The sequence below is a fragment of the Amborella trichopoda genome, chromosome 2 (genome assembly GCF_054954075.1).
Source record: "Amborella trichopoda isolate Santa Cruz 75 chromosome 2, AtrichopodaSantaCruz75HAP2 v2.0, whole genome shotgun sequence".
Taxonomy (NCBI): domain Eukaryota; kingdom Viridiplantae; phylum Streptophyta; class Magnoliopsida; order Amborellales; family Amborellaceae; genus Amborella; species Amborella trichopoda.
This window is the reverse complement of record NC_142337.1, coordinates 66,553,697-66,625,157: the sequence shown is the minus strand read 5'-3', so window position 1 is coordinate 66,625,157 and position 71,461 is coordinate 66,553,697. Positions and strand designations below refer to the sequence as shown.

At 35.1% G+C, this 71,461-nt stretch overlaps 7 protein-coding genes and 1 long non-coding RNA gene across 12 annotated transcripts in view; 7 read left to right on the top strand and 1 right to left on the bottom strand.

The window, feature by feature from the left end:
• Positions 1–11,426: 11,426 nt before the first annotated feature.
• Positions 11,427–22,167, top strand: LOC18430203 (Protein kinase superfamily protein). 3 transcript variants are annotated; one of them, XR_002280258.2, is made up of 10 exons: positions 11,427–11,705; positions 13,752–14,279; positions 14,587–14,958; positions 16,926–17,138; positions 18,110–18,481; positions 18,969–19,212; positions 19,335–19,482; positions 20,070–20,450; positions 21,384–21,527; positions 21,658–22,167. XR_002280258.2 is itself a non-coding variant. In XM_011623583.3 (9 exons), exons 1-8 carry the CDS (start codon positions 11,657–11,659, stop codon positions 20,439–20,441), a joined length of 2,298 nt encoding a protein of 765 aa, XP_011621885.1. In that variant the 5' UTR covers positions 11,427–11,656; the 3' UTR covers positions 20,442–20,450; positions 21,658–22,167. The 3 variants fall into 3 exon arrangements, 2 of the variants coding, with proteins under 2 accessions (XP_011621885.1, XP_088715739.1); XM_011623583.3 differs by lacking the exon at positions 21,384–21,527; XM_088859613.1 differs by lacking the exons at positions 11,427–11,705; positions 13,752–14,279; positions 21,384–21,527 and having other exon boundaries at positions 14,837–14,958; positions 16,909–17,138.
• Positions 22,168–22,587: 420 nt separating this feature from the next.
• Positions 22,588–23,967, top strand: LOC18430204 (universal stress protein PHOS34). Its single transcript, XM_006840363.4, has 4 exons — positions 22,588–22,782; positions 23,121–23,230; positions 23,329–23,447; positions 23,540–23,967. Exons 1-4 carry the CDS (start codon positions 22,611–22,613, stop codon positions 23,619–23,621), a joined length of 483 nt encoding a protein of 160 aa, XP_006840426.1. The 5' UTR covers positions 22,588–22,610; the 3' UTR covers positions 23,622–23,967.
• A 3,535-nt stretch (positions 23,968–27,502) lies between these two features.
• On the top strand, positions 27,503–29,297 carry LOC18430205 (pectinesterase inhibitor). Its single transcript, XM_006840364.4, has one exon. It carries the CDS (start codon positions 28,386–28,388, stop codon positions 29,094–29,096), a length of 711 nt encoding a protein of 236 aa, XP_006840427.1. The 5' UTR covers positions 27,503–28,385; the 3' UTR covers positions 29,097–29,297.
• A 3,168-nt stretch (positions 29,298–32,465) lies between these two features.
• LOC18430206 (uncharacterized) lies at positions 32,466–33,068 on the top strand. The gene has a single exon (XM_006840365.1). The coding sequence runs from the start codon at positions 32,466–32,468 to the stop codon at positions 33,066–33,068; it is 603 nt and encodes a 200-aa protein (XP_006840428.1).
• An 11,716-nt stretch (positions 33,069–44,784) lies between these two features.
• Positions 44,785–45,559, top strand: LOC18430207 (small ribosomal subunit protein uS9). Its single transcript, XM_011623584.3, has one exon. The coding sequence runs from the start codon at positions 44,886–44,888 to the stop codon at positions 45,339–45,341; it is 456 nt and encodes a 151-aa protein (XP_011621886.1). The 5' UTR covers positions 44,785–44,885; the 3' UTR covers positions 45,342–45,559.
• Positions 45,560–49,710: 4,151 nt separating this feature from the next.
• On the top strand, positions 49,711–50,256 carry LOC148783444 (uncharacterized). Its single transcript, XR_016050268.1, has 2 exons — positions 49,711–49,800; positions 49,946–50,256. It is a non-coding gene; the product is annotated as an uncharacterized LOC148783444 (long non-coding RNA).
• A 2,453-nt stretch (positions 50,257–52,709) lies between these two features.
• Positions 52,710–58,351, bottom strand: LOC18430208 (polygalacturonase At1g48100). Of its 2 annotated transcripts, none has more exons than XM_020664754.2 (8): positions 57,766–58,351; positions 57,219–57,347; positions 56,841–57,008; positions 55,580–55,621; positions 55,292–55,499; positions 54,337–54,418; positions 53,853–53,961; positions 52,710–53,188 (listed from the first exon to the last, which is right to left on the bottom strand). In XM_020664754.2, the coding sequence occupies exons 1-8, from the start codon at positions 58,051–58,053 to the stop codon at positions 52,787–52,789; spliced, it is 1,428 nt and encodes a 475-aa protein (XP_020520413.1). In that variant the 5' UTR covers positions 58,054–58,351; the 3' UTR covers positions 52,710–52,786. The 2 variants fall into 2 exon arrangements, with proteins under 2 accessions (XP_020520413.1, XP_088715738.1); XM_088859612.1 differs by having other exon boundaries at positions 56,672–57,008; positions 57,766–58,100.
• A 10,109-nt stretch (positions 58,352–68,460) lies between these two features.
• LOC18430210 (uncharacterized) overlaps positions 68,461–71,461 on the top strand; it is a 5,757-nt gene continuing 2,756 nt past the window's right edge. For both annotated transcript variants that reach the window (XM_088859611.1, XM_088859610.1), the window contains exon 1: positions 68,461–68,815. The gene's annotated coding sequence lies outside the window, so the exon portion shown is untranslated. The remainder of the gene's footprint in view (positions 68,816–71,461) is intronic.

The following is a 71,461-nucleotide window of genomic DNA, read 5'->3' as shown; positions in this document are numbered from 1 at the left end:
CAAAATAAAATCTCAAATTAATTTTTTAAATTATAACCTTAAGGATGTCCCAAGGACTTGGGACTAAAAAGTGTTGGCAATGTTGAGGAAGCTGCCTTTGAAGACATCGTACCGCCTCGTAACTTTCCTTCTACCATGTTTTTTCTGAATATCACTGTGCAAATAGAACTCCACCGTCTTTGTTTGGTTCATTCCATTTTGTAGATGAGGAGAAAATTCTTCTGGAAAATAATGTCCATTTCAGGGTAGAAATCGGATTCATTCATTCGGAAATCGAAACGGTCGAGAACCTTTTTGATGATCAATTTATCCCACTTCTTCTCTTTGCTTAGACTCCATATTCCTAACTCAACTTTACTGAATGCATGGACAAAGCATACCCTCTCATCCCACCCCACCCCACCCCACCAATTTGCACGAACTCGATCCAGGAACTTCTTCACCAGTTTCCGAAAGCATTCTGAGGCTTTCTTGGACTTCTAAAGGCAGGGCTATAGTTTCCCATCTCTCACTCTCCCAACCGAAAATCCGGACCCTGTGATCACCCCCATCACCACTTGAAAACAATGAATAACATGAGCTGTGGTCGCAAAAGAAGACCCTGCCATGCCATTACTGACAAGATGCCTCCAATAAGCCTTAGGCAGATTAAGGACCTTCTTCCAACATCCAGTCCCAGTCGTGGAATTAAACAACATATACGTATACAGAGGGTAAACATCTCTCCCATATGCCAATATCCTGAAATTTTGGTTTAGAGGGTCGAAGTAAAAACCAAAGACTATTTATTATATTGAGCCCAACAGCAGGAAGGGAAACATAACATATTCTTGAGTTGATCGCAGGAAGGGAAACATAACATATTCTTGAGTTGAAGGGTTGCATATGAAAAGGCAGCCTGTTCTCGCACTCGTCCTGTAGACAACCAAGCCATGGCTGCAAGCTGATACAGCTATAAAATCTTCTCTTTCAACCAAAGCCGAGGGCAATTTAGCCTCTTGGAATAATGGTACCTTAGCATATGCTAAGAGGTCGCTAACTCGCATACAGTAAAAGCATCGAGACGTCATTGATGGGGAGGGAGGTATAAGGGAATGGACTCGATTAAAGAAGGGAGACGAAATAAGTTGTTTCCATGATTTGCATACACATCTGAACCTATAAATTGATTTCACAGGCAACGCTCATAAAATTTACAGCACGACATCTTCACAGGTAAAAAAGCCATTATTCTCTGGGAACTCCAAAACATGCTTCTTCTTCTCGCCTTTCTTCCTTATACCCTCCAAAGCCTTATAGAACGACATTCTCCTGCCTCTCCTGATGCTTGAGTCATTATTCTTCAGACAACCTTTCATAGAATTTCTCTTTTCTTTTGCCATGGCCACCTCTTTGCTTTTTTCTTCAAATATTATTGAATCTTTACAACTCTATATTGGTCCCTTTCTTGTTCCCTTTACAATGTCTAAATTTGACAAGCCAAAATTTAATGTTGTGATGAGATTCTTATTAGTCGATAAGGATTAAACAAAATTTAATGTTGTGATGAGATTCTTATTAGTCGATAAGGATTAAACAAAATTTAATGTTGTGGAAGTCACCTACAAGTTTTAGGATTTGAGAGCGTATACTATGATCCCGTGGGAGTATAATGTGCATCTCTCCCTCACCCCCAAATACCTATTTTCAGGAGTATTTTGGTCATTTTAAATTTTAATATATATATATTTTTTTTTTCTAGATCGTATTTACCTAAGGGGTGTGGTTTGTATAGAGCCTAGGCTCTAAACAATCAAATTAGAGCCTACCTTAGTGTGGTTCCAATATTGGAAATCTTGGTGATAGACTTAAAATATATTTTCATCTTTATTTATACAGTTTAAATCTTCAAAAATAATGTAGATCGGCATATCTATAATACTTAAAATATATTTTGATCTTTATTTATAAAGCTTCAAAAATAGCGTAGATCGGCATATCTATGAAACTTAGAAATCTTGAAAATTGATGGTCCAAAATTGTGTTACAAAATACACTATTTCCAAAACTTGAAATCTTTTTTTTTTTTTTTTTCTCATGTCCATACATTTTGATATCCAAATGATCAATTTGAGGATTTTGGGAGAGAAGCGATGGATGCCAAAGCCAAAGGAATGTTGTTTTTTTTTTTTGTGGGAATAGTAGGCCCTTATCCATTTAATTAAAAAAGGCAATAATATATTATATGAACAAGCCAACGGAATGTCAATAAAATGGTGAATATCAATAAAATGGGCCAAAATATTTCCTAAAAAGTGTGCTTGAGAGCTTTTGATTGTTTATTTAATTAAAGTTGATGCATTTTTTAACTTTATGCCATGCAAGCTCAGGTCCATAGTTGATTTTTGTTTTAGGGCTCCGTACTCCCATTAAACACCATTTTTCTTATTGTAGTTTTTGTACTTTGCCTATTGATACAATTGCACCTACAATATGCTCCCGCATTAGCATATTGTGTATCCATTGGACACCTATTTAGGATTTTTTTTTTTTTTCTTAATCTAGAATTTTGAGAAGCACATGAGAATTACTATAGATGAATATTGTTTTCAAAAGAAAAAAACTCGAATTTTGAGTTTTGTGACGCTTAGATCTAGCCATTTAGAAATTAGACGGCTGCAATTCAATCTTGAGGTATTGTTTTTTTTGTAGTACATAGCGAGTTTATTTCGATTTTTGTTTTAAAAAGTATCCATAGCGTTCCCCATGGAGTAAATGAACAGTATTATCCCCGCAAAGAGTAGGAAATCTTTTGGTATAATGCATAGGGTTGACCGTTTGGGACCAGATAGACAATTCAGAGAAAAAAGAAAAGAAGAAGGAGCGTTGGAGAAGTGTCCATGGAATGAGGAGAGAAGAATATTCTTTGTTTTGAGTTAGGTGGACTGATTTGTTAGTTAAGTGGGGATTATGAGGAGGGCATAGCGCATGGTTTTGGCGAGTAATCACTGATGTCATTCTCATTTATCCATGGTATGGGGACTACCGTTGATGAAGTCAAGCCAAACGTCATCTCACCCGCTCATTTCCCAAAACCGATCTCATTTTCAACCTTTCTTCTCCTAGCGAGATTCTTCAAAACGATAAGCAAATGCTTTGAAGATCCATGTACCACGGGAGCAAACTATACAGCTGCTCTTTCCGCCTAAAGAGATTCTTTGGAGGAATTTTTCGACTCAAAACTTTGAAATTCGCACGAGGATCATCCAATATTTGTTTATTTCTGTTCTCCTATCATAACTTTACTTTCTATGGAGGGGTTGCATCTTTTATTTCACTATTTCCTCTTCTTTGGAAATTGGTTTGAGGAAGGTTACATCCAGAATTAATTTTGAGCATACAAAGGAAGATTTCGAAAAAAAAATAAAAAATTGAGCATACTAAGGAAGACAATGCCAATTACAAAGGAGGGTCGAAGTTTGACAAATCTTGTTCGTCGATAACCTCGGACCAATCAATCGAATGTTGATTAATACGTAATTGATCGAATACTACTTGAAAACGGTTCTTCTGTTCAGAAACGAAATGTTCCAAATGTTTTTGGAAATTCTTGCTCCCATTAGACCATGTATCGTTGTTGTAATATACAATTTGAATATTTATTTCATTAAAGGAAGGGGCCTTCCTTTTTGATGCATAGATGTCTAGAAAAATCTTCATAACACTAATATCGCAATTGGCGCCACCATCCCCAATGGAAGATGGTATGCGCCCCCCAACAATCCGACAACCATATAAAGCTGAATTTTGATGGGGGCAACTTCGGGAATCTTGGATCCACAGGATTTGGTGGGGTTTTTAGGAACTTTGCTCCTCAGATTATCCTTTCTTTCGCGTGACCATATAGTTTTGCGACAATCCGACAACCATATAAAGCTGAATTTTGATGGGGGCAACTTCGAGAATCTTGGATCCACAGGATTTGGTGGGGTTTTTAGGAACTTTGCTTGTCAGATTATTCTTTCTTTCGCATGACCGTATAGTTTTGCGACGGCTAATGAAGCGGAGTTCAGAACTGTCCTGCAAGGCTTGAAAATCATTAACGACAGTTGGCGTATTTTGCATTGTATTGTGGAATGGGATTCTTTAAATATAATGAATTGGTGCAAAAATTGTGATTAGGCCTCCATGGAGTTTATTATCAATTCGGACCGAAATACAGGACTTGTGTGACAATATGTTGGTGTAATTCCAGCGTGTTTAACGTGATGCGAATTCAGTTACAAATGGTCTTTCTAAGGAACGGGTTAACATGGTGGCGATGATGGTCTATGAGGATTTGATTTACGTATGGTTGCATTGATTCTTGCTTTTTCATTAGTAATAAAATAAAGTTAACTATTTTTAAAAAAATAAAAAAAAACAAAAATCCCCTATATGAAGCACTTATTATATGGAACTATGCAATTTGTATAGAGTCGAGGCTCTAAAAGATCAAAATAAAGCGGCACCTTCAAATATTGTCGAGAAACGTGGTTTCCATTTTGAAAATCTTTGTAATAGTTTTGAAATATATTTTTATCTATACTTATAAAATTTTAAGCTTAAAATATAGTGTAGATCAAGTAGATTCCTACCCTAACATAGAGAGAAAGAGAGAGAGAGAGCCGAGCATAGAGTGTGAGGTGTCACAGGACCTCCACTGTAGAAGAAGAGGTACTTTGGTTAGTTCAGGAAGAAGTCAAAGAGAGACAGACATAGCTGCTACACCCCAAGACAAAGACGCACCTGTCGTAGGCGCCGTAGGCTAATATTTGAGGACAATGATAACAATGATAAGGGCAAAACGCAGGCTAAGGGGGCGACGAGCATGAACAATTTCAAAATCTAAGTGATTGTAGCTTACGAACTTTACAAGATAATATTCTTACTTGGTAAGGAGGTACTTTTCCTGCCCTATAGACTCCAACGGGTCTAGTTCATAATATTTATTTTTGGATTGCAATCCAAGAATAATGTAACATTGGGTACATCCAAACTGGCCTTAAATGTTTTAGCCATATGAAAAATAAATATGTAACATAATAGGAATTCATAGTGTCAATAAGGTTTTCTAATAGGGAGATTAACAGTAAACAAAGAAAATTCGCATGATATTACAAAGATAGATCCCTCTAGTTCTCTAATAGAGAGATTAACAGTAAACAAAGAAAATTCGCATGATATTACAAAGATAGATCCTTTTAGGAGTGGGTTCAGCTGGTCCCGGACACGATTCGTAGGGTCGAAAATTTGGACCCATACTCCTACCCATCGGGTCTTGGATCTGGTTGGGTCTATTGCCACCCTATGACTATGAGCTTCGATTATTTTTTTAGGGTCTATTGCTACCCTATGACTATGAGCTTCGATTATTTTTTTAGGGTCTATTGCCACCCTATGACTATGAGTTTTGATTATTTTTTTTACCCTTTTTTAACCATAATATGCCCATATTATTGGCAACAAGGTCACAATCACCTGTCATTAGATTTCAAGCCGTCAAATTTGTCATTTAATAGCTAAAGATGACTAAAAGTTCTTATTGTATACCTCCTTAATACACCAAACAGATAGGGTTTAAAATAAAGTATTTTATCCCCAACAGCTTATGGGTAGGAGTCGGGTCCCATTAGAACTAGGCCTGGCCCTAGTCCAAATTCCAAACCCGAACCTGACCTTTCGGGTTAAAAAATTGGACCCATATTCAAATCTAAGATCAGGTCTATCTGTTCGGTCCCAGGTCCCAGGTCCCAGGTCTGGTTGAGTCCATTCCCACCCTAGATCCCTTCTTGCATACTTGTTCACTTTCCAAGGACATTCATCTCATTCTCCAAGGGCACGTTAAACTATGCCAGAAGATGCAGTTTTTGGCGAAAACTGTTGCGATGGTCTAAAAATCTGTCGGGAAAATTGTCATAATGCTCGTATGAATGTACCCATATAGTTTGATTTGATTGTAAAATACTCTTAAAAATGTCATGATTATGAATAGGAATATTGTGAAAAGTAGAAAATGCTAAATAGTGGCATTTTGATAAATTCTTTCAAATCTATTTTCATCCCAAATTATAAAATTTAAAGCTAAAAAATAATATAGATTGAGCAAATATATAAGTACTTGAAAATGGATACTCTAAATAATGTGTTCCAAAATACGCTATTTCCAGGACTTAAAATGTTTTTTCTTCTTTTCATATCCAAACATTTCAAAGTTAAGATGATAAAAAATGGTTTTCCAACATCGAGACAACCTTTCCTATTAGATTTTTTAGATGCGCCTCACTTCAATAGGACCACACTAACACCAAATATAAAATTTTCCCTAGGTAAATTTAACATAAATACTCTTATTTAGTATTGACCTCTCTATTAGTGACATAACAATATTGACATTCCTAATATATAAACACAATATACATAAAAGAGAGATCTATATCTGCATCTACTGTTGAGTACACATTAAGCAAAATAAGTAAGCCCATCATCTTCTTTGCTTTTGAACTTAGCTCATCGACTTCTTCTTTGCAACTCTATACCTTTACAAGTCCCGTAAAGGTATAGAGTTATTCACTAATGAAAGAAAAACGATCTTATATCTTGGGCATTCCAAACCCATTGACAACTTCAAAAAGCACTTACTATTTGAAAAAATGGGGTCAACCAATCCCATTGACAGCTTCTAAAAGCACTTACTAGTTGAAAAAATGAAGCCTTGTCATCCCACTTAATTACTCAAAAAAAATACAAGGAAAAACAATTTCTTATCATTTTTTTTTTCTTTCAATATCGGAGTTAAGGGGACATTTCATTGACAAGCGGAGTTACAAGAAAAATCCATCACCGAAAGGAGGCGACCAAGGTGGGCCATTTTTCACTGTTGAATGAGTGGAGGAGAAAATTGGCCCTATTACCAAAATTTTATCCACTCAACTGACCATCTTCGATTTTCTGCAGGGAAAGTTTCTGAGCGTATATTAATCATCAAACATCCATCTTTAAGAAGGAATGCAGAGAAGGGGGACCTAACTAAAACCCAAAGTAGTGGGTGCGATATTTTTCAAGAAATATCACTTTTACATTTTAAAATCTATTTATTTATTTATTTATTATTCATGATCCCCATGGATCCCTCAAAGCTTCATGACCCACCAACATAATTCCCAACATAATTCCTTCATGAAATGAGTATTCTTTCTGATGAACTATTATGATTTCTTGCATATGAAGCGCATTCATCATGAAATCACAAGGCCCACAGTCATACATAAAGATTATTGTCGAGTGTGCATACTACGCTCCTGCAGGAGCAAACTGTATACCTACTCCCTTGGGCAAAAGGTTTATATGAGATGATTTTTTAATTTAAAATTTTAGGAACCATCAAGGAATCATTAGACCATTCTTTAGGGAAGAGAAAATTTGAATACTAAGTTTTCAACCACTTAAATCTCACCCTCAAAGATTTGATGGCATATGTTTAACTTGAGGTGTTATTTTTTCAGGTGCTTAGAGAATGCAATTTGTAAATCTTTTTCCTTGAGGTCAGTTTGCCGTTTGAAGAGGTTACATTCCCTAAAATTTGGGATCCTAAAATTACTCTTGATTGGGTTTTACTTGGGAATAAATGAACAATAATACTCACACAGGAAGATGAAATCTTTTGGCGTTACTCTTTGACTCTCATTTTTGGAAACGCCATTGTTGCTAATGTTTGAAAACGGTCCTTCCCATTGAAATAACGACATTATAACTCTACCGCCCCTTAGGAGAGATTGTCTATAAAGACACATTCTATCATTTGTATATAGAGGTCACAATCATAATTCTTGTATTTTTCATATTTATGATGTTTGGAAACAACCGTTACTACTAAAATAATGGTATCATAACTCTATCAACCCTTATGTCATGTAAAAGGGATTACCTATTACGATATCATTTATCTTTTGTACATAGAGGTCACAATCATAATTCTTATTTCATTCATCTATATGATGTTTGTAAACGGCCAATACTATTGAAATAACGGTATAATAACTCTACCGGCAAGGATTGTCTACAAATAGACCATTTATTTTTGTACACAGATGTCACAATCATTATTGTCTCTTAAATTTCAAAATGGGTGGTTGTAAGAGTGCCCTTGAATAGATATAAAGTTCCAAATAAAAATTTTTATTTGTAAAAGTTACTGACAAACATGAAAAGCAATAAAAGTTATAGATAATAGTAATTATAGTCATCCAAAAGACACGTTTGTTACGGATTGATACACATAATATAGAGCATGCCCTTTGATAATTAAGGAGAAGCTCATTGTGCGTTCCCAAACACATGTATTCAAATGTGGTCCCCTTCTACAAATTCATCTTAGAGATAGGTTTAGGGTATGAAACATATCCTAAATAGCTCTAGATGCATTTTCCGCTTTCGATCCATGGCTATGCATCTCAGAAAATTGCTATTACAATTTTGCAAGAATTAAAATGCATGCTCCAAGAATAAGTTTAAAATCAACATCTTTTTGAAGTTCAAACTGTAATTTTCATATTCACGATCCTGGTGGTCGATATCATCGATTTGTCTAATTTTAGACTTAAAATCTATCTTTAAGATCGGTTTTTCGAAGGAGAATGAATTCAACTGATTCGTGCCACCAAACCCAACTTTAATGTTTTCACCTTTTTGTTTTTTTTGGTTGACCATTGATTTCCCCAATATAACAGCCATTTGACAATTATTCTTAGTAGATGGAAGCAACCATTTAAAGAATGACTGAAATAAATAGCCTTCTTTATGAAAAAATTACCTTATTATACAAAAATAGTGTAGTGTCTAAATAGTTTCAGGTTATTCTCTTTGTTTTTTTTTCATTAACTTCTTTTATTTTCCATTTTTCATTATTTCTTCATTTTCTAGGTTGAATATTTACGAGCCATGCCCGTTTTATATAGTTTTACCCTCTTTCTACATTATTTTATATTGATTGTTGTGTTTTACATTTCTACTTCTTTCTAAGTCTCATAACCAATTAGAACCTTTTTCAAAGTATGCATTGAAAAATTATTTCTTGGGATTTTTAGGGAAAACAATCACAAAAGATGCTGTTTCTCAAGATTAAAATTTTGAGATTAGCCTCCACACCTGTTGCCACCTCCCTATCAAATTGATAAATGACCAGATTGCACGTTTTTGCATTTGATAATTCTCTTTTTTCTTCTCCTCACGTTTAGTTGCTCAAGTCTCTTTCCTTTCCTCTCTAAACATTTCAGCGCAAGATTGCCAGCACTTTCTCATACCTTGCATCTTTCTTCTCCCAATGCCCACCCCATCATCTTATTCTTCATGCCCATGATACTTGCTCTCATAATCTCTCTCTACGTAGGGGTGGCAATGTACTCGACTAGATCTAGGACCTGACAGATAGACCCGACTTCAGGGTCAGGTATGGGTGATCTAAAAGATCGGGTCCAGGTTCAAAACTTAGACCCGAATACTATTCGGTTCTAGATCTAGTTCTAGCCGGAACCGAACCGTTGCCACCCCTATCTTTGCCTTCTTTACGCCATCAATCTCACCTCAAATTATTCTCATCGCACATTTTCTTCTCAAGAAAACTGTATTGGGTTATTTTCCAATTTCTCAATTTAACAAAAAATCCATTTTTTTTACAAAAAATCCATTTTTCAGGCAACAATGGAGAAGAGGGGTTTCCATGATAAAGGTAATTGGTTTTGCTCATTTTACCCGTGATTCAAACATTGAAGCACAAAAGGTACAACTTTTCGAAAATAGTATTATATGATTTTTTTTCTTAACAAGCCCTAAAACACTATAAATGTCAAAATTCATTATCCAACTTGATACCTTTTAACTTACATATCCATAGTGGTTAATTCAATACGAAGTGCTCCCCATCTACCTTACTCTTGTGCTGTTTTCAGGTAAATAAAATGTTTCTTTTCAAATTTCAAATTGATATGCAAGTGTCTTGGGCTATGCAAACTTGTATATAATTTAGAACCATTGTATGTGTTTATTTATTTTTGCCATCTTTTATATGGTCATTTAAAGTTTTATCTAGATTTCAAAAAGTTTGACTGAAATAAATAGACTTCATGGCTTGCTTGGGTCCTTGAAAATAGATTTTCAGGATATTCTTCCCTGGAAACTCAAAATGGGGGAGAAATCTACCCATCTATCCTCATTCCAAATAATATGTAGAAAATTTATTTTCTTAATCTGCTCCATCCCAATCATCTTTCTATTTTGAATTTTCAATATATTTTTCCATGAAGCCGTACAACGCCTTAGTGCTATTGAATTAGCCAACCTTGATAATCTATAAAACTAGTACAAAGTAACTAAGCCATCTTTTAAATATGGTGAGGTTTTAAGAAGGTGCCCACCTCATACTATACAAGTAAGGCATACCACTAAATTTTTTGGAAGATGTAGTTCAGGTATAGGAAACCTTAAGATAGCTTGAAAAATCATGTTCAACTTTAATTATGAAATTTAAAAATTCAAAATGGTGTAGATCAAGAAAATATTTAAACACTTGAAAATCTTAAAAATTGACGGTCTAGATAACTTGTTGCAAAATGCACTATCTTTAAGACTTCAATTGTTTTTCTCTTTATATCTATACATCTTGAGGTTAAGATAATCAATTGAAAAGCTTTTCTAACTTTAGAACATTGTTTCTACTTTATAGTATAAGGTTGAAATCTTATACAAACTTTTTCCTTGAAATACTAAGTTCTAAAATAAACAAAATAAACACACCTTTAATACGCTTTTTTTACATAGAATACAAATGTAGTGATTGTTTTAGGGGTATGATAAAAGTCTTCATCAAGTGCTGTGTATAACAGGTGACCATCCTTTTATTCTTCTTTCTAAGCAATTCAGTTGTAGGAATTAAACTTAGAACATGGCGTTCCAATCATCAACTCACCACTCAAGCCGGGGTATGACTAATTTTTACTCTAATATCCAAGGTTTTGAGTAAATTTAATACCAAATAAAATTAAATTGATGATTACTAGATGTGAAATTTGACAGGTTATTTTTTTAGCCATAACACGTTCCGACTTGGGAATGTATGATACAGATTCGAGGCTTCGAAAATCCGATTTTTTGAACATTAGTTTTAGGAGCCGTTTGGATATCTGAAAATATATTGTTTGTGAAATATATTATAAGTATAATAAATTACTTATAAATAGATAGTTATTGTTTTAAATAATATTTAAATACAACATGAAAAATATATAGCTATTTATTGGCTACGTCTGGAAGAAAAAGAAAAAGGATGAATTTGGCGTTCAAAATTTTGACGGTGTCCTGACATTAAAAAAAAGTTAGGGGTATTTCCTTGCATCCCCTTTTTTTCCGTTATTTGTGTAACGTCGCCGTGACGGCACACCGTGTCACGATAAAACGTCCGAACCCCACTCTAAAACCTAAACACAAAAATCCACAAGATTTTAATTTTTCATTTTTTTTTATTTTCATGGATTTAACAGATTCATTAATTTTTAATAGTAGTGTTCGTGCTAGTGACGTTGATGGATCTGATAATTTTTCTTCTAATCTACTGGTTCAGATCTGAAGTGCTATAGTTCTAGAGATGTTTGATTTTTTGGGCATTTTCCCCTATTTTCAGTGGAAAAGTATAGGTATGTTTCTTTGATTCTCTTACGGTTTTATTATCTTTGAGCTTTATGTTTGCTATTATTTTTAATTTAGTGGAAAGTTGGATGTTTATTTGTGTGATGTCTGTACACTATCTAGACACTCTCATTTCTCCTTTTTTTCCTGGTGTTTTTCTTATTTTAGTTTGTTGGGTTTTGAGAATCAACGTTTTGGGTAGGAATTCATGTTCTGTTCTTTTTCGGGATCATGGCCTATCTTTTAAATTTAGTGAAAGTTGTGGCAGTATCGGCATTATTTCATTGTTATCAGCTAAATTTTGAGCAGTTTTTTGCAATGTGATTATGGAGAAGTGCTTCTGAAGTAGCTTACCATTGTAAACAAAGTTGAAGCTATACTTAACTTTTTTGCTCCTTTTATGTGATAGGAGATTATTCAGAGTAGTTAAGGTCTTCCTGTCATGGACAAAAAAATTCCATTCTAAACTGTAAATATAGATTACATTAACTTTGCTTGTTATGGTTTGTGTGAGGTTGAAAAGCCTAATGGACTGATACTCTGGAGTGGTGGATTGCCATGTTTAACCCATATAGAGCTGATATAGTTTGGACTGTTTGAATTGTGCAATGGGAAAGATCAAAAGATCAGCTGCTTATTGGTGCTAACATCGTCGCATTGGCTATAACATCTTTTATATAGCATTATGCAAGGGCAGTTGAATCATACAACATTCCTAGGATAGCTTAACCTACCTCGAAATCCACAGAATTGAACATAATTATACGCTTTTGTTCCTCACCAATGAAAGGTATCTGCATTCTTCTATTATATGGAAGGTATCTTCATAATTAAGACCTTTAGAGCAAGACTTTCTAGTCCATTAAAATTAATACCTTTAGACTCTGGGAAGAAGGAAAAGACGATTCATTTGTTTGCACCAAGTGCATGAGTATGACTAATATATCTTGATAATGAGGCCTCAAGAGTTATATACAAATAAAAGAAAAGCAAGTAACTAAAATGCTTGTAAGATTAGCGAAAAGGATAAATACATTTTAGAGTTCTGTCTCTGTATATCAATACTTTGTACAATGTAAAATATACCATTATTAAGAGACTCAAGGGCATGAATATTGCACCCTGCACCATCCTCATGTCATATGGTAAGATGGTCAAGTTAGGGTAGTCCACTTGGACTAAGTGGCAAGAAGTGCCTTCATAGACAAGTGGTTTGCATTTTTTCTGTTCTGGGCATGTGAGGAAGTGTGGGATCCCAGTGGCTAGTTGCTATTAACAAAATTCCCATCCACCTCAAGGTACTTCTGCTGTTCATCTGAATAAAACATGAAGTAACCCCAGTAGAGCTTGGATCACCATGACAAAGAGGTGCTAGAGGGAAACAAATTAGCATAGCCTGAATTCAGAGTGCGGAGGCAAGAATAATGCATCTTCCTAAGGGGTGCTTGCTTTATTGTTAAGTTTTCCTTACTGTGGCCTTATACAGGTTTTAAAGCTATATATGTATTTGGTTTGAACTCCAACACTGTATGCAATATCTTAGCAAGTAATTGTGAGGTTTATTAGACATCCAGTACGTTATTGTCTTACGTCCTCCAATTTATCGGTGATATCATGGTCATATTTTGAAAACCTGATTCCCTGGGGATTTTTGCTTCATTGCAATCTAAGCGTCCCAGCTTTCTATAACCACTCAGTCATATACTTATATTGCAATATGCGGTTTAAACTTCCTCTATTATGTGGAAGGTTCCAATCCTGTTCTAGTTTCATAATTTTCTATAATTCCAAAGGTTACGAGATGTCATCAGTGTAGGCTAAAAGCAAGTACTGGTGAATGAGAATGTGATATAGATGTGTGTTAATTTTCCATGGGAGCTCAATTTACCTTGAAATTGTGTCTTCCAACCCAGCTAACCTATCCAAATGGAATGTTATATGCTTTTACTTTTTTCTCTCCTTTGTTGTCTTTATTTCTGTATTACTATATTTTCATTTCATTATTGGTTTCCACCTAAGTATTTACTTGTTGACTTGTGGTTCATTATTTGCAGGGTCACAAATAAAGGCGTACGGGCTGTGCCTTTCACCAGCAATATGCATTTCTCGGTCAGATTCTGCGTACTACCTGATAATTTTATCTTGGGCAGCTGTTTTCGCTGAAGCTGAATTATCACATCATAAGTCAGGAGTAATTTTAGGTGCACCACTTGAGGCTCCTCCAAAGTACCATTCAGGAACCCCACATGTTGGATCCGATCTGCCTCTTCCTGCAAACATTCCCCATAATACCTTTCCACCATTCCATCGAAGACATAGGAGACATTTTAAGCCAGATATTTCATTCCCACCAGCTTTAGTTCCATCTCAACCACCAGGTTATGGTTCGTTAACTACTTCCTCTCATCCACCATCAACTTATTCGTATTTATCTAAACCATCGATGCGGAGCAATCCGCAGTCAGCCGCCCCTAGTTCAGGCTTGTTATCTCCCCCATCTGATGGCCTTGTTCCAAAGTCATCCAACTTTGGTTCTATTGCTTCTGGGTTGGCACCACCACCCCTATCTCCTCATGTATCTGGTAAGCCATAAATTCTCTCGAGTGGATTGCAAGTTTCTTCATTGCCAGTTCTTTCTGGTACTTCGTTGCCTGCTCTGTTTTTCATTGTCTGCTCTCTGTTGTCTATTTCTTGTTGTTTTCTCTGAGAGATCAGTGGATGCATTTTACTTGGTTTAGATGCTTAACATTTAACATATTTGACCAGAAATCTTGATGTAAATACTCTTCAAGTATGGATGATGAAATTTTTGGAAACTGTCATCTTGTCATATGCATGAAATGTTTTCTGGCATTCTTTTACAATCGGCTACTTTACTTTTTTGAACAGGTTGCTGTGGATCAGATATGATGCAGAGAAGGGACAATGAAACTTGTGATTGTGTATATCCAATACGGCTTGAGCTGCTTCTTTCAAATGTTTCACTGAATTCAAATTTGAGCTCAATCCAAGAAGATTTTGCTTCGCAACTTGGTCTGCAAGTATCTCAGTTTGAGCTCATCTATTTTTATATTGTTGGGCTAACTGGACTGAATATGTCCATGGATATTATTCCATTGACTGGGGTTAGTTTCTCTAGCAATGAGGCATACCGGATTAATTATACTCTTACTACTCATAGAGTTGAGCTTAATCATTCATTAGTTGGAGACTATGAGGTCCTCAATTTTACCTGGTTTAAGCCCCCAGCCCCTGCTCCTGGTAATACCCTTTTACCTTGTACTACTCTCTAGATATCTTATATGTGACATGTATATGTTGTACATTTATTTGTAAGTGAAATGTATGGTTGAAGTCATCTTAATGGGCCCACTCTCTCTAACACATGTTAGAGTTCTGATGCTGCAGAAACATGCATTGATGGATCCGGGACTTTTTTAATCTGAAAACTGATATTTTACTAAGATCCAACGACAAAAGACTCTTACATAAGTTATATTTGGGCTTGCAGATCTAGGGTTTGTCCTTTGTTAGATTGGCTCCAATACCACAGCAAGTTTGAAAAACTAATTGTTTCTCAGTAATGAGAATGAGACTTAAAATCCTTATGTGCAAGTATGGTTACATGTGCATATTAAATCTTAGAGAAATATGTGGCAATGATATAAGTAACCACGGGAGTCACTGTTAAGCCCCTGCTCCAGGTAATACATGTTTTCCTTGTACTCTTTAAATATCTTTTATGTGACTTGCATATGTTGTAAATTTATGGTGAGTGAAATGCATGGTTGTAGGCATCTTAATAGGCCCACTCTCTCTAACACATGTTAGAGTTCTGGTGCTGCAGAAACATGCATCGATGTATCTAGGACTTAGTTCATCTGAAAACTGAAATTTTGCTAAGATCCAATGACAGAAGACTCTTAGATAAGTTATATTTGGGCTTGCAGATAGGGTTTGCTCTGTGTTAGATTGGCTCCAATACCACTTTGTGTTTGAAAGACTAATTGCTTCTCAGTAATGAGAATGAGACTTAAAATCCCATGTCCAAGTTTGGTTACATTTGCATATTAATTCATAGGGCAGTATGTGGCAATGATAAGTAACAGCAGGAGTCACTGTTACATGCAGCAAATGCAAAGTACACAACAGAGACATACCTGAACACCTAAAGTGGTTAAGATCCATAGCAGCATCTCCTATTTTTTGAACAGATACCAACATCTCCTATTGTTCAAGAAGCTCATGCCATACTTATGGAAATGCACCATAAGGCTGATCAATTTGTTTGTGGCTATTGGATTCTGTTCAAATGTCTCACTTATATAAGATAAAATGAATTGTTTTACCTACAGAAAATACAGAAACCAAATGAAGCTTGCTTTGTTTTTCTCCCAAAAATTATGTTATCTCCATTGACAAGCCATGTGGTGGACAAATATGTCACCTCTGAATTTCAGTGGAATAGTTGGATGCCGATCAGAAAAAAAGGATGTAATAGTGAATCATGGAGACTTGTTAAGTGTTTGCGTTGCACTTAGGCCAGTCAAACAATCACATCATATAATTAGATTAGTCACACCATGCTTGCATTCCCCATGCATGCAAACATTGGGAGCATAGGACCTATTTTCAATATATGGTGAATGATTTCGTATTTTTCTCATAATCATGTTCATTGAAATGAAATCAGTTTGGTTTGGCACTATTGCCTTTGGTGAGCATCACTTACAATAACTTTTTTTTCCCCCTGGTAGTTCAATGGTAGGATTTGAACTAGGGATAGAGTGTTGCAGTTGTCATTGCCTTAACTAATCGAGCACAAGCTCAAATCCCATCGCTTACAATAGTTGTTCTGAATTCTCGGGTTATGGATCATAGATACTTCCATTGTCGTTTCTTCTGTATCTATGAGCTCCTCTATAATTTTGTTATTCAAAAAGAGTTCTTCATTAGTTTTGAAAGCAAAAAATGCTGTGGTTAATATTTGAATAAAGTCCTGTTAAGGTGCATTTATGTACACACTATTTTAAGAGGACCTTGAACTTGATTTTGTAAACTCTTTGTGCTTCCACTCATGCATGCATTAGGTGTTGAACCTCTTCATTTGGATTTTTGTGGTGCGTAGGTCCTAATGTTCTAGCTATTGTTGGATGAACATTATTAAATAAACAGAAAGTTAAGGTTGGTAGGTCCTTATTTTGCTGACAGAATTTGTGGTGCATCAGAGACTGCAGCCCCACCAGTTATGTCACCTCAAGCTGCTACTCCTATATCTGCTGGGGTCTCATATTCTTCTTCCAAAAGGGTGAAACATCCTAGTTTGGTTCTTCTTATTGGCATAGGATCTGGTATCCTAATAATTTTCATTGTATCTGTGGTAGTTATTTGTTCATGCACATCTGGTCAACGGAAGAAAGAAGCCCCGCCCATACAAACTGGTAAGGAATTCTGATGATAATTTTCTTACACATAATTTGTTGCTAGAAATTGTTTTTACCATCCACAATAAAAATTGTGTATTGGAAACCTTCTGACACCTGTATTTTGTTTTCTCCTTCACATCCTTATCAACTGCCAAAGACGAAAATTAGTTTTGTTGTCTACTTATAAGTTCCAATTGTTTAAAAGCAAGACATGCTGAATCCATGATGCACGACTATGTGAAATTGAAATAAAATGAATTTTGTATCTTGAAGCTTTTAGAGCTGTGTAATGTTATAGCATTGGTGTAAAGAAAGTCTGGGCATTGTGGAGGATTCTTCTTTTAAATGAATATCATTCTGAATCATTATTGTGTTATAGAGTTTTTGTTGTCATTACAAATTGATCTTCCTAAAGTGCTTCGATAGAAATATCAGCAATCTGATCCTTAAAGTGGAGCTAAGTGTCCTGGTCTCTCCCTTAAGCAATTTCTATAAGATAAAAGTAATAATCAGTTAATCAATTTCAAGGTTCTTGTCATGAGCATGATAGTCGGTGGCTTTGTTAGATGCAGCAAATGGCATGTCAAACATATCCAATTTGAACATCCCCTTAGCCCTCAATTAGGCATAACTATATTAGGAGTACAAATTATTTGTGCTTGAATGGTTGGAGCAGCAATGACCATGCTAATCCACCAGGGTCATCATCATCCAGTGACATGAGAGACAGTGATGGACAGATTTGTACCAACTTTGGGGTCATGTCCTATTCCCGTTGGTCTCACTCCCTTGCCATCACCTTCCATCCTTTCATTGACGCCTTCAATTGACTGAGTATCCACTGGGCACTAGGATACCTTCCTTCACTATGAAATATTATGCTTAAACTTAGCCTGTATTTATTAAATACACCTGTTTTCACTATGCCAAAGCATCCATTTGGTCCCACTTACTTTGACATGCCATTTGGGTGTTTGGTAATGCAGCAAAGCAAAAGACTGCCGATGCAGTTTCAAATGATGGGTCTCTTCCTCATCCGACTAGTACAAGGGTTTTTGCATATGAAGAGCTAAAAGAGGCAACAAATAATTTTGAACCTGCAAGCATGCTTGGGGAGGGTGGGTTTGGCCGGGTCTTCAAAGGTGTGTTGAGTGATGGCACAGCTGTTGCTATCAAGAAGCTCTCAAGTGGGGGCCATCAAGGGGATAAAGAATTCTTGGTTGAAGTTGAGATGCTCAGTAGGCTACACCATCGAAACCTTGTGAAACTTGTGGGTTACTATAGTAGTCGTGATTCTTCACAGCACCTGCTGTGCTATGAACTTGTCCCAAATGGAAGCTTGGAATCCTGGCTGCATGGTATCTCATTGACTTTATTAGTTTTTTGACTTGGCTGGCCCTCTTTAATGTTTTTGTTCATAAAATTGGAATTTTGTTTAAGGCAAAGTATACAATAATCCAATGGACCTTGGAGAGAAAAACCCCATCATTGGGGTCCTCTCTCTCCATTCAAATGGATATTGTTGACCATTAGAGGACATAAACCCCGTGGTGGATCCAACTTTATATTAGCACCCATCATCTCAATCCATAGTTCATTGGATTGAAATGATGGACAATAATGGAGAGGCAATGGGACCCACCAGAAAGGAGTTGACCCCAATGGTCAGTCCCCCTGTCCCCTTAGCCACTCGTCACTTGAATCGACAGTACTGACTCAGTGCACTATGGTTTAGGAGATGCCTTATAGCTTTTTATTTCTTTTGTCTTAAAGGAGATTTTAGTGTGTCACTTTATATTGCATGTTCTGGAGAGCATTTTTTTACTGTATATTTGGGTGATTTAGGTCCTGTCGGAGCGAATCGCCCTTTGGATTGGGATACTAGAATGAAAATTGCTCTTGATGCTGCCAGAGGGCTTGCATACCTTCATGAAGATTCCCAGCCTTGCGTGATCCACAGAGATTTCAAGGCATCTAATATTTTACTGGAGCATAATTTCCACGCAAAGGTTGCTGATTTTGGCTTAGCAAAGCAAGCTCCTGAGGGTCGGGGAAACTACTTATCCACTCGTGTCATGGGTACATTTGGGTATCTCCCCCCCCCCCCTCTCTCTCTCTCTCTCTCTCACACACACACACTCTCTCTCTCTCATAAACACATGCATTTTAAACAAGAATATGTGTGTTTTGATGGGACTGAATGTGTTACAGTTATGTGGCTCCTGAATATGCTATGACCGGGCATCTGCTTGTTAAGAGTGATGTATACAGCTATGGAGTTGTCCTCCTTGAATTGCTGACTGGGAGGAGACCAGTGGATATGACTCAACCTTCAGGGCAGGAGAATCTCGTTACAGGGGTTAGAATTTGGAACCTTTCTCCCTTGTATCTTTACCTATTCACGATTGGATTATTTGGATTCAGATGCAGACTTTCTCAACTTGAGTGGCCTAAATTTCTTACATTGCCTAAAAGTCTAGTGATCTACTCTTTATCAGGGAATTATATATGCCACAACTTGGTAACCATTCATTGAAAACTAATGTACCTTTGGGAATCATCAGCCTAGATCTAACTTGTTTTATTGACTAATTTCATAGAAAGCAATGTTTCTAAGTTTTTAGACAACCAAATCAAATTCTTCCATTCATTGTAATAGGAGTCAACCTAATTTAAATGTGTTTGAAATTTTGTCAAAAATGCACACCAAGTTTACAACATTTTGTTAGGCACATTTCCTTGTGAAGAATTCAGGATCACATCATTCCGAATTCACTATTAGAGTGGTGTAAGCTAGAAGGATACTTGGTTATGCAATGAGTAGAATTATTTATGAACGTCATTTGCCTAAAAACGATAAAATTAAAGGATATTTGATGAACAGAGATATTGTATAGCCCAAGAAAAATGAATAAAGATATTTATCAATATCATTTGCATATGCAGGCTCGACCAATTCTTCGAGATAAGGACAGGCTCGAACAGCTTGCTGATCCAAGGCTCAGTGGTAAATACCCAAAAGAGGATTTTATGAGAGTTTGCACTATCGCAGCAGCTTGTGTGGCCCCTGAGGCAAACCAGCGCCCCACTATGGGAGAAGTTGTGCAATCACTAAAAATGGTGCAAAGAGTCACAGAATATCAAGATACCTTAACAACATCTAACCGACCCAATATTAGACAATCATCTACTACATATGAATCTGATGGGACCTCTTCCATGTTCTCTTCTGGCCCTTTCTCTGGTCTTAGTGCCTTTGATAATGACGCCATTTCTCGAAATGCGGTGTTCTCGGAAGACTTACAAGAAGGACGGTAATTTTCAAAGGTATGTTTAGGAGTTCCATGTATTAGTTAGGGACAAAAATCAGTGGATTGTACCTGGAAAGTCTGCATAGACCATGAATTTTGGGCCTGCATGTTGTCTGGAAACTTGAAATATATTGGTTTGTTATTGAAACTCCTACAAACTTGGGCTCCGACTCACCCAAATCAGTCAGACCTGGCAACCTACTGGGTCTGGATGAGCCCAAACTGGTGGCCTCGCGCTAATATCCTTAGCTGCGTGAGTTACTTTGAGGCTGTGACAAGTCTGATGTTTGTCAATATGAACTGTTTACACTTGGTGGAAACAAAGTGATATTTTATTTTTGGCCAGAGGGGGAAGAGGGTCAGGGGTATTAAGGCCTCAAAAAGAGGGTTTATGGCTATTTTGCAGTCCTTTTATCATTTTATTGCGTCCGATTTCCCCCAAAAAATTCAAAGCAAAACGTACTTGAAAGATTTTGAATTGGTGGCCTTGAATTTGTCAAAGATTTTGCAAACCTCAGATCAAGTGGATCTGAATTCCAACCCAATGATATATTCAGTGAGGATTGAGGATTGGTCTAATGTGGCAAGTGATTAGCGTCCTATTTCTCCATTTTCAAGTTTTGCTGGAAGTGACTGCACTTGTATGATAGCTAGCTTTAGATCTGGTTTATTTTCTTCAAAAAACTCTAGATCTACACATATCTAGTTTTTTTTTTTTTTTCAATAGATCTGGTTTTCTTCTGTGGAACAACAGCTGGATCATCTAATTCTTTTGCAAATATTTACTTTTTGGGAATATAGAATTTATCTTTAAAAATAAGAAAATGCCATGAATAATGATTTTAACATGCAATCTACTTGTGATATCGTTTTTGTAGAGTAATTCGTTTTCCCAAGTTTTTCCTTATTTCTTTCCAAAATTTATATTATTTTTTTCCTTTGTTTTTAGGTGACCCAGGCCAACTGGAGCCAGTTTGGGCCCTCCTAGTTCTGTACCCAGTTTTGAATTTTAAATTGCTGATCTGGACAGTGCTTGGGTCGCTTATTTACTTGTTTTAAATGATTATTTACTTACACAACTGAAGGTAAAAAGGTAAAATGATCAGGGGTAAGCGAAGTATGATTAAAAGATTATTGGGTCCAGTTACTGTCTTGGTATTTCAAGTTTCTCTGTCAGCTACATGTTTTTCGGTGAGTTTCCACTAACTGCATGCTTTATGCAGGTGTTTTGGATACTTTCCAGATATTCCGATATTTTTTTTCTTGTTATTTGGAGATGGACAAAATTTGGGTAGGAATGGGTGCCAAGTTGGGTTTATATATCTACATTGACAGAACGAGTGCTATGCAATTTGAGCTGAACCTCAGAGAATCAAACTTTGGACCACTCTTAGCCATTCAGAGTTCCGAGATTCGTGCATCAATTGATTGCGTGTGGCACCAGCTGCAGTTACAGTAAAGCCATGGAAAATTGTAATATGAAGACAATGGTGTTTATTTTGTAATCAGGCAGCCAAAATTGGAGTGTGTCTATGTATTTTATTGGTTTCTTTGTTTTTTTTGGTTTTGATTTGTTTTCTGTTGGTCTCAGGGGAATTCTGTTTCCCAATTTAAATTTTGCAGTTTTTTTCAGGTTTCTCCATTGAAATGTATTTATGCGGTTTTTAAAGTCCTGGTTTGGATTGGGAATGTATTTTTTTAGTGGTGGAGTGGTGGTGGTTTCATTTTTAGCAGCTCGATTTGGTCCCCCTCCTCCCTCCTCTTTTTTATCTCATTTATTAATTTACTTATTTATTTTGCTGAGATTAAATTGGAAACTCGTGTTCTGGGGCATGCATCAGACACTCCCAAACCATGTCTCTCTCAGGGACTTGCAAACCGTCTTTTACTCTCTCTCTCCTCTCTCTCTCTCTCTCTCTCTAAACCACACCCAAGAGAACAAGCATCTCACTCTCTCCAACACATTTATCGTTTGTGAAAGAGACATTGTTTCCTGAGAATACTTTACCTTTACCGTGCAATAAACGCAGTGTCTTTCTCATTATTATAATGAGGTCACCCACCATTAGTCAACAGACTCAATAATAGTTCAGAGACATTTTGCGGCCACATAAATAAGATAAATAAAACACACAACTCCTTTATTCTTTACACCTCACCTCTGGGGAGAAGAGAGATGGAGAGAAGGGTAGGAGTCGCCATTGATTTCTCTAGATGCAGCAAGACAGCCTTGAAATGGGGGTTGGAAAATCTAGTGAGGGATGGGGATCACCTTATTCTCATCAACGTTCAGCCATCTCTTCGGTACGAGGGAGGAGAGATGCAACTTTGGGAGGCCACTGGTTCACGTAACTCTCTATCTCTAAAAACTCTGGATTTTGTACACAACTCAAGGTCTCTTTTGAGTGCTTCAATACTACACGTACTCGAAAAAGTTTTCAAATATTGATTCATTTTAGTTATTTCATACTTCTACTGCTTGAATCTCATGATCTACAAATTCCATAATTAAAGAATATTCCACATACTAATGATGCCTGCGTTATGCTGCATATCAAACAACCAGAAAAACTGAAAACATGTTTCCTTCTTTAATCTATTTATGCAATAAACAGATCGATCTTGAGTGAGAAATCCACTTGCGTTATATTACTTTTTTTTTTGCTATATGAATCTCCTTGTGCAGCTTTCATTCCCCTCGGTGATTTTTCGGATCCGGCAATTGCCAAGAAATATGGTGTTAAACCCGATGCCGAAACTCTGGATTTGCTCAATTGTGTTGCCAGACAAAAGGAGGTAAAATTCTATCCCTCGAAATTTACCAGTTCTACATTCAAAACATTTATGAAAGAAAATATATTTTTAATTAATGGAAAACTAATTTATTTCTGCAGATTACAATCTTAATGAATGTTTATTGGGGTGACCCTCGCGAAAAAATCTGCGAAGCTGTCGAGAAAATCCCCTTGAGTTACCTCATAATTGGAAACCGAGGCCTCGGAAAAATCAAGAGGTTAAAATTTTATAATGCTATTTTACTGTGATCTATTTATTCCTTGTTTTTTTGTTTTTTGGGTATTTATTTGATTATTTGTTCATTTCCAGGGCTATTATCGGCAGCGTTAGCAGCTATGTGGTGAACCATGCTCTATGTCCTGTCACGGTGGTTAAAGACCACCATCCTTAAGCTTGTTCTTAAGGCCTCGTTTGGTTCATCAGATATCTGTGTGTGTGGGATATCTCCGAGGAATCGGCTTTGTTTCTTCTTGGGTATGAAGCCGCTTTCTCATGAGCCAGCGGGCGTTTCCCATGTTTGCGGTGTTGCCTCGTGGGGATTTCCGGAGAGAGATTTCCCACGAACCGAATGTGAGAACTCGGCTTGATCAATGGAAATCTCCTTCCTGAATAGAGATTTCTGATAAACCAAGCGTGCCCTTAACCACTCTCTTTTATCTTCTGCTTAGACTGAATTACTCTTTTAATCTGTATCTTGGACTTGCTTTCCTTGTTTTATTATCGCTTTGCTTCTTGCATTGCTGGGTGTCACTTTTTCATGGTCCTTTGGTTTTAGGGTGCGGTTTTTATCGGGTTTAACTTTAAACAATCCAATTAAGGTGCACCTTAAAATTTTGTCAATAACATGTAATTTTGTTATAAAAAATTCTTAGTATTATCTTAAAATCTAAGTTCATACTTAATTAGACAATTTTAAAATTCTAAAAATGGTTAAAATCAAGTACGTTTATAAATATATGAAAATCTTGAAAATGGACGGTCTAGATAATGTGTTGTAAGATGCACTATTTCCTAGACTCAATAACTTTTTTTTTACATAGTCATACATCTCAATGTCGAGATGATCAATTAGAGAGTTTTTTCAACATTAAAACAACATTTCCGATAGATTTTTGAGGTGCATATGTGATTCTACATTTTAAGGTTTCAACTTTATATAAACTTTTCCTTGTTTTTATGCTTTGCACTCTACACAATGGTCCTTTGTTTTTATGCGTTGCACTCTACACAATGATTGAGAGCCCCTACTGTTCTTTTCTTTTTCTTTAATTTTGTTTCGTCATTCATCTAAGCTTATCGCAACCATAGTTGGCAAATTAGGGAATAATAATATATCGGCGAACCAAAACATCAATAATGAATTGGTTTTGTTCAAATAGTCGAAGAAAAAAATTGGGTAAAAAATATAGATCGCCAAAAAATAAAGTTATATAATTGTGAATATTTCGAATTTGTCTTAAAAAAAAAGGGTAAAAAAATTGGATATGTAAATATTACATAATATAAGATTATGATTTGTAGTTATTATGTAGATACATTTAAGTCATTGAACAATAATTTTATGGCCATACCTAGTGTCGTGAAAGTAATACTTGACAATTTGTTGTCTAAACTTTCAATAATCCGTCAACAATGCTTGTTCTGTTGTTACAACACAAAACATATTACATATTATTCGGAGCAAAAAATGAAACAATAATAATAATACTTAACACAAGAACTATATTAGGAAATAACAAGAATTGTAAACCAACATATATGAATATGGAAAAGGTTTCTATACTTCCCCTAAAGCATAGAAGATCTATGCTTGCCTTACCATCCAGCCGTCCAATTTTGATCTAGTGAGCCACTCACTGTTTGATCTTAGATCTGACGCCTCAGAGTATTTTATTTTTAATTTTTGTTATACAAATTGTACGAATATAAAATTTGGTACGTGTCATTTCTCGTTGGGGCACACCTATAAAAAATATTAAAAATAATTTTTTGATAAAATATAATGACCAAAATACCTTTTGAAAATTTTAGGGGTATTTTGGTTATTTTATTTTATTGGAAATATATTTTTAATATTTTTAACAAGTGCATGTTTAATAGATGATTGAACGCCCAAAATTTGGTGTGAAAATAATTTATATAAAAAATATTTAAAATAAAATAATGTAGAGACGTGACATTATGATTGGGGCAATCTTAGCCCACCATTCAGAATGGACGGTTCGATGAGGAGAAGTATGCAAGTTTTATGTTGTAGGGGAAGCATAAAAAGCTTGCTCTATGATTATTACTCAAAGAAGAAAAATACAAAAAAGACATTTAGTATGGGATTGTAGTTAACTAAAACAAAACACAAAGATCCAAATATGTAAAATAGTTGTCCATCCAAAATGCTATATAGTATACACAAATGAAATAAAAAGTAAAAATATGCAATGAATCAAATTCATGTATGTGTAAAGAAAGCAACAAAATGCTCAAGCAAATTCGAGACTCGAATTCTTAGCTTTGTGTTAAAAAAAAAAAAAAAAGATTTTTCATTGTGTTTCTATGCTTGTTATTTTGAGACATATTATTGCTTTGGTATCTTAGTTTTTTGAGAATACATTGCTTGTATTTTTTCGTGTACCTTTTTTAAGGGGAACTTATTGGTATTACTATAAATCAAGATTCTTAATTTATACCCATCGTTAATGTGCTTATCTTTAAACTACAATTGGATAATATTAAGTTAATAAAGAAAAAAAGTTATAGGAAAGAAGTTTCTTGAAAAGTTTATTTGAAAAAAAGATAAAATACGGACTATATCAATTCCATTAAAAAATGTTATTTTTTGAAGATCTCATGAAAAATTTTGAATTTTTAACGGATTTCAAAAGCTTAGATATTTTAAACCGAGACTTGCTAACTATGATCCCAACTACTTGGGGGTTGGCTACATGAATTCTCTTTCACCATTCCTCTCTATCAAGAGCTATACCTTCAATCCGACCATAAGTTACCATCCTACAAAGTGCTACATGTTGCAATATTACCCTACAAGGTATGGACGGTGGAGGAGAGTGGGTCCCTCATGACCATGCTGTTTTGATAACCATTTGGATCATACTATATCAATGGTCTTTGTACCATAGTCTGGAGCACATAGCATTAGCATCTTAATCTTTCATCAAAAAGTGGTATTTATGGATGACAGTGACCATCCACTGGGTTGTTGGATTTGGTGCTATTCAAAATCACCCGTAACAAAATCCTATATTAGCTACGATTAGGATATTCTCAAATTATATGAGATTAAGATATTTTCATATTATGTGGAACTGAGATATTTCCTTACGGGAGAAAGAGCTTTTTAGAGAGAGAATCATTGTATTGATGCTTTTTGTAGATTTTGAAAAGAGAGAATGTGTGCCCTAGTTGGGTCATCATATGGGAATTGTAGTTTATTCTAGAGAGTCTGCTTAAGATACAAATTTTTCTTGAGAAAAGAGAGTTTACTTTGAAAAGAAACATTGTGATGGTGCCTCTTGATCTCAAATATAACAGCTAAAGATAATCATGATTTCATTTGCTAACTACAAATAGTAAATGATCTTTTCATATGTTGTTACAGTGAATAGAGATGACTAGAGAAATCATGGTGATCCCTTTTGAAACACATTATTTTTAGTATTTTTTAATAGTATGCACAGAAAACATATCCTTGTTTCTTATTAAGGAGTTTACTTCCGATTAACAATTTTGATAAAGCATACTACCAATTAACAAGCTAAGTACTTCACCGCAAAAAAAAAAAAAAAAAAATAACTATCTAAGTAGCTATGATATAGCTTTTGGGCTTACTTGGATGAGAAACCGTTTTATCAAAACCTATTAACCTAGAAAAAGGGCCCGGGCTTAAGTGATTAGTGTTTGGCGATTTGCAAAAGCTATGTCCTAGGCTCAATTTCTACAAAGAGTAGGGACCCTCTCCCCACTGACTCATCCAACATAAAAATAAAAAAAATATGATCCTATCTAAAATTATTGTATTCTACATGGTACGTACCATGTATTAAAAACATTTCAAAAACTTAAACGTATATGTGAAATAGCCTATAAGTTTATCTCCAATGGACATTACCAAACAACAAACAACTCACTATAATGATCAGTTTTAAACTAAAGTTTATCTCATTTTTTTAGAATTTAAACTAATCTATATATTTTATATTTCATAATGAAGTCCTACTTTTTTTATGGCATAAAAGTGTATTTTAATTATAATTTTTTTTTCTATTCTTAGATTAAAGTAAAATTTGTTATGTCTTTGCTTTTTACCATAATACACCAATAAAAATTTAAAACATACTTTAGAAATAATAACAGCCAAAACAACCCTAGCATTTATGGTAATTTGGTAATTTTTATTTAGTTAAATTATTTTAAAATATTTCATAGGTATGTGATAATGATAAGTATGGAAATATCAATTTGAACTTAATTTGAAGTACATATATAAATATGAAATTAAGATTCATTTTATACTTTGAAAAAGTGGGATTTGAATGTTAAATATGAAATATATTGAACTAATTTTAAATTTAAAAAATACTATAAGATTTTTTTGTAAATTCCCATTGATTTTATTTGGACAGTAGAATATGAGTGATAAGAGTACCCCAATAATACACTGGTTCAAAGAAAGAGAAAAGGCCACATTCAAAAAAAAAAAAGAGAAAAGGCTTTGTAAAAAAAAAAAAAAAAAGAAAGAGAAAAAGTACTCAGCCTTTCATCTTGAGCCAACCTCAAGATAATAACCAATATCCTAGGACTCGAAGAAGCCTTTGACTCGGACTGGAACCTAGGATAAATCATCCTAAATCACTAAACACCCTGAAAACTAGGGTTTTGTATGTGGCCTTTAAAAGAGAGAGGACAACGTGAGTGTGCATAACCAACAAACCCAAAAGGAAAACCCTAAAAATAACTGCAAACGGTTGCTCACCCCTATTCCTAAGCCAAACCAACTTTCCTAATGGAAACAAACGTCATAGAACCAACCCCTTCCGCCTCATGCACTCTTCATAACCTTCCCCTCCCCTTTCCCCCTCTCTCTTTCTCTCTTTCTCTCCTTCGGAGCCCAGCCCATAAGAGAAAGAGACAGTAGGGCATCATGGGTCACCACCACTCCTCCTCCTTCCTCTCTCTGTCTCTCCTCCTCATCATCCAGTCTGCGGCCGCCACATGCCGGCTGCGCAATCACACGGTAACCCTCGCAACCCCTCACCCCACAATTACCACTCCTACTCCTACCCCTATCCCCGCCCCCACAATTACCACTCCTACTCCCATCCCCAGCCCCAGCCCCGCCCCTGGCCCCTCCGGCAAGGCCACGGCCCCCGTTTCTTCTGGCCCGGGGGTCGGCTCTATAGGATCAATATGCAAACACACAGATTACCCAGACGTATGCCTGCGGTCGATCCTACCATACCTAGAAGCCAATGGAGGGCTCCCATTGGACCCTGCCACTGCCTTCCATGCGGAGGTGATCGCCTGTCAAACAGAAGCCAAGGTAGCCAAGTCTATAGCTGCTAAGATGGCAGCGGACCCGACCACCTCCTCGGACACAGTCGAGTGCTTACAGATTTGCATTGAGAATTACGACGATGCACTCGATAACATCGACAAAGCCGTGGCCGCCCTTGCAAAGAAGGACTTGGGCACTGTGAATACCATGCTCAGCGCCGCTCTCACGGATTTTAGCACCTGCGACGATGCCTTTGGTGAGTTGCCGGCCACGGACTCGCCCATGGCTTCTTATGATGACAAGCTTAACAAGTTGAGTAGCAACTTGTTGGCCATTGTTCAAGACCTTCTCATGTGATTAGGGACCATCCCGCTTGTTTTTAATGTCAACTTTCTTTCTTTCTTTCTTTCTTTCTAAAGAAAGGTAATGTGATTAGGGACCATCCCACTTGTTTTTAATGTCAACTTTCTTTCTTTCTAAAGAAAGGTAAGAAATATTTTCGTGAGGTGATAAAACATTTGGATTCTCAATAAATGAGGCCTTGGTCCGGCTTCTAACCATTTTTGTTGGGACTCCCATGTCCGTGCTCGTTAGAACCTCCCTTTTTATTAAGAGCGCTCACAATAGGGTCGAGTCGGGTCGGGTTGATTTCATCCACCAATTGCTAGACCTGATCGGCCTGCGGGTCCAGATCTGTCCCCCCCACGCCCCACGTTGGCTACAAGTCTATTTTTCTTGGACCCGACTCGAGTGTAATCCGGATTACGGTTGAGGCAAACCCAATATTATATGTTCAATTTATATTTTTCTTATCTAGACCATGACACCTCCAAAACTTCGTGGGTAGGGTCTAGGTCCAATGAGATGGACTTGATGCATCACGTTCGTGTATGGCGATGATCCATTGGCTATAGTTCGTCATTATTTATTGGATTAAGATTAATGGATATTAGAGAAAATATGAAAAGCTATGTGACATGATCGGCTTGTCTATATATTATAGTTATGGTCGAATACCTATAATGGATTTGTCATATAATGTCCTTTTTCAAGTTTGAATAACTATAATGGATTTGTTATAGGGTGTTGTATCTATAACCCTAAACAATCCAACTAAGGTGCACCTCCAAATTTTATCATAATATGTAATTTTGGTGAACAAAATTCTTAGGATTATCTCAAAATATATTTTCATATCTAATTATAAAATTTTAAAACTCCAAAAATGGTTAAAATCAAGTAGATCTATAAACATACGAAAATCTTGAAAACAGACGGTCTAGATAATGTATTGCAAGATACACTATTTTTGAGACTCAAAATCTTTTTGTTTTTTTTTTTTCATATTCATACATCTTTATGTCGAGATGATCAGTTAGAGGGTTTTTCAACATTAAAATAACCTTTTATGTCGAGATGATCAGATAGAGGGTTTTTCAACATTAAAATAACCTTTTCCAATGGAATTTTTAGATGCTTATGTAATTCTCCATTTTAAGGTTGCAACCTTGTATAAACTTTTTCCTTTGTTATATAATGGATTTTCAAGTTTTGGGTTTCTATAATAAATTTGTTATATACTGCTCTATTGGTCAAATTCGGCTTGAAGTTTAGTCCAAAATTCTTAAGTAACATTTAAAGTTAAAATATTTTTTGGGTGAGTATTTAAAGTTAAAATACTGAACAAAGGAAAAGTGGTTTATGCTCCGTGGGATGCATAATTAGATTTGCATCCGCCGAAGCATCACACATATCTATCTTACACATTAATGTGGAGTTGTGGCGTCTCTGAAAAAGTGCAAAAAAGACATTTAAAAATTTCTTTAAAAAATTAAACATTTTTAGCGTTTAAAATTTATTTATTTTGACACATTCATGGTCCCTAAGTCAGATATTACATATAGAAGAGGTTTATATGAGGTCGACATCTTATATTGTAGAATTAAGGTGCACCTCAAAAATCCATCGGAAAAGGATGTTTGGACTTTGGAAAACCGCCTAATTGATCATCTTGATGTCGAATTATATGGATATGGGAAAAAAAAAAAGATTTCACTTCTCAAAACAATACATCTTGAAACACATTATCTGGACTGTCCATTTTCAAGATTTTTATACGTTTATAGATCTACCTTATTTAAACTATTTTTAGAGTTTAAAATTCTATACTTATAATTTGTGAGGTGCATATACTTTGATTATTTAACGTTGCAACCTTATGCAAACCACACCCATTATACATACCTAATAATTAGGTCCCAAATCCATTTAAAAAATTGATCGTAAAGAGGGAATTCATATCTACACATGAGTAGTAGGACTCGTAAAAATCGAATCCTTGAATAAATGACTAAATTTAATCAAACTCAAAGCAACTATCCTGGCGTATGTAATTGACACAAATGTCAAATGTTTGACCTAATTTGACAGAGGAGCATTGGGCAATTTTAGGCAGACTATCAAATCTGGGTAATTTTAGTGGTCTTGCATTATATGCAATTGCTTCTAAAGTAGGGTCTCAACCAAATCTATGGATAATCATGGATTTACTGCAATTATGATCGTCACAATTTTAAAAGGGCAGGGAACTATTTTTGCAGTGATAGGTTTAATGCAATTGTGGTGTATTCTGGCAGGCAATCTTGTTTTATATTTACAGTCATAGGTTTAATGCACTTGTGTTTTATTTAGGTGGGCCATCTTGGTGTATATTGTGGGATGAACTTCCTTTTGTTTGGGCTAATTTTTGGAATGATATTATCAACAAAGTCACGGGTTCTTAAATGTGTTAAACTTGTTTTATTCAAATTTCTAGTTCCAATACATATCCCCAAGATGAAATAAGCTAAAATAAAGTGGAATTTGGGACCTACCATCATTTTGTCAATATTTGATGTCTTTCATACTCCTACCCAAATACACTGCCGACTTGTTCCCTCAAGTAAAACCCAAACTAGGATTCATTTTAGGACTCCAAATTTTAGAGATGGAACTTACTCAACTCATAAATTAACCCCGATAAAGGAATTTCTAAATTACACTCTTTCTGTATTTGAAAAAATAATAATGTCTCAAGATTTAACAGAGACCATTCAATTGAGATCTAAGTGTTTGAAAACTCAATGTCAAATTTTTTTTTTTTTTTTTTGGAAAACAGTCATCTAATGATTCTTAGGTGTTCCCGAAACTTCAAGTTTAAAAATCCTCTCCGAACAGCTCATTTGAGCGAGGGAGGAGTTGTACAATATGCTCCTACAGCAAGTAAACGTGGTCTATTTGATTAATGGGTTTGGAATCTTAAAAATTTCCTTGCGTTTCACCCAAGGGAGCAAATCCACAACCTGCTCCATCGGGATTATTAAATCAATTAGGATTGTATAATATTGCAGAAAGAAAGAGGTCACAAGGCTTAAAATAAAAGAAAAGAGGGCACAATTATGGTGGATGCTTTAGGAAGTGCCTGTCCATTATTAGCGTATACAATCTTATTATAGAGAGGGGTGGCGAATATTCAGCAAATGTTTTTACAAATGGCGGAAAACTTATTAATTTACCATCCCTGATAAGAAGACCCACTACTGCCCTTTCTTTCTTTCTTAGGGCAAAACCAGAATTGGAGTTTCATACTTGTGCACCTCTACCTCTATATAAACACCTCATTCTCATCCCTCCTTCCCCTCACAAGTTTCTCTCTCTCTCGGTCCAATACCCATTACTGAGACAGAGATGGCTCCCCAAATTTGCCACCATCCTCTCCTATGTCTCTCTCTCCTCATTCTGCATTTTGTTGCAGCCATGTCAAGACCCAATTGTCTTTCCGCCGATTGCCTTTCCACCTCCTCCGCCCCTAACGCTGATGAGCCGCTTCCCGAGTCCGTGTGCTCCGCCGAGTCTGTGTGCCAGAAAACTGATTTTCCCGAACTTTGCTCAGCATCTGTCCAGCCTTTCATGCCTTCCAAAGGTTCTTGTGATGCAGCCACAGTTCTCGGTGCTGAGGTGAAAGCATCCGTGCAAAAGGTGGTCATGGCTCAATCTTTGGTAAAAGATTTCTTTAAAGACCCTAAGTCCTTCTTTACCATTTTTGAGAGCTTAAAAATTTGCATCACTAGTTATCTGGATGCCTTTGGACACCTCAAGGAAATATTGGATGACATCTCAGACAAGCAGTACTTCAAGTTGATTGAACCAGTGAGTGAAGTCCTGAAGGACTACCAAAGGTGCAGAGATGCATTTAGCGAGGATGGGGTCACACCGTTGGGTGACATGAATGATGAGCTGCACAAGTTGGCCACCAATTGCCTTGCAATTGCTAAAGAGATTCGACCTTGATTTTCCTTCTAATTTCCTACCACTCCTTTTTTTCCATTGTAGGATTTCCTACTTTGTTGTTTAGTGTGGATGGATTTGTGGTTGGCGATAAATGGTAGTATATAATCTACTCAAAATGACAATAAAATAGCAATATCAACAACTTTTTTCTTCTTTTTTTTTTTATCAACATTATTCCAACTCAAAATTGCTTTAGGATTGAAAAAACCCCAAATTGCTATGCTTTTTTTGTCTTTGTTTTTGAGCTTCCTTATTTATTTATTTTTAAATTATTTTAATTTCTTTATTAACTATACGCCAATCCAATCCGGCTCAGGCTCAGGCTCAGGCTCAGAAATTCGGACTGTAGTGTGCCATCTTTGTCAATCCTCTATTATACTGGCTTCAAGAGAAAGTATACTTTATTGGAGCGTGCCACATATAAAGTGCCTTTTCCTGGCCGTTCTCAATTGGTGTAATCATTGAAGGGAAGCATATTGTAGCGTGAGTGCCATGGTTTTCCATCATCTATTCATCGATGAATGGAGATGAAGCAACGGCTGATCTCCACCATTATTCTTGTTGGAAGTGGACTACCTTGTGTCGTGTGTTTCATGTACTTGCTCTTTCGAACGATATGATATTTTTGAGTTTTATTCCTATAAAAGATAAGGGATTTTTTCACCGCTGAACTCATTATCATCATCATCATTATCAGAGCTTTATCCCAACTATGTTGGTCAGCTACATGAATTTTGTTTCCCATTCTGCTCTGTCCAGGGTTTTACTCTCAATAAGATCATAAGCCCCTTGTTTATTTTCTCACTATTTTCATTCATGTAATTTTGAGCATTCACTTTGCCTTTTATAACCTTCCCATTGAACCAAACCGTTATTTTTAACTAGTGTTGTATTGGATGGACCACCTAAGTCTACTTTGATCATCTTATGACTTATTGAAATCATATTTAAGTTCTCTCGAATGTATTTATTTCAAATTATATCGTTTTTTTATCTTACCACTCATCCATCTCAAGATCGTCATATAGAATGTATGGAGCAATCACAAAAAAACTCTGAATGCACATCTATTTACCTATTGAATTGCACAAAAAAAAATAAAAATAAAAATACGATGATGAGCATATAAAGACGGCATTCTGTCCATCCTAACGAATAACATATCTTCAAGAATGACATGTGGAGATGAACTATTCTTCTTCAACTCTTGATTCTTGCATGTCATACAAGTATTGAACTTTAAGGTTTCAAATATGGAAACAAATCATATAAGGTTGCAACTTTAAAATGTAGAATTAAGGTGCCCCTCAAAAATATGTGGGAAAGAGTTGTTTTAATGTTGAAAAATATTTTAATTAATCATTTTTTACATTGAAATGCATGAATGTGAAAAAACAATTGAACCTCAGAAATAGTGCATCTTGCAATACATTATCTAGACCGTCTATTTTTAAGATTTTCATATATTTATAGATCTACTTGATTTGAACTATTTTTGGAGTTTAAATTTTTTTAATTAGAAATGAAAATAGATTTTTAGATAATCCTAAGAATTTTTTACACCAAAATTACATGTTATGATAAAATTTGGAGGAGTGCCTTAATTGGATCGTTAAATATCGCAACCTTATGCAAACCACACCATTCAAATTTTCTAACGAATGATAATTGTAGTATATTGAAATATTCAATTTTGGAGATTCCGCCGCGTTGAGTTTAGCTATAGGAAAGTATATAAAAGATCATTTACCTTTGGTACAACATGGTCATAATTAATCTTGACCATTGGATGTGAATTTCGGTGGTTGTATTTATTTCATTGACCAAATTCAAAGTTCAAAAGAAATTTTCTCGAACTTTGTGATACACCCAAGCTATAAGATTTCATATCAAACGGTTGTAAGTAATTGTGACCTTTGTGTACCAAAGGTAAATAGTCTCATTGTATACAATCCCTTTAACTATTCAGCCTCTATTGAATTACATTTCGCCCTTTAACTATTGAAAAAAAAAAAAAAAAGATGACTTATGTATACCAAAGGTAAATGGTCTCATTGTATACAATCCCTTTAACTATTCTGACTCTATCAAATTATATTTCGCCATTTAACTATTGAAAAAAAACAACAGACGAAGTTTCTATAGGGCCTAGGCTTTATGATAACAAAATAAAGCCTCACCTCAAATCCTCGTCTAAAAAGTACTTTCAGCAATCAAAAATTCCATAATGGATCCAAATAAGTTTTCAACACCGATTATAAAATTTGAAAATAAAAAAATGGTATGGTTCTTTTGGATCGATTAACACTTAATTTTAGGGTGAAATAAACAGTCTCGATAATTTATTACAATATACACAATTTTTAGAGCTTAAAATCCTAATTTTTTATAACTAATATGTTCAAGCCGAGATGATCAATGTAAAGGTTTTCCAATACTTAAATTATTATTTTTGATGAATTATTAGGTGAGGCTTTATTTGTTTTGATATACAGCCCAACCAAAACAATTTCTTTTCCAAAAAAAAAAAAAAAAGCTGTGCATAGTACGTCATATACAGATGTCATTTTGTCATCCTCAGGAATAAAACGTGGAGATGAACTATACTTTAACTCTTGGTTAGTATACAAGGGATTGAAGTTTCAAAATTTCAAATGCGTGCCAATTGTACTCGGTATTGGTTTGCATAAGGTTAAACCTTTAAAGTTTAAACAATTAAAGTAAGGCGCACCTCCAAATTTTATGGTAAGATATATTTTTGGTGTCAAAGTTTTTTGAATAGCGCAAAATTATATTTTTATCTCTAATAACAAAATTTTAAACTTAAAAAATGGTTCAAATCAAACATGTCTATAAATAAATAAAAATCTTGAAAATGGATGGTCCAAATAATTTGTCTCAAAGTGGATTATTTTTTAGACAGAAATCTTTCTTTTCTTCATTTTCATACATTTGATGTCTGAGGTGATCAAATTAGATGTTTTTTCAACATCAAAAAATCCTTTTTCAAGAGATTTTTGATGTGCACCTTACATGTGCGCTTTAGATGTAAACATCATATAAACTTTCCTTTACTAGAAATATTAAATGTGGGAGATTTCCAACGCATTGAGTTTATTTTGGCTCAATTAAATTTTAAGAGATTTATCCTCTCTGGTCGATGTAACCAACTTACATCAAAACTTCAATTTCCTCCTCTATCGAAATACCTTCCTCCTCATAACTGTGATCAAAATAAAGTCTCCTCAAAATCAAAATATAAATGATCTTCAGCACGGAGGTCACACCTATATTTAATAATGAAGTTTGGGTTCGAAATAGCGCTTAATGATCAACATTTCGAAGGGACCATACAGTCAAAAAGGGAAAATTTTGAGCTTTTCTAAATTTCGATTGGCCATTTGCTTCAACAACAAACCCAAAGACGCTCTAACCATGTTTGGCGATTAAGTACCTTCGACTTGGGAAATTCAATATTGCAATTGGATGTGACAATCTCACCGAGGGTATGATCTTTGATAGAGCATAATAGCCGACCAAAATTCATATAATCGATTCCAAATAATTGAAAAAAAAACGATGACGATGATGATATCAATATGAATTGGGTGTGACAAGATACCCCCAAGGTACACTTAAACCTAGTGAAAATTTTTGAAGTCTTTGCAAGCTATAATATATTAATAGAAGTCCCAAGAATCAGACATCCTTTTGATTTAGTATCTACTTTGACTTGGCTTGGGTTAGGTTAGGTTTCAATTAGAAATGAAGGGCATGAAAATTGATGGAGATGTCAAAAAAAAAAAGGTGGTCTTCACTTAATCGTGGTAAAAAATTGTCATTATCAGTTGATCACAATCAAAACAAGTACTCGGCTAAGCGTCGTGAGTTTCGAATGGCAGCAGAAACAATGGAAGATATGTGGAAAGCATATAGCAACACACAAAAAGAAAAAACTTAACTGGGGTTTCTGGTTTCTCTATAGATAGTTTTTTTGAGGGCTCAACTGCAATGAAAAAGTTTGGCCAACAAAATGAAAAGATTTTGAACCTAACTCAAACCTCAGCAATGGTGCAGCTAGCAGCAAGCATTCACATAAATTGAGCACACAAAATGCTCCAAGTCTCTCATTGTCAAATACCTAACCAGGGGATTCTAAGACTTGAAATTCAGATTCACCATCAATATCAAAATGAAATTGCATTTCAGCTCAAAATTCCTATTCTAAATTTTTAATCAGTTTGGGGGAAGGGAAAGTATGGTAGCTGACGAGAACGGTTCGGACCCAAAAACACTGAAGGGCAAGGCCGGGCTCGATCCATCCTATATGAATATTAAAGAACATAATTAATACATGTAGTATATACTTAAAAGAATTTGAGCCATGACAAGTCTAGTGCAGGCCAAGCTTTAGAAAGTTAGTTCATACCGAGCCCAGTCCAGGTCTAGCTCGCGGACTATAATGTGTGGCCTAACTCATACATTAAAAGAAATTTTAAAAACATCACTTGTATAGAATTATTACCACGCTGATTAGGGAAGTAGGAACCCCCAAATTGGGAACTCTCCTGGATGGAAGTAGGAACCCCCAAATTGGGAACTCTCCAGGATAATGTACTTAACTAGCTAGAAATACAATCAGTGTGAATATGAGTCATAATACGAGCAAAAACAATAAAGTATTTTACATGCTTCGTTCTAAAAGGGCATCATCGACAGGCATGGCAAACTAAAATCTACAGTATCGATGAGAGTATCACAGATTTTGGGATAAAAAAGGCATCTTTCTAACCATCTATAATATTGTACGCCGAAGCTCCAAAAATCTGATGGGACTGATATTTGGCAAATAAAAAGTAAGAAAAATAAAGCAGGAAATAAATAATGCAAAAAGAACATCAATATTTTACATGGTTTACTCCAAAAGGCTATATACATGTAAATAACAAGCTGAAATCTACTATACCAATGAAAGTTACATCAAAGAGTTTAAGATACCAAAAGTATCTTACTAGCCATCAGCAATACCCAGTCGAACAACTTTTGGAACTCCTCCCGACCAACATCACTAGTCAATCTTCATTTTCGTTACTTCTGGCTACTATTAATGAATACACCATATAAAAATGTGTGAGCAATGAGAAATCTCTAAAAAGATACCACCTAAAATCTCCAAGAAAATTGCATCTATACAAGAAACGAATATACCTCTCCATGCAAGACAAGCAAACCGTTTAGCTTACTTCTTTTTCTAGAGGCTCCTCCTTCTATGTGTAGGAGTCCCTTACCTCTCTCTGATGGAAGTTCATCTTTCCCATAGTATCCCAAATAGGGCATACTTATTCATTTCTCCCTAGTTCTATATATCAAGTTATGACAAATATAAATCCTTATCCTATTAGGAAATATTTATATTTCTTCAATAATTTAATTTCTTTAAGAACAAGAGATTTCACATCCTACAAAATATGAATCCCAATAAATAAGGAAACTCGTCAATATCAAATATCAATATAAATCTCAATAATATTGGATTTCCTTATGAAGGTGATTTGGATATCACTACATCCAACAGACAATAACCAGTCGAGCCACTCTTGGAATCACTCTCTCGCATGTCATCATCTGTTGCTCTTCTTTCTCTTTACTTTTGGCTACTATCACTAAAGTAACCAAATGATATGTTAGAGCAACAAGAAATTGATTCTCTTTTTATAAATGGGAGATCATCAAATATCTCAATGAGAACCGCTTCTTTATAAAAAAATAAATCTCTCTTTCTACATGAAGCATAGATATACAATTTCTCTCACTAGACTCACTTCTCTCTCTAGAGATGCCTATTTCTCTATATAAGAGCCTTTGTTTCAACTAGAAAGGAATTCTATAAATGCCACAGATTTCGAACTTTGAACAATATAACCAAGAGTCCTAATCTAATGGGATTTTTATTTTCATTACCCAATCCTAATCCTACTTATTGTAGGGATTTCTGTGGTGTGATATATTTGCTTATCACCTTCGCTAACAAGAACAATTTCAAGCAATGTAGTATGATTGCTGCTAAAACATATGATGTTGGTATTGGACCTCCTATAGTGTATGATATTGTATAATGTGTTATTGGATGAACTATATAATTCTAGCCTAAATGTTTTGGTAATATTTAAGAGATTCTATATTATAAGACTATTTACCTTCGGTTCAAGGAGGTTACAATAACCTATAGCCTTTAGATATGAACTCTAAAATTAAGATCCGTCACCAAATTTTTTTAAAAAAATTGAAACTTTGAGACTATTCAATAGAGCAAATGCAACCAATTTCACATCGGGCGGTCAAGATTAATTGTTTGACCTTCATGTACCAAATACAAATAATCTTATTACATTTTTTTTTAACATTTAAATATAAAATACCGAAGAAATAACTAGACTTTATCAAACTCCAACTATTTCGGCCCTAAAAATGTCAAATGTTGGACAATTTTGATTTTATTATTATTATTATTATTTTCTTTCCAGCGCCTTGACAAAGGAGCATTGTCCATGTTTACGCAGAGTATCAAAACTTGCTAATCCGGTGGAATTTGCATGATATGGAGTTTCCCCTGAATGGGGTCTCCCTCCAATTTTGTGGATGGATTTAGTGTAACTTGCCAAAATGTTGAAAAAAGCTGGGAATCATGGCCTATTTTTGCAATGAAAGGTTTGATGCCATTGTGGTTTATTTAGCTTGAGAATATTGATCTATATTTGGAGTCGCAGGTTTAATGGAGTTGTGGTTTATTTAGGTAGGGCATCTTGGTTTGTAGCTTTATATTATATATTTACAAAGTCACGGGTTCTTAAATGTATTAACTTGTTTTATCCAAATATGCGGTTCCAATACATAGCCTTCACTTGGATGAAATAACCTAAAATATAATGAAATGTGAGATTTAACATCATTTAGGGCCCAAATGTCATTATGTGATTATCAAATAGGGAAAATTGAATGGTTGCATTTATTTAATTGACCAAGCTCAAAGTTCAAAAAAAAAAATTGAGCTGTACTCCTCATCTTCCCTGGTGCCTGAGCCCCGCAGCAGGGCCGCCCCTTACTCAGACTTGGACCAGGTAAATGATGAGCTACACATTGCACTTGATTTTGTTTGTTATGGTGCAGTTCAAAGAGGCAAAGCCTTATTGTGAGAGCTGAGAATAAAACATGGAATTTTGTCTAAAATTAAAGAAATGGGTATGGTAGGTTTGTTTGGGATAGTTATAATAAATGCGACCATGGAATTTTTTCAAAAAATAATAATAAAGAAATGAGTAAAATAATTGCTTATGCTTTTAATCCAATTATACTTTATGGCGATGTTTAAAAAAACGAATTGGTGAGGAGGAATGTTCAGCTACCAATCCCATGTTATAGCGCTACACTAATATGTATCAAAGATTTTTCCAAACAACGATTTAATGCATGGTAAATATACCATAGGGAAATATGTCATAACCCTTTAAAAAATCGTTAAAGGAGTCTAAACATCTCAATTAGCGCTAGAGGGTTTAATTTTTTATTTTTCAGTTCACACTACCACCTCCTTAAAAATATATATTTAGATGCTTATATTGCACATTTTCATGGTTGGGAACCTTAAATAAGCATAGGAATTTTGGTGATTGAACCCCATCTGAAAGGTCCCAACCAAATACTAGGAGTATCATTGCTTGTCCAAGGAGGGTCAAGTTATTTAAATATTTTTTTTAATTCAAAGTCCACAACCCTAAAAAGGGTAGCTTTTTTTAATTTTTTTGTAGATGTACTCAAGTGAAATAAAAACTATAAAGTGAATTAATACTTTAAAAATTAATTGAGATATTTTGACTCCTCTAATGATTTTATAAGAGGTTTTGACGCCATAGATGATTTTAACTTATACTATTTAAAACAAAAAACATCATATTTATGTTTATGTAATCTACGTGCTTATGGTTTGAGGTGAACTATGCTTTGGAGATATATACAATAAAAGCATCTACTTTGGGTGCAGAAGGTGACAATCACTCTCAACCATTGGATGTAAAATTAAACATAAAGGAATGTGCCTCTACTCAAATTTAATTTTCTTTAAACATTATGACACAAATAGCTACTTGATTTCATGATTTTGAGCCAAGAACAATTGTAAACTCTTTACGCCCTTAATAAACACAATATTTAGTGTAATATATAATGGAAAAAGTTTATATAAGGTTGTAACTTTATATTATAGAAGTAAAATGTATCTCAAAAATCCAATAATTTGAAAAACCTTCAAATTGATCATCTCGATCGATAGATATATATAAAAAAATAATTTCAAGTTAAAATAGTGCATATTGTAATAAGTTATCTGGACTTTTTATTTTATAGATTTTCAAGTGTTTATAGATATACTCAATCTACGTTATATTAGAATTTTAAATTTCATAAGTAAAGTTGAATATAGATTTTAAAACCATTAAAAAGTTTTCAATACTAAAACGATATCTTCTCTTACAATTTACAGATACACCTTACTTGAACAATACAAGGTGAGCACATTATACAAACCTCATTTATACATAATATACAAAGGAGCACCCTACAGCTACCTTAAATGGGGGTAATCATAGTATCATACCAGCTTACGCGATGGGCATAATATAATATGTACTATAAAACATACAAACTGCCAACGCCATCCATCTCGTTGGTAAATGGTGGAGATAAGCAGTTGTTTATCGTCCATTACCGTAGCACCTGTTGATCTTCACCATTATTCTAGCTGGGTGGATGGCCTAGGTCCTGTGTACCTCTTTGCACTATGTATAGTGCGCACGTGCTCACTGTTTAGAAAAAAGTAAGTTTGGTATACCATACACAAAGGGCAATGCATACATCTCCATCTTTTTTTAGCCATTTTTCTTGAAAAATCCAAGTTACCATGGATAGTTAGTATCCGAAATCAATAATGACTTTGGGTTTTCATTGACTAAGGATATTAAAAATCTGAAGTTCTACTTTCGATTTTCAATCTTCAGAGTGAGGTTAAAATAAAGAAATTATAAATAAAATAGATACACGTGTTTATAGATGTGTCAAAATTTAATAGAGATTCTTTGGGGTCATACTTACATGGGTCTAGGATTTTGGTGAATGGGTTTATTGATAAATTTTCTAAAAACTTGTGTCAAAATTTAATGGTGATCTTTTGGCGTCCTACTCACATAGGTCTGGAAGGGTCTCATAGTATTATTACTCATATAAAAAATAGGAGAAAAATTTCAACCCAACAAAACGCTGACGACCGTAAAAAAAAATGTTGGCCAACAAAGAAATAAAGAAATATTAAAACTTTAGATATTAAAGATCTTATACTTGTTTTTGAAGCTCAAGGTAAACTTTGGAACTTCAAAATCCAACTATTTTTTTAATAGCAATCTAATCCTATACTTTATGTATAACGTTAACTTTGAACCTTCAAAATCCCTTAATGTTGCTAGAGGAATGATTTCGGACCCCGAATGTCAATTGTTAAATGTATAATAAAGAGTCACCAAGACTTCTTTCCTAGACCTAAACTTTAGACCTTCAAGGTAAAAAACAAGTGTAATTTGATAAAATATGTATACAAAAAAAAGAATATAAGCAAAAAAAATATAGAACTCTTTTGAGGGATATAAGAGAATCCTAGGGGATGTGTATGTGAATTCTTTTTATTTTATTTTGGCCTCGTGGGAAAGTATAGAATCAGATTATTTACCTTTTATATAAGGTGGTCACATTAATCTTGACCATTGGATGTGAAATTGGGTGGTTGCAATTATTCTATTGACCAAGCTCAAATTTCAAACGAAGTTTCTCAAACTTTATGACACATCCAAGCTATCAAATTTCACATCAAATGATTGTAAGGAATTGTGACCACCTTGAATCAAAGGTAAATAGTCTCATTGTATATAATCCCATTGTAATTTCTCCCATAAAACTCATTTTTTTAGAGCAAACGGATTATTCATGTGCCCCATGACCTTAAAGGTATGAAGTGGGATTGTTTTGAAAAAAACCAAAAGCCAAGAGATATTCTACTCCCTCGGTAATAGAATGTCCGTTTACTCCCTCGGGTCAAATCCCACTGAGAATTAATGTTATGAGGGTAAAATACTAAAGTATACTATGCTCCCTCATTAGCATAGTTTTTTCAATTGGAAATTTTGATAACCACCTTAGAATCATTAGTAGATAACTATTCTTACAAAAAATAAAAATAAAATTCTGAAATTTGAGTTTTCTAAAACTTAGATCTACCCTCTAAAAATTGAACGGTTTCTATTCAATTTTAAGACATTATTGGGTGCAATTAATAAATTTTTTTATTGAGGTTAATCTATGTGTTAAATGGGTTATAATCCCAAAATGTGGGGTCCTAAAAGTGGGATTTTACCTAGGGGTCGTTTGGATACAAGGAAATATATTGTCCATGAAATATATTACTGGCGTAATATATTATTGCATAATACATTGCTTGCAAATGGATTATCATTGTTTGGGTAGTATTTGATGCAATTTGGGAAATACATTGCTCCTATTTAGCTATATCGGGAAGAAATATGACAAATGCGTTACCAACATTTATTAACAGTTGCTTATAAACTATCATTTCTTTTTTTTTGGTTACAAAATTCAACCTAAATTTGAAATTAAAGTATCATCACACCTCTCTAAAAAGATTTTCTAATAATAACATCATCACCATTCTACATAGAGAGATAAAAGACAGGGTGAGCCTCACGAAATAGATACCAAACAGCTCGATTCATTAAAAAGAAACAATTTTATCACAAATACATTCACAATTTTTTCATGCATTCGTAATTGCAAGTAATATCTGAAACCCTGATAAAAGACATGGAGAGTCTAGAATATCCGTAGAATGATACCGAAAAGAAGGCTGGGTAGAGAGAGAAGCATGAAGATTAACAAAAGCATACCTGAGCTTCAAGGGCTTGAAAGGGGTAGAAGGCTGTGTAGAGAGCGAAGTATGATGATTAACGAGAGCATACCTGAGCTTCAAGGGCTAGAAGGGTGGGTAGAAAGAGAAGTATGAAGATTAACGAGAGCATACCTAAGCTTCAACAAGGCTTGAAATGGGTAGAGAGTGAGTGCGGGATTGGGTGGGAAGTACTTGGGGTTGCAGAGAAATAAAGAAGAGGCGGTTTGGCTTGAGTAGAGTAGAGAGTGAGAGGAAAATGGGTTTTGTGAGTTTTGAAGAGAGACGTACGAAACATTTTCCACAAATTAGACGCGTGCGAAACATTTCACATATTAGCCATCAAACGGGTAATAGATTTTTCACTTCTCCCACGTGTAATCAATTTCATGAATTTTGGAGAAATCTTGTGTAATATCACCTATTATATTTTCATTTTTTTACCGTTCAAATGTACCTTAAAAATAAAAATATCATACTTTCTTGTAATTTATTTTTATGTAATAGATTCCATGATATCCAATTGGACCCTAGGAAATAAATGTACAACATACTTCCAAGAGAGTAGAATATCTATTTCGCCATACTCGAACGGAGAGAAAAATGTAATAACGGATTTCTCTTTTCCACACTCCGTTATGTCGCCCGTTTTCTCGTTCCCAGGCGAATTGATACCGATTTGGTTACCCACATGTTCACTGGGCGACTTGCTTGATTAGGGTCTGCATTTCATTTGTAAGCCGTAGAGAAGAGAGACTCTCCACTGCAGCTTCTCTAAACCCTAAGTCCTAAGACAGGAGAGAGAATTTAGAGAAAGAATGCTCGAGGCTTCATCCATGGCGACGGAGGCCATTGAATCCGTGCAATGCTTTGGAAGAAAGAAAACAGCGGTTGCAGTGACTTACTGCAAAAGGGGCCGAGGTCTGATCAAGATCAATGGCTGCCCCATAGAGCTTATGAGTTCTGATATCCTGCGTTATAAGGCCTATGAACCTATCCTGGTTCTCGGTCGCCATCGATTTGCTGGTGTTGATATGAGGATTAGGGTTAAGGGGGGAGGTCAAACTTCTCGCATCTATGCGATTAGGCAGAGCATTGCTAAAGCTCTGGTTGCTTTTTATCAGAAGTACGTTGATGAGCAATCAAAGAAGGAGATCAAAGATCTATTGGTCAGGTATGATCGAACCCTGCTTGTTGCTGATCCTCGTCGCTGTGAGCCAAAGAAGTTTGGAGGTCGTGGTGCTCGTGCTCGTTTCCAGAAGTCTTATCGTTAAAGAGAGAAAGGGAAGAGAGAATGCGAGGCTATGTTTTTTGGTTTGTGTTATCTCGCATAGTTCATTTTGTTTTCAGATGAATGTTTATGGATTTGGTTGCAAACTTATTCTATTTCTTTCCAGAGTTTTGGACTGCTTGGCTAAGAATGTAGTTGATTTAAGTGATATGTCTTTAATTCTAAGAAAATTTGAATGGTCATGTCCTGATTCTGAGTTAAGGTTCTTCCGATTTCTACCTTTGTTTCAAGAAGTTGTTCTCTGGTGTTTTTCTGCTTGAAATAACCATATGTCGGCATTGAATTGCTTTAGTTTCTTTTCTCTTTGGAGAATAGACATAATTTTCCAAGGTTCAATTTTTTTGGCATGGGTGCTTGTGGATTGATACATATAGTTTCAAATAAATTTGATACCTTGCAAGTTTTGTTAATCCATGAACAGATTGTATTTGATTTAATGAGATGGATACAGCATACCAGTAGAGATTACTTTTTTTATGCTTGCTGAAGTTTTTTAATTGATGACTCCATGTCCCTGTTTTTTGTGTTTTAGATGTTTCAATGCAGAGTTTGCTTTTCATAAAATATCATCCATAAAACTGTGTCGTGGAAATTGATAACCACAAAAAATAAAAAAAATAAAAAAAAGAAGAAAAAAAAAAACGTTGTCATATTTAAGATCTGTTGTCCTTATGTTTCCAAAATCTTTAATTGATAGAAATCTAAATTTGGAAGCTTAATGTCTCTCTAGGCGAATCTGTGCACTTATGGCGCCATTTTCAGGGCGCACTTTTTCTTTTAATTACTCTAGTTCTGATGCATTATTTATCAAAAACATAGCCTTTGTTATTTATCATAAAACAGGCTGCTTTTGATTCATCATATTTTTGTCATACTCATCCAAATTTGGATTTTGCTGATCTGTTGTGGTTTTCATCTCCTTATCTACCTCTGACAACTTCATCTAGGCAGAGTTTGGGTTATTATACCCTTGTCTATTTATTGGAAGTATCCTGCCAATTTGTTCCTTCGTTTGGACAAAATTTCATTGGCATTTTGTAAGCTGATTGCATTAGCTGAAAACATTTGATCTTGCTGTCATCTGTTCAATTGTGCTTCTGGTTTTTTTATTATTATTGTTGTTTTGGAAGTAACAATGCTCTAGGGACAAAAAAGAAGAAGAAATCCTAACAAAATGTTATAAGCAGTGTTCGCAAAATCGAACCGGAACGGTTAACCGGACATGGGACCGGAAGCGATTTAACCGGTCTAATCGATAAACCGGCCGATTCAACCGCTCTAATCAAGCAAGTCCCGAACGATCAAAAAAGTGTTGAAAAAAATAAAAAAGATATAAAAAAAATCTACTAAAATATGAAAAGCATATAAAGAATGTGATTAAAACAAAACACACTCAAATGAAGTTGAAAATTATTGAAAGAAATGGATTTTAACGAATCGATTTGTGCCAAGGGGTATTTTTAAAATTTTCTGAAAAAGATGGGAAAATATAAAAGTGAGTATCAATGACCACAAGTTTTTTTAATCTTTACCATAATGTAAATAATATTAAAATAGCGTTAAAAAATCGACTTGACCAACTCTTTTTTTAAAAGAAAATGAAAAAAAATTAAGTTATATACAATATAGACCATTCTTTTTGTAAATGGCACATTGGTTAATAGATCTAATAGGCAATTAAATAGTATATGGTGTATTGGTTAGTGGGTTTAATAACAAATTATTTCTTTATAAGAACTTTCAAGTTCGATTCATTTGGGCAAGTAAATTTTTTGAACTTCTTACCAATGTAATGAATTCTTAGAATTGTTAAAATGAACCACATCAATGTTTGAAAAGAAAGCCGCTGATGGAGGGATTCAAACCGTTGTTCGTATAAAGTATAGTCGCCAGCGCTAACCAATACGCCATTCTAAAATATTTGATATAAATGTGAAGTAGTATTCTATTTAAACTTTAAGAAATCAGTTGATCCCCAAAACCGGAACCGGCCACTGGCCGGTTCCAATCTAACCGGTCGGCTAGCGGTTAGATCAGCCGAACACTGGTTGTAAGACATCTGTTTCTCTGGCAAAAGATATGTTGGGTGACATCACTTGTAAAGGAAGTTTTCCTCGCTGATAAGGATAGTGAACAACTTCAAGTAATGTAAGTTGGTTATTGCTCAAGTGGCTCCCATGTTGAGGTCCTCTTGAAGCATCATTCTATTGAGTTTAACAGTTTAAGAGCTAGAACCATCTGTGGTTGTAGTCTACTAGCTATTTCTGGATCAGCTACTGGGTTTAAATATGCTAGGGAAATCAGATCATTGTGGCAATGTATTATAAGAACAATTGTGAGCCCTGCTAATTTAGCGAGAAAAAGCAAAGAAGAATTGTTCATAATAAGTAGGTAGAGATACAGAGAGGTTACCTAACATTTGGGAGGCTACTAATTTGGGTGTTTTTTGTTCTCATCAAAAAATTCAAAGGTAAACAATAAGTGGCTCTTGATTTGTTGGATGATTGGATTTTTTTTTTGAAATTGTTAACGTTTCGAACATTGGAAATTTATGAAAATTAATTCATTGACTAGAGCATTTGGAGAGGTATCATTCCTTATATCTCTTATCAATACATTGTCAAATATGGTCAGAACTTAAAAAGTTTGTCTTGGCTGCAAGAAAAAGTTATACATCCTTTTCGATTCTGTTCCTTTTTTTTTCTATTTCCTTACATTTAATATGGTTGCCTAGCTTGTGTAGTGATAAACTGGTGCCATATTTGGTGCAAATGCATGGTTGTTATCTTGTATATCATTATGGACCTCTCTTATGATCCAGATTCCGTTACCTATTGGATAACTTCTTATTGATATCCTTTTTCGTCTTACTTCCTTTTTTAATGCTCTTTAGATATGTTTTTACCAAAAGAACTCCTCAATGTTTTAATCATGCATCTTTAGTCAGGAGATATTTGCCACAGGAAACAATCTTTTATCTTCCTTGTACTTAATAGTTGTGCGACCTTTTTTATATGGAAAAGGTTAAATAAGGCCATGGCTTTATGGAAAAAACTGAAGCCTCACCTTAGAACCAGTTGAAAATTGTAGTGCTTTGATGTCGGAAAACCTTCGAATCTATATTTTGACCTTGATCAATATAGTTGTGAAAAAAAAAATAGGAGTTCAAGCCCTAAAATGACATATATTGTAACATACTATCTAGACCGTCCATTTTCAAGATTTCTTAGATCCATAAGATCTATACCACTTTTTGAGCTACAAATTTCACAATTGACACGGTTTCTATGAGTCCATGTAGAAATGAGTCACCTCTTAAAAATCTATTTTTGAGATGTATTTTTGGACCTAATTTTTAAGGACATGTAATCTCTACCATGGAGATCATGAATGTGGAAAAATAAATAAATTTTGAAAATTAAAAACCATAATTCTATTAAGAAAACATATGGACCGTAAGTTTCAATTGTTTTTAGATGGACCATCTATTTGCGTCCATCTTTAAGATGGATGCTTTATACCTCGGGGACCCTCCGGGACCGCAAATGTAGAAATGTGGTACCCGCCGCATGAAACAATATTCCTTTCATAATTAGTGGTGGAAAACAGACTTTCCAGCTATCTTAGGGATTTCCCATGCCCAAAGTGTTTTCGGACAAGATTTCGAGGAGAAGCTTTACTTCTTTTTTTTTTCCCCACAAGGCCTAGGCCTTATAGAAACTGCATCCTTTTTATATATCTTGAAGCATTTCTTCAACTAATGTTTTCATGGAAAGTTCTCACTGCTGAGTAGTATCTCTTGATGGAATTCTTAAGTCATAAAATCTAACTGATAAGATGACATGAGAGAAATATCAAGTGTGTGCATTACATGCTATCTTATATGATGAAAGAAGGTCAATGGGTTCTAATAATCTATGTGTTTCGATCAAATAAGGCTCTTGGGTGAGGATTTTAACTTATCACTGAGCGAAAATATCAGTAATGGAAGACTGGTGGCACAATTTAGTGGCTTCTAGAAGTCTTAATAAAGAAGAAAAATTATTACGTTAGCCATGGTGGCTGTTTCTTTGTGTTGTGCAATGAACTCAACACAATTGTAACTACTATGTATGTTATCCAAGTTGTGTCATTTGTCCTGTGTGGGTGAATATGTTATTATTATTTTTTGTTTGTGTACTGGTTTATTTGAAGAAGCCTTGTTGTTTGTTGGTAACCCTCTTTGTATCCTCTAAGTCAGGGTGGTCAGGGTTCTTTGGTGGTTGTATCCTCAGTCATTGCCTGTTATTTCACATTTCATGATAATTATATCGAGTGTGGTACTCCATTCCTTTTGTGGTTCACACAATCTGTTTTTCAGTGCAGCAGAACAATGCTGATTCTTTGCTCCCTATTCCCTTCATAAAAAGTCTTAAACTAAGAAGGAGATGGCATAAAAAATGGTTTGTATCCTCCAAGTCAGGGTGATCAGGGTTCTATGGTGGTTGTATACTCTGTCATTGCCTGTTGTTTCACATTTCATGATCATCATATCAAGTGTGGTACTCCATTCCTTTTGTGGTTCACACTATCTTTTTTTCCGTGCAGCAGAACAATGCTGATTCTCTGCTCCCTATTCCCTTCATAAAAAGTCTCAAACTAAGAAGGAGATGGCATAAAAAATGGTTTGCTATGGGAGGCTGGCTATGCCATATATTTAGCTACATTCCATGACGTCTCATGCTTTTAGACTCCCTGGAAACTGTCCTATTTGTTATTGGGTATGTTTATTGTAATAAAATTTGAAAAATTTGTCTGACAAAAGGCAAAATTTAATGCTGCCATTACTTCATTATTTGACAAGCATGTGTCTAATCATATTTGGAAAGTGCAATGCCAATTATCAATCACATCTTAAATAGTTGGATGGTGCTATTTTGTACTTGCATGTCTGTGTATTTGTTAGTGCTTAACTCCGGATATTGATGCTTCTGAACTAGCACCAATTAATGGCCCTCATCCATCCTTCTTGACTTCTGGTTTTGTAAAGTGTAGCTTGATGGTAATTGGTGTGTCTGATGCATTTGGAGAATTTTGTCAATCTCACGCATTAGGTTTTGGCATCTGGCATTCATCCCATGAATTGGTTATAGGTTTATGATCACTGTCTAGTTTTCATGATTATGGTGCAAAATTTTACAAATTCAGTGCTGAAGTGTAGGCATTGAAGCAGATTTTTCTGCAATACGCTTTATATTCTGTGAATACTTCAGACATTTGGGTAATCCTCGACTATCTCAAGGGATCTCTTTTTATTTCCAGTGCTGTTGAGTAGTATTATTTTCACTTGCTCCTAGGTTGAATGTAAGTTGTTGAGTCAGATATGCTCCTGGGCATGTGTTAGCTAGGCTAGGTTTTGTCAGCGCCACCCTGCCCTCTGTCCCCCTGCCAAATCTGAGAAAAAGAATAAGTGTAATTTAGACTGATCACATGCATAGATGCTTAATGCATGGTTGTGGGTCATGTGCAATCTTAAAGAATACATTTAACATTCATTTGACTCAAATGAAGAAAATATAGAACAGTTCAAGAAGCTATTATCTCAAGAAATAGGCTAGAAGTTCCATGAGAGCAAAGTTTATATAAAACTCTTTCCTTTTTTTTTTGAAGAAATGTTAACTTTCTAACTCTCTATGCTTTTACCACCATCTATTTTTAAAGCTACCTATGTAACTCACTTTACGTTCTTTCTATGATTCTATACCCTTTAGCCTTGACTATATGAATTAGGTGATTGGAATTTGGCTCGGAACTGTGCAGGGCCCGAGCCCAAGTCAGCTTGTTTAGCTTAGATGAGTCTATATGGGACTCGAGTCTATGAAATCTAATACAATAACCTTGAGAAGTGGTGGGGACACAGTTGTTTCCTGAGGTTTTGACCATAGGACCCGGCTCCCTGCCAGGTCAAAGCAACTCAGACATGTCGAAGTTGACTAGTTTTCATTCGCTGCTAGGAGTGATTATTTGTGGATGCTACCATGTAGGATAATTTGGTGTCTTGCTGAACAATATATCTAAACTGTGACACACACATGCACATGTCTATGCTTTGCTACAATGCAAACATCAACAGTGCTTTGCTGCAATATTGACATCAAGTGTGCTTTGCTACAATGTTGAGATAGCAAACTACATTGTGGGGGGACAGAGAGAGGGAGAGGGAATTAGAATTGGATTCACGCCATGTTTGTTGGGCCTCACTCTCTCACCATCCAACACATTGACTGTGATGGCCCTTCAAACTGAATTTTTCACCTGCTCGCCGCATACTTTCTCATCTTGAAGCAAAGAAACATGTTGCTAATATATGCTTTGATGACTGATACTTCATAGGGGAATGGCTGTTTAACTGCAATATGAAGATGTTCTTGTGAATGAGCAGAAAATGGCACAAGGCTGTTTTTAGATTGATTGAAATTTTGCAATACTACATAGAATGTTTTGCAGAAGCCAAGATTTTTGGGAAAACAGAACCTCAGTTAATCATTCCACCATACTATTCTAGTAGACAAATTTTTTACAGTCTCTATCTGAAAGACTACCACGAGATCTTCTAGTGAATTCTCCTGCTAGAGCTAAGCCCTTGTGCAGCCAAACGCCTTTATGTGAAATTCCCAATTTCTTCTGGACCTCTCATCTTTCTTTTGACCACAAATCACGTCATTTGTATCATTGACAAAGTCTTACACTTTATATCTATGGTCATGAGGATTTGAGCATGGGCATCAGACGTTAGGGTTTGTTGGACTCTTGCAACGCATGTCTCCTAAAGTTCAAATCATACTGCTGAACTACCTATTAAAAGATATGTATAATGATTTTCCAGTGAGCACAGAAAAATGCTCACTTTGCTTGTTTGGGTCCACCTTTGAGTCGAAGCATATGGGGACTACATTTATGGTTCTACCATAATACATGCCACAACTTTCAGTGAGACTTGTTTCAATTGTAAGGAAGCATGTGCCCTATATAAGCCATATGGGAAAGAACACACCACTTGGTTGTTAGCCGTTCCATTGAACTCTGATGTATAGGCGACACCGCTTGATTGAATCTCATATTTTTTGGAACATAATGGGATCTTGTCAGACAATCGACGATCCTGAAGGGATCCAATCGGACAATTGAGATTTCATTGGTGTACACATTTCCTGTCACGAGTTGCATCGTATACTACTTTTCTATAGTGCTAATGCCATGCATACTAGGACTTTCAATGATACATCACGGGTTTATATCGCTCATTATGCATACGTGAGGGGCTTAAACATAGGTTAGAGCGATTCGAAATGGACTGCATGAAGCCTAAATAGAATTAGAACATGTTATTCACGTTATAAGCTTTCTGTATAGGTATATTCACGGGATAATCTCAAGTTTCTGCAAAACTTAGCAGGTAAACTGAGTGGAGTTTAATTTGTTTATCATCTTAAAAGGGTTGCTTGTCTCTAAGCAGTCTATGCTTGTAGGGAACACAGGGGCTTGCATTTCACCATAGGAATTCCAACACAGTGTCGGTTTTATTTTTCGAACACCAGCTGATGGAGCTAAATTGACCTCTCCGATAGAGATATCAATGCAAGGGGTGCTGTCACTGCATGCTAGATGAATGGCTTGTGATGTAAAAGTCCCTGAAATTCGATTGAAACCGACATTGGCAACCGACACTGCATCCGTCTGGTTATGGCACACTCTCTTGTCACAGTAGAATTGATCAATCGTGATTGGAACTTTCACATTCGTAACTTGTATATCTGAGAAGAAAACACTCTCAACCGAGCCAAGCCCACCCTGAACAAATAGAACATGTGATTAGGGATTACATAGGACCAATTATCATAGACCCGGCCAAGTTGACTTAGACCTGGCCAAGTTACTCGGATTCAACACCTTGCCAAGCTGAGTTCCTAGGGACAAACTCAAAAATCTAAAACAATCATAAGATTTGTATTTTCTATTATACCAATGAATAAAATTTATACTGTACATATGTTGACAGAGAGGTTTTGGCGCCTTTAAGATGATTTGTCTATTTTTCTATTGTCTCCTTGTGTTGTTAGTCATAAATCAAAATTGTCCAACTTCCATCTCTTATATAATGTTCTCCATCTTTTATAGATCTTTAATGCTTTTTGTAATTTCTATTGCTTTTAACAGAATTTTTAGCAATTTTCAAATAGTAAGTTTTGTATTTTTTAGCACTTTTTGCGCTGGACAAGTCCACTCTGACTCGCCTGAGTTACTCAGCTTGGGTGGGGGACCGGCTCCTGTGCCCGAGCCAAGTTTTTCCACATTGTAGAGTCTCTTCTCAAAGAGGTAAATGTAGCTATACGGTACAACATGGGTCCATGTGTTCCTAGTGAAAATGAGACAACTGTATGTTTGATGTTTTTGTGGTGTATATATCATACGCCTGTGGTTTATGGTATATCTTTCAGAGAGAGATGCGCCTTACCTGCCAAGTTTTGATCCGAGCTCCATAAGCAGTGTCTTGAAGGGTAATGTTTTGGACCGTGATGTTGGAAACACAGGCCAAGCTGTTATCTTTACCCAATGCACCTATGCTGCTTTACGAAATGAACCCCATTTAGTATTGGCTCTTTCACTATAAAAAAAAGTTTATAGAAGGTTGCAAACTTATACAAATAAGGTACACGTCAAAAACCCAGTAAAAAAGAATCTTATGATGTTTGAAAACTTTTTTAATTGATCATCCGATCTTGAGATATATAGATATAAATCATGTCACAATTTTTAAAAAAATTTATTTTGGATTTTGTGTCTAAACAATAACAGATTTTCAACCACCCATTTTATATATAATGGTCAATGATGATTGTGCCTAAACAATTACACATTTCTTAGTAAAAAAATTGAAGCTGAATTCATTGTGAAGCCCAAACTTTGTCTATAGAGTGATGAAGGTTTTAGGCCTCTACCTAATGCCATGGCCAGGACCGCATTGGACATCATGAATGCAAACGTTTGAACACCCAGTTTGAATTGATATGCAATCATCTCCTGCACATCACCAAAAAACACTTATTATAATCTTTTGTGAGGTTGGATATCCCATCTTAGGGTACTGGAGCTAGTTGACATATGTTAGACTTCCCTTGGTAAGATATAATAATAATTAAATATTCTTTAGAAAACTAGAATAAATAAAATACATACTTATGACTCATTGCTCTTTTAATTAATGGGAAGCCTTTGTATGTGGCGCTACCAAGTGTAAAAAATATACAAATATAAAATATATACGTGGACTATTGGAATAGCTTTAGTCGTAATGTCATGCCTAACCCTCTTTTATTTTTAATGCTTATATATGTGTGTGTTCATGCGCACATGTAAAAATATCCTTCCAAGCGGGTTCATATTGGTGAACTTTTTATTCGAAATATTTTTCTTATTTTTATGTGAAATTTATTAAAGTACCAGATTAATGATTTAGTATTCTACCCATATTTTTTTTATTTAATTTAAAAAATGCCCATAAAAATAGGACACGAGCTTGAGTTGGAATGGTTACAAATGGGTTAATTGTTAAATAGGTCATCTCCTATGTGTATTTTGATGAATTATCCTATTTTTATTGGGTGTAGCCCTATGAGAAATGGGGATGCCCTAAAATTTCTCGACAAAATGATTTGTAAAAAATAAAAAACAAAAATAAAATATTCTAAACCATCCGATCAAGATTGGGCATGCGTCAAAATGATTTGATTTGTAGAATAAAAAATTAAAATAAAATATTTTGAGATGTTTATCGATATCGGACACTCAAATGAACTGGTGATATTATGGCTAGTGCAATCTGGATGGGGTGGGAGTAGCAATCACGTGTCTTACATGTGATTTCGTAGAAGAGGTTTCAATGTGGGAACTTACCACAGGCGATAGAAGAATATTCCACTTCAACATCTTGAGAATTTTGCAGATGGATTCCATCGGTATTGGGGCTGTTCCCTGGTGATGAAACAGTGAGGTTGGTTACCAACACCCCACCACAATTATCAAATTTTAGATGGATCGATGGACTGTTTTCGATTGTGATGTCGCCGATGCTTAAGTTGAAACTCTCGTAGAATCTCACTGCCTGAATTTGCATTTCATCTACTGTAAGTATTCTGAGTTCATTTCAACAGGCCAAACCTTTACTTAAATGTTAGAACTTACTGTGGGCTTCATTTTCGGATTGTTTGTCGAGTTCCCGACGGACTGCATGAATAGAAGAATTAAATTGAATGAGATAAAAATTGGTAAAGTCCAAATAAATTTTGGAATTAAAAAATAGTTATATTTTAAGACTTATTTTTTAAGTGTTGTCTTTCTGTGAGGTTTAAAAAATCCAAGTGTTTTGCTTAACATTACATGGAATAGTGAATCATATATCCCACGGTTTTTGCAATATTTGCATGTTGCAGCAATGGAAAACGTATTTAACTCTAGAACTCCAAACCAATAAGAATTTCAACTCCAAATTGGCATAGGTATGGTACAGCGTTCACATGATATGGACGTTTGAAGGGTTTCAAGGGTGCGAAAAACACCTTTCAACGGTTCATGCTGTTGAAATTTAATTTTGTTTTTATTTTTTATTTTTAATTTAATACTTATTTGCACCTGAAATTTGGGACATAAATATAAATTTCCACCAAATATAAATAATTTAAAATGATACTCTTAAACCTTTTGATGGTATTTTGGTCAGTTATTTTATTAAAAATATTTTTTATTATTTTTAGTTGCTGTGACTTGTAAAAAAGAATCTACTCCTTAAATTTCAGGTAAATTTTTTTTTAAAAAAAAAAAAAAATATAGAAAATAAAATACAAAATTGAATTTGAACGGTAAGATTTTGGTGTGGTTCAATTTGAACCGTAGGAAGGATGCCTTTGCACCCTTCCGCCATCCACATGGTATGGTGTGGATGATGGGTTTCCATTGGCATAATGGAAGTGGATTTTAGGTACCATAGATTTTGTTATCTGAGATAGATAGGCTTTTTTATGTCCCTAAAAGTAGGAAATGCCAAGAGTTAATAGGAAATAGGCAGTGTGTTCTATGCTCACTAGGAGACTGCAGATCGTGCTCCCTAATGAGCATCTCCTAACCCAATGGACGATGAACGGTCCCGATCGGTGGGCTAATTTCGAGCGTCCAGTGTTGGATGGCGGCTGCCCACTAGGGAGCATACCATATCGTTTCTCCTAATGAGCACAATGAATTTTGCATTATTTAAAAGCCTAGGTTGGGCTTTAGACTCACTAGGGTCCCAAGCCCAGGTCAGAAATCAACTTGCCGAGTCGGACCGCTTGAGTCAGCTGAACCTCCCGGGCTTGTACTCGCCTGAGTCACCATTTCTTAAAACACTGGAATTTTACCTGGAAACTTAACATGCATAAAAAGGAGAAAGCTGAAAAGCAATATGGTAGACCTGGTTAGATTGGAATAGTGGTACATCCCACCAAGCTGAACCTTGGCCATCAATGGACCCAGTTCCTGTCACTTTGAAGTTTTGAAGAAACTTGAAGTTGATCCAAGTGAACAATCCCGACTCGGGCCAGTCATCCAAATTCGAAGGCGCAACAATTGTTCCATCGATCTGTTTCCATAAATCCGGTTTGTGTCAAATCGAGTGTAATTAATTATTTTGCTGAACTAAACAAAGCATTTTTTACGATCTTCAAGTTCAAATCCATTATGTCTACCTCTAAGAAGAAGCCTAAAGAGCGTGTTTATGCAATATAATGCATCAAGCTTTGTAACCTCATCAAAATTAGTAATGAAAATAATAACAAATATTAATACAAACCTTAAGTACAAGTCCAGGCTCACATGGCCCTCGAAATGTTAATGGCCCGATAAGAAACCGGAATTCCGATGGCACCTCAAATATTGCAGACTCAACTTTACAAGCAGCAGCCCATGTTGCTAGGAATGCCTAAAAACAACACAACCTTATCATGTTACAATTGTGAAGAACTAATAAAGAGATTGAACACTATAAGACTATTTCTCGCTAATACAAAAAGGTCACATTCACCCCTAGATCTAAAATTTAACAATTCGAGGTGTGTCATAAAGTTTAAAGAGCTTTTTAATTCTTTGATCGCAGCCAATGGCACGTCCCTAAGGGCCCAATCTTTGTAACTTCCTTGTGCCAAAGACAAATAGTGTTGTAATACATTTTTCGTGTAACAAAATATGAAAGAATACTTCAGTAGAAATTCTAATGGGAATAACCATGAACTTTCATTGGTGATTTGCAAGTGTACAACTGTGCATATTCTTAAAAACTAAATAATTATTTTTAGCAGAGAGAGAGAGAGAGAGAGAGAGAGAGAGAGAGTTCTCACAACCTTGGAATCATCAGATGTTCCATCGCCCATGGCTCCAAAAGATAGAACATCCAAGATGGTGATGTTATATGGGTTGTAAAGTCCATAATCAGCATTAATTGAAGGATTAGGACGAGACACATGATTCCCATCGTTATGCACTCTGTGATTGTAATGACTATGGGATTTCAATTCCCAAATATGAACATTTCTCGGATCGACAAGCCTTAGAAGGAGTAGAAAAATGAAGAAGTTCAAAATAAAGTGATAAATCCTAGCTGAGAATAAAGTAAACCTTAGTAGAGACATTCTTTGAAGTTTTAGAGAGAGAGATATTCTGGAATGATTTTATGGTTGAGGAGGAGATAGAGTTGCAGAGAATATATATAAGTTGCAGTCGAGGACTCGAGTGTCTTGGAGAAAAAGGAAAGAGAATTGGTGCCCACAGCTATGGAGTTCATCCCACATTTTGAGGATATTCTGACCAAACGTGAGCAAATTGTTTAGCTTTTGCAGCCATTTTGAGTTTAGAAGTGGAGGATGCTACATTTTTCAAGATTTCCTGGCTAAAAAGTGAGCAAATTGCTTTAGCTTTTCCTGCTGGTTTGAGTTTGAGCAAGTGGAGGCCATGAATGTGGCCATGGTTTTGGTGGTCCTTCATAGGCCGATAGAGGGAAGTAGTAAGGTTGAGGGGAGAAAGAGAAATATCAGCTTTCCAAGATATGGGGTGTAGTAAAGACAAGAGCCCCAAAATTTGACTGTTTTCTCTCTCCTTGATTTAAAATCTTTGACATTGCCCTACCCTTGAGGAAAATGTTCCGATAGGGCTGCAGTTCTATTAAAATAAGTAAACCATCACCTCAAAACTCATAAAAAAGACTGTAGTTTTGGTGTCGGAAAGTCATTAAATCAATCATCTGTCATTATGGTTATAGAAAAAAGTGGACATTTCAAGCTCTCAAAATAGTGTACATTGTAACGTATTAACCAGACCATTCATTTTGCTTAAAAATAAGTATTCATAAATCCGTAAGATATACCATTTTTCTGAACTTCAAATTTGGTTGTCGGTGTTAAAAATTGATTTTAGAGCTATCATAGACATTTATGATGCCCAAAGTCATCTTTCGGACGAGAATTTGAGGTGAAGCTTCATTTGTTTTTATAAAAACCTAGGCCTCCATTACTTGAAATTCTCTTTTGCCCTCTTTGAAAGGGTCTCTCTCACATGTTGCTCTCTTTGCATCGTATCGTTTTTCATTCTCTCCAATGTTCGTCACATATCTAGTTCTATTGTGTTTTGAGCTTTTATTTCATGGCTACTTCATCACATATCTAGTTCTATTGTGTTTTGAGCTTTATTTCATGGCTACTCATGTGCCACCAACCAATAAGTGGGGAAGAAAATTTGTTTTTTTTTTTTTTTTTTTAAAATAAATACCCTCATGATTTTTTTTTGTTTCTTTTAAAGATGCATGTGACATCAACAACGTGTTTTCTTTTTCTTTTAACTTAAAATGGTAACACAAAAGTAGAAAGAGAGGGGTTTTGTGGACATTTTAGCAAAGGATATAGACATGTGGCCATTTGAAGTATCCCCAAGTGACATCATTTTATGAGTGGTGGGGGACAAGAATGTGGATCACTTGGGCATGCTCGCAACTCGTGTAAGTTTGTAAAAGACAAAAAGGGAAGTGGCACTCCACCTAGCTTCCAAATAATTAAGCAAAGAATGATATAAGCCAAAAGATTCTATGCTCCTATGGGAGCATAATTATCCATTTGCTCTCTCAAGCACCACCCCCGTCTTAAAGTATTTCTATGATATTAGCGACCAACCTCAAAAAAGATAAAGAATATTAATCAAACTCAGTTCGTGCCTCAAAAAGTCACGTCATAATATTGAATAGAGACCGTCCAAGTGTTTGATCAAAGTGTTTAAAAACGAAAAAAACATGTAATAATTATTTGGTGATCCTTAAGTTAGAAGGATATAACGACCCGTTGAGGAGGTTGAGGTTATGGCCCTTGTTAGAGCGGAATGACAGAACGAAATTATTTTAGTTAATCTCAAATAGATGAAACAAGGCTCAGTCATGATTTGGTGATTTCTTAAGTGGAATCTAATATTTTTAAAGTGAAAAAATTCTCCAAAACAGTACATTGGTTAGAGAGAGTCAAAAAATAAAATGCTCCTGCAGGAGCATAAAACACATGCTAATGACATAATAAATTTGGTTTAGTAGGGCTAGGTTGTGAATGATATAGGTGCTTAGGTTTTCTCCGTCTTTCGGTCACTCTCTGCTGTGAGTGCTATGCTATCTCTTTCTCTCTCCCTCCTACCTCAAAATGTAGCGTCTTGGCGAAGCCCGAAAGGAGCCTCCCTCCAAACGTAACCACATATCATAGATCACCCACCTCTCCAAGGGTGAGCTTACAACACTTAGAAAATAGTATACAAAAGCAGTGTTTAAAAAAAACGGTTCGGTGACTCGAATAGGTCGTGGATCAGATCGGAAGAATCGGCAGAAACAGTAATTTTTATTTCAATTTTTTTAAAAAAATAATTCAACAAAAAATCGTTCATCCTTTTTTTTTTCCCTTGACTGAGTGAATAATCGGTCGGAATCGATGAAGAATCAGTCGGACTTGGTGTAGAATCAGTCGGACTCGGTGAAGAATCGGTGGTTCCGTGAAAAAATCGGCGAGTCTACTATTTTGAATAGACCAAATCCCTGTTTTTTACCAGATCTGGGACGATCGATTTTCAATCCGAATCACTCGATTTCAGATCGGGTCACCGATTTTTAAATCACTCATACAAAGCAAATAGGTATTTTTTTGTTTCTAGATATGCTACATTTTCTCTGGACAGTGTTTGCCCTACGTAGATCAAAATTGGTGTGACTATAGGATATGCAAACTTGTCCTCGAGTATGAGGAAACAGAATATCTAAACTATTTTGCTTATTCAAATGCAGGAAAACATTTAGTTTTACATAGAAAATGAGTAAGAGAAAGATTGTTAGGAAAATACTATCTTTTGAAGGAAATATTCGTTTTTTTTAATAAAATAAATAAATAAAAAGAAAGAACAAAGAAGAAAAAGAAGAGATATTCAAGTTCTATAAAAACATACACTACCAAAGGCCACTCCATCTACAAGCCATAAGACGCGAATTTAGGAATTGGGCTTGAGCTTCATTGGTTGGCAGTTGAGGTTTAACAATGATATATGTCAAGTATAATTCCTAACACTGAACTACAAAAAAAAACAAACATTACAACTAAAACCAAGGTTTGAAAAAAGGTTTCTATGCAGCCAGTCCGTATATTGTAGAAATACGGGCTTGGCAATAAATACATATTTTAAATATAATTTGATCTTAATTTTTGGAGAATATATACTCTTTAACATAGAGACCATGAATATGTAGAAAAAAAAAAAAAATTGAAAACTATAAATAATAATTACATTAAAAAAACATTTGGACCGTTAGTTATAGTTGTTTTTAGATGGACCACCTACTTGCATCCATCTTTAAAATTGATGCTTTATACCATTTCAAAGTCGAGATGGTGTCAATTAGAAGGTTTTCTAACTTCGGAACACTCTTTTCTAGCGGATTTTTAAGATACAACTTACTTCTATAGTATATGGTTTCAGCCTAATATAAACTTTTCCCTTTCAATAATTCACTCCCTCGCGCAAAAAATTATTTTAGAAACATTGTTAGTATCCCAAATTTTGAGATATAAACCTCAAAAAAAAAAAAAAAGTATTGAAATGCAATATGTCCCAACTAGAAAAGGTATATTTTAAAAAAAAATTGAACCTGTATCGGGCTAATTTTTGAACGGTAATATCTAACTTCCTTAAAACTTTATATCAAAATTTTTATTTTTAAAATAATCATTTGGTGTAGATATCAAGATAAAAAAGAAAACTCCTTAATAGCTCTTTGACACGAAGGAAGCAATTATATGCTATGCTCCCGACAGAAGCATGATGTCTGCGCTCTTTTTAATCGTATAAAATCAAAAGTAAACAAAGTTAAGGAAAAAGTTTATATAAGGTTGCAACCTTAAAATGTAGAATTACATATGTACCTCAAAAATTCATTGAAAAAAGTTATTTTAATGTTGAAAAAACCTCTAAGTGATCATCTCAATATTGAGATGTATGAATATGGGAAAAAAAAAAAAAGATTTTGAGTCCTAGAAATAGTGCATCTGCAATACATTATCTAGACCTTCTATTTTCAAGATTTTCATATGTTCATAGATCTACTTAATTTTAACCTTTTTTTCATTTAAAATTTTATAATTAGATATGAAAATAGATTTTGAGATAATCTTAAGAATTCTTTTCACCAAAATTATATGTTATGATAAAATTTGGAGGTGCGCCCTAATTGGATTGTTTAAGGTCGCAACCTTATAGAAACCACAACCCCAACGTTAATGGCAGTTTGGTGAACCTTCAGCTAGGTATTGAGAAATAGAAAAATATAGAAAGAGACCATTTATTTTTAACACAAAAATGTCACAATTACTCTTGTCTGTCAGATTTCAAATCAGGTAATTGTAAGTGTGTTAGTGATTAAACTCGAACTTCAAAAAAAAAAATCTCAAACTTTATATCACCTCCCCCAAACCATCCAATTTGACATCTAATGATTATTAATAATTGTGACTTCTTTGTAACAAAGATAAATGATCTCATATTAATTCTAGAGAAATAAAGGTATATAATGTGCATAAATACTTTAGTTTCTTTTCTTTTTTTTCTCTCTAATTGAATCATTGTTTGAGTGAATCTTTACAATGTCATAATAATGTTCTACAGGACAAAATCAAGACCATATAACACAACGTAGCATCACCGAGGCTGCTAGGCACGACTGCATTCAATGTGAATTTGACAAATCAGGGCCCAAATTTATGTGTGAATGGACCTTTGGATTCCATATTTGTAACATTCCGTGGAGCCCAGCGCAAGCCCGTAGAAGGCTTTATTGTTGCCAAAAGATAATATGGAATATACAATTTATTTACTCCCTTGTCTAAAGCCCTACCTAGGTATAATTTTAGAACTCCAAATTTTGGTGATCCAACCTTTTCAACTATTAAGAAAAAAAATTTTCGAATTACACCATCTATGCACTTGAAAAATTGAATAATGTTCTCAATATTGAATAGAAACCGTCCAATTTATAACGAGTGAGATATAAGTGTGAGGAAACCTAAAATTCATTTTCTTGCTAATGAGAGTAATAGTTTGTGATTTTTAGGGCCTCCTAATATTTCAGATTGAAAAAAATCCTTCCAAGTAGGTGCACTGACTTAGGAAGTCAATGTACACTATGCTCTCGTGGGAGCATAGTATATATGCTCTTAAAATCAAGGTCCAAACCATCTATAGTAGTGGAGGCCCATGTCAAGAACTCTTCTATGCTCCCAAAAAAGGGCAATTAATAAAAAGAAAAAGAGGTTTACAAGGGTTCAATGGCCCTCCAACAAAATCAAACTTAATATTATAATAGAAAAAGTTTATATAAAGGCGAGGTCCTAAACAATCAAATTAAGGCGTACCTAAAAAAAATCACTAAAAGAGATTGTTTCAATATCCAAAAGTTCTCAAATTGATCACTCAACGTCAAGATGTATGGATATGAGAAAAATTGGATTTCAAGTCCTGAAAATAGTACATCTTATAATGCGCTTTTGGGCTGTCAATTTTCAAGTGTTCATAGTTCTACTCTATCTACATTATTTTTTAAGCTTTAAATTTTATAATTAGTAATGAAAATAAGTTTTCATGCCATCACAAAGATTCATCTTTCGATACTATTTGAAGGTGCGCTTTACTTTGACTGTTTAAGGCATCAGCCTTACACAAACCACACCCTAATTTAGTTGATGATTTTGATTGAACTAAGACCTATAGTGCATTTGGAAACTCTTAGAGGGGTTAAGCCATATTGTGAAGCTATCATTACTGATAGTTTGAGAGCTCGTGTACCAAATCGTCATATGATGTACAATGCTAGTGAAGAGTAGTCTTGTACATATTTTTATCATTTTACAAATACAATAGTTAGGCTATTGTCAGCTTGCTCAACTGATCATCTCGACCTTGATATGTATAGGTGTTAAAAAAAAAAAAAAAAAAATCAAGTCTTAAATACAATATATTGTGTAACACAATATCTTGATTGTCCATTTCAGTTTTTTTAACATTTATTATATATCTGTTCATTCTGCACTATTTTTTTTACTTTAAATTTCATAACTAAAATAAGAATAGTCTTTTAGGCTAGATGCCGCATCTTTCGACAAAATCTAAAGGTACGTCTTACTTTGATTGTTTAAGGCTGATGCCTTAGACAAACCCATTACCACACCCTTTCATGAAATGCTGCAAACATAGTCTAAACACTATTAAACCTTGTAAGTGAGTCATCTCAACAAGAAAATAAATTTGGGAATCAAAAGTCAAATGGGTGATCCAAAACCCAAATCAAGAAGATACATGTACAAGCTATGTAGTCCACTTTTTGAAGAATATCATGTGCTTTGTAGGTAGACTCTCTAAAAGAATCTCTTGTCCTTAACCATATAGTATTTGTTGATGATTTCTTCCCCCTTGGAAATATAGAGCCATAAAAACTTTCATCAGGCAAGATGCCACAGTAGTGTAGGAAAAATCAAATCGGAATGATTAACATGACATAGGCCCAGAAAAAGTTCAACCAGCCTAACTAGCAAACCGGCTGGTATAACCGTTTTAACTGAGCAAGTCATAAGTGGTCAAAAAAGTGTTAAAAGAAACAAAAAATGCAAATAAAATCAAATAAAATATAAAATATATATTTAAATAATGATTAAAAAAACACATCTAAATGAAGTTGAAAATTAATAAAATAAAAATGAATTTTAAAAAACCGATTTGTGTTTAGAAGTATTTTTTATTTTTATTTAAAAAAAATATATATAAAAATAAATATTAATGGGCAAAACAATTTTCAATCTTTTCTATAATGATTAAAATATTAAAAAAAATGCATTACAAATAAATTTTTTTTTTTTTGGATTTTATGATTTTTTTAAAAAAATTCAACATACCCAGCCAATCACTGAAACAGGTTGGAACGAGAACTATTCCAATCTAACCAAGCAGTCAATGATTAGACCGCCCATTCTTTCCTTCAATGTGCTAAAGCCCGTATCGATTGTGGACCACGCTGGACAATATAAATTGAAGGAAAAAAGTTTATAAAGGGTTGCATACTTATATTATAGCTATATGGTGAACCTAAAAGAATCCAATAGAGAAAGAGTGCTTTGAAGTTGATAAATATTCTAGTGGATCATCTCGATCTCGAGATATACGGATATAAAGAAAATAAATAAATTTTAAATCTTAAAAATAGTGCATTTTGTATTAAGTAATCTAAACCATCTATTTTCAAGATTTTAAAGTGTTTATAGATCTTCTCAATTTGTACTGTTTTTAAAATTTTAAATTTAACAATTAAGATTGAATATGGATTCTTGAAACTATCATAAGATTTCCGACACCAAAACTACGTCTTCCAATACAATTCAGAGATATGCATTACTTGAATCCCATAAATAGTGCATCTTGCAATACATTATCTAGACCGTCCATTTTCAAGATTTTCATATATTTATAGATCTGCTTGATTTTAACCATTTATGGAATTTAAAATTTTATAATTAGATATGAAAATATATTTTGATATAATTCTAAAAAAAAATTCACCAAATATTACATGTTATGATAAAATTTAGAGATACGCCTTAATTAGATCGTTTAAAGTTGCAACTGTACAGAAACCATACCATTTTCTTAATGCCGCTAATTACAAAGGATATTTGCTAAAACTTTCCTAGAGACTATACGTGCTCACTTTTATCATTAAGTAGGTAAAAGGGGCCATCCAATCAGCACCTTATCTCAGTTTATAAAAAAGAAAATATTCGATGAGATGAAGCGACACTTGAAAAAATTATTCACAACCCATATATGGAAAAGGAAAATATTCAATGAGATGAAGCGACATTTGAAAAAATTATTCACGACCCAAATATGGAAACCAACGGTTGTGGTGCGATGTTCCTCCCAGTAAACTTTGGACCCATACTTGAACCCGAACCTAAACCTGAATAGTATTTGAGTCAAAGATTTAGACCGGGAACCGACCCGTCATGGTCCAATTTTTTGACCTACACCTGAATCGAGTCTACCCCTCGGATCCCGGGTCTGGATCGAGGTCCAGGTCCATTGCCAAAATATAGAATAGTGTTAGCGTCCTTGTTCTATTCCAATAAAACGTTTATTTCAAGCTATAACTTTATACTATAAAAGTAAGGGTGTTGTTTGTATAGAGTCGAGGCTTTAAACAATCAAAGTAGAGCCCACCTTTAAATAGTATCGAGAAATGTGGTTTCAACATTCAAAATCCTTGTGAGAACTTTAAAATATATTTTTATCTCTAATTATAAAATTTAAAGCTTAAAAAATAGTGTAGATCAAGAATATCTATAAAAACTTAAAAATCTTCAAAATTGACAATCCAAAAATGTGTTACAATATGCATTATTTTCAAAACTTGAAATCCATTTTTTTCTCATGTCCATGCATCTTGATGTCGAGATGATCAATTTGACAATATTTGGCCACCAAAACAATCTCTTTTAGTGAAAATTTAAGGGTAAGCTATAGTTTGATTGTTAAGAGCCTCAACTCTATATATACTTTTTTTCTAAAAGTAACGTGCGCTTCAAAAATCCCGAAAGAATGAGCATCTTAACCTTGAGATGTATAAATATAAAGAAAAAAAGAATTTCAAATCTTAAAAATAATGTATCTTGTAACATATCTAGACTATCTATTTTTTAAAAAAATCAGGTATTTATACTTCAAGTGTTTATTGATCTGCTCAATCTGCACTATTTTAAAATTTTAAAATTTTATAATTGGGGATTGAACATGAATTTTCAAGCCATCATAAGTTTTCTGACATCATAATTATATCTTCGAGCAAAATTTAAAGGTGCACCTTATATAATGCAAGGTGGACACCTTATACAAACCTCACCCTATATTGGAGCTAATCTCGGCTTGCATGTTAGCTCACCATGTATTTTATTTTTTCAATAAATCCACACCGAAAATTTTGCCGCATTCACCAACTAATGTGGGATATGTTTGTTATTTATTAGTGCATATTGTGTACCTAGGTTACGTCTTTTCAAACTTGGGTATAAAACTTGAAACATATTTAAGCAAGTGAAAAATCAGTGTCAATACCCGTTATTCAACAAACTGGTCGAGATTGAATATGCATCGATGTTGCTTATTAACTACCAAAACCCGTCTCATGTGCACAAAAAAATGCGCATCAAAACACACGCCAAAATCAACAATCTCAATGGAAAAAAAGAGTGTTTTAAAACCCGTGGTCCATATCGACATTCGTCTATTTGTATCACAAATTGGCCAAGACTGAGAAAGTATCGATCCCATCTCATAAAACTCCCCTCCTTCCGTATTTATTCTTTTAAAAAAATTTTCTTAACCTTATCTAGTATTTTTCTAGGTCCCCCATCAATCCCACTCCAAATCTCCATTTTAATTTTTATTTTTAATATTTTTTGAACTGCTGATTCAAATTGATCCAAACCAATCCAGATTGTCGATCCAACAATCCAACGATGGATATTTGGGATAGATGGCCTAGTGAAGCTGCAGTTATTTTGTTTTATTATGAATATTTATCTACTAGCAACACAACCCCGACCTCATAAATATTTATAGACATGGGCACCTATTCCAAGAATAGAGTTGGGCATCGGCTAGGGTTCCTTTGGCCCGGTAAGGGCCAAGCAAAGCGTGTCTAGGCTCTTTGCCCCTGACTTATTTGGGTCCGAGTTCAAGCCAATCTAGAGTTCGTGCTCTCAAGTATTTTTGTCATTTTACACTCAAGGGCAATTTGATTATTTTAACATCCCTAGAAATAAGGGAAATATCAATCACTCAATATTAACCTCGAGAGAAAGGAGAAAGGTAGGGTTTCCATTCAGAGGCATTTTGGTCATTTCGCAGCCAATAACATTTAGGTCATTTTACCATCTTTAAAAATAAGAGGGGGAACCGAACATTTAGGATCCGCTAGGAGTGAAAAAAGGAAGGTGGAGTTTGTACTACGGGGCATTTCTGTTATCTCACACCCAATGATATTTTGTTCATTTTACTATCCCTATAAATAAAAAACACGACCAATCACTCAAGATTAACCCCGAGCGAAAGGAGGTCAGCCCATTGCTCGGACTAGCAATGGGTCGGAGGGGCCAAGGCGATGACCCGGACAGGCCCTCCGGCCATATTTGGTGGCCCTGGCCTTACTTTTATGGGGTGGGGGGCCGGTCCATCGCTAGCCCTACATGCTGCAAGAGTAGTATGATAGTTTTTCCCTCGGCCTCCTTATTCAATTCATTTTCAAGAATATCTGCTAGAAGGAATTGGAGGACACCTCATCCATAAAGTTTCAAGGACAATATAGTAATTCTACCATCGACTCTATTCAACCTCGCTCGAGCTTTTCTTCGGCGGCGTCTCGATCGGTGTGGGAAGGGCAAAATTACTATTCACTCCTCCTCAAAATGCAGGGTCTTTCAATATCCAGTGTTTTGAATATTTAAACCTACATTTAATAGGGGCATTTACAGTAAAACGAAGAGCGCTCCTTCTTTAAAGAAACTGGTTACTGCAAATTGGTTCGGTTGATGTCTCCGATAACAAAATCCCTTCACAAATTCGAAAATGTCGAATTCGTCCCGACGATTTTGTGGCGAACTGTTTGGGCTTTCAGGGAAGAGAGAGAAAGAGAGAGAGAGGGGTTTTGGGCCTCTTCTCATTTCTTCTTTACCACTGTTCCGTCTTAAGTGTATATACCATCTTATCTATCGTGGCTCTCTTCATTATTTACCGAAGAAAGTTCTCTCTCTCTCTCTCTCTGCGTTTTTTGCCCTAGCCGCTTAGGTATGCTCTCCTCTCTCTCCTCACACTTTTCTCTTTCTATCAGTTTTTTTCTCCCCAGATTCTCTCTTCTCTCTCTATTTTATCAATTTTTTGCTTCTTTTTTTTTTTTGACTGGTTTGTCTGTTGTTTTGGTTGTACCAGTGCTTCTGATTATTGGTGAGAAAAAAGGTTCGTTTAGGTTTTAATTGTGTTAGGGCTTTTGATTATTGATAATGGGTCTGCGGGGTGTGTGCTGTGTAATGCCTTTGTTTTGTATAAATATTTATGGTCGGTTACTTTGGATTTTAGGGTTTTGGTATTATTAAATCTGATACTTGGATTATTGGTGTTTGTATTGTGATTATTAATGGCTTTATGAGGGTTCTAGAATTACGGATTTAATTGGGTTGGTGGTTCAATGTTGATCGAACATGAAATTTTGAGCTTTGTTTGGAGATAATGTGTTCTTGTCACTGTAAATTGATTCTTTTTAATAGAAAAAGCATGAATTTTTACTGGGTTCAATTCTTCCTCCTTTGTTTTCTACGGAAAAGCCTTCATATTTACTTGGGTTCTGGATTAGTTGTCTAAACTAAAGGGTTTTGTTAAAGGCTTTAGAATTAGTTTTGGGAAATAGGGAGGAAAGTAAGCTCAAACAAGGTTTTTTTCATGGGGTTAAATTTAATGACGAGGCTCATTTTTGCAGCTTCTTGTGTCACTGCCAGTCTAGGGATGTTTGTGTACCGGAATTTTATGAGTACTTTTATCTTTTTATAGGAAATTTAGCTCTCTGGATTAGTGTAGAATTTCATGTGGAAGTTTTCTCTCAAACTTTTATTTAGTCCCCCTCCATAGAGATTGTTGTCGCCGTTCCTCTATCCTTGATTCTTTCTCTAGCATTGCTTGTGCTTTTTTTCTTTTTCTGACAGAGTTGCTCATTGGGCTTTCTCATTCGCTTTCGTGTTTTTTCATGGGTTTGTCTCTTTCTCTCGAACATTGCCTCGATTAAATGTTATACAGCAAAAAACATGAATTATGTAATGTCTGTTATAATGCCGACCAAATGACCGACTGAGTGAAGATATTCCTGAATAGATTCCTTTTAAATAGGGTAATATGCTCTTTATAAATCTATTTGCATATGATCATTATGCATTTTGTTCTTCACCGAGTTGGGGCATATTATCTTTCTTCAATCTCATTGTTCCGCATTTAGCTGTCTACTAATACAGTTGGAGTGAGCAGCCTCGCGAATGGATAAATTATTGGTCATCGAGTTTCATGATATATCAATATGCAATTTCCAAACTTATGTTCATGATGAACATGAAGTTTAATTGCCTCATAACAATAAAAATTTGATTCGTATAAGTTATAATTTTTAATAATCAGCTGCCGGTAGCATACTTCACCAAATAACAGAATAAGTGATCCCAATTTTCATTTTCCGTTTAGTTGGACAACTTTCTTTGGTTGCTCTAAGGTGACATAGATAATGTCTTTCATCCAATGGTTTCCTCCTTCTTGAATTTGATAACTTCTTTATTTTATCCGGTTCCGCATGCCCTTACCACTGCCTGATGAGGTCACCAGTTTTGGGGGTAATCATCTTCCGCCGCACTAGCAAGGGCCAACATAGCAAAATTGATAGAATCTTTGCAGTTTTTAAATGGAGTAGTATGCAATTACTGGGCTGACTTCCCCTGTTGTGTATCAAAATGACTTGGAGATATCTACCTTGTGTGAATAGGAAACTTGGCCTATTTGGTCAAAGTTTCTCTGCAAACCAAGGATCCAAATTCATATATTTGCGCACTGTTCAGGAACAGTGTAGAATAGGACACTCTTATTGATTAATCTTGTGCATTCCTCATCAGGTGCTTGCTCCACTTTGGGAGACGAATGATATCTATTTCTCTTGAACGTACTGTGAGTATAGAGGTTTCAGGTAGTTCTTCTCTTGGCATCCTCCAGAAGATAAATTACAAATGAGAGAAGTCTGAGGGCAGGGACTTCCTTGGAGTAACCTTCTGGTACAGCCCCTCTATGGGCTTCTTATAGAGGAAAAGGAGAACATTATAATTCACATGAATAAACATACCATAACTAGCAAATATCCTCTTCTTCTTCTTCCTTTTGTGCTTGAGCCTTTGCACATACAAACATATAGAGGAAGGTCTGCAGTTTGAGCCACCTCACTCCCCTCACTTTCAGTAAGACAATGAGGGTTGATGGGAGTTGAATCCAGAAGAAATGTTAGTTAGTTATAGGGTGCTTTCTGTATATAATATGCAAATCTCCAGCTTGTTCATAATATTTTCTGAGACCACTGGAAGTTATGTATAAACTTTCAAAACATGTGGCATATTGGTGGCTTCCTGAAAATTGTTCTCATGTTTTGCTTTGTCATTTTCTTTTATTTTTTCCATATGGAAAGTAGTTGTGTATGTGACTTTTATATATTTGCATTCGAGAAATTTTTTCTCTATTGTATTTGTTGCTTTGACTTGCTCTCTTGTGATTTATGTAAATTTCTTTATTCACTTGTTAAGGTGTTTAGGAGGATGACTTGTAAGCGTATTATTTATGGATTTGAAGTGCCTCTACCGCTTTTGTTATCCATGATATGATTGAAGGTCCAACTTGGTGTTCAATGAAATAATCTAT

Excerpts from the sequence above, each read along its gene's own strand:
- LOC18430206 (XM_006840365.1), top strand. The coding sequence starts at position 32,466 with ATGGCTCCCCAAATTTGCCACCATCCTCTCCTATGTCTCTCTCTCCTC.
- LOC18430207 (XM_011623584.3), top strand. The coding sequence starts at position 44,886 with ATGCTCGAGGCTTCATCCATGGCGACGGAGGCCATTGAATCCGTGCAA.
- LOC18430204 (XM_006840363.4), top strand. The coding sequence starts at position 22,611 with ATGGAGAGAAGGGTAGGAGTCGCCATTGATTTCTCTAGATGCAGCAAG. Across the intron at positions 22,783-23,120 it reads TTGGGAGGCCACTGGTTCAC|CTTTCATTCCCCTCGGTGAT; the intron begins GTAACTCTCTAT and ends CTCCTTGTGCAG. Across the intron at positions 23,448-23,539 it reads GGCCTCGGAAAAATCAAGAG|GGCTATTATCGGCAGCGTTA; the intron begins GTTAAAATTTTA and ends GTTCATTTCCAG.
- LOC18430203 (XM_011623583.3), top strand. The coding sequence starts at position 11,657 with ATGTTTGATTTTTTGGGCATTTTCCCCTATTTTCAGTGGAAAAGTATA. Across the intron at positions 17,139-18,109 it reads AGCCCCGCCCATACAAACTG|CAAAGCAAAAGACTGCCGAT; the intron begins GTAAGGAATTCT and ends TTGGTAATGCAG. Across the intron at positions 19,213-19,334 it reads CGTGTCATGGGTACATTTGG|TTATGTGGCTCCTGAATATG; the intron begins GTATCTCCCCCC and ends AATGTGTTACAG.
- LOC18430205 (XM_006840364.4), top strand. The coding sequence starts at position 28,386 with ATGGGTCACCACCACTCCTCCTCCTTCCTCTCTCTGTCTCTCCTCCTC.
- LOC18430208 (XM_020664754.2), bottom strand. The coding sequence starts at position 58,053 with ATGTCTCTACTAAGGTTTACTTTATTCTCAGCTAGGATTTATCACTTT. Across the intron at positions 53,962-54,336 it reads GGTCCTGGCCATGGCATTAG|CATAGGTGCATTGGGTAAAG; the intron begins GTAGAGGCCTAA and ends TTCGTAAAGCAG. Across the intron at positions 53,189-53,852 it reads CTCGGATCAAAACTTGGCAG|GGTGGGCTTGGCTCGGTTGA; the intron begins GTAAGGCGCATC and ends CTATTTGTTCAG.